Source organism: Quercus lobata, chromosome 3 (assembly GCF_001633185.2).
Source record: "Quercus lobata isolate SW786 chromosome 3, ValleyOak3.0 Primary Assembly, whole genome shotgun sequence".
NCBI lineage: Eukaryota > Viridiplantae > Streptophyta > Magnoliopsida > Fagales > Fagaceae > Quercus > Quercus lobata.
Window position 1 is genome coordinate 19,527,413 of NC_044906.1, and position 71,805 is coordinate 19,599,217.

General features: G+C 34.8%; 7 protein-coding genes and 4 pseudogenes across 11 annotated transcripts in view; 6 read left to right on the forward strand and 5 right to left on the reverse strand.

Moving 5' to 3' along the window:
- Positions 1–2,280, forward strand: part of LOC115982050 (protein FAM133A) — a 4,169-nt gene extending 1,889 nt beyond the window's left edge. Inside the window, exons 2-6 of one of the 5 annotated variants that reach the window (XM_031104538.1) lie at positions 625–703; positions 802–852; positions 1,503–1,547; positions 1,633–1,689; positions 1,788–2,280. In XM_031104538.1, coding sequence (XP_030960398.1) covers positions 625–703; positions 802–852; positions 1,503–1,547; positions 1,633–1,689; positions 1,788–1,880 — 325 coding nt within the window. In that variant the 3' untranslated portion in view covers positions 1,881–2,280. Of the gene's footprint in view, positions 1–624; positions 704–789; positions 853–1,409; positions 1,548–1,632; positions 1,690–1,787 lie in introns of those variants that run through there. The other 4 variants (XM_031104536.1, XM_031104537.1, XM_031104539.1 and 1 more) reach the window with 4 other exon arrangements.
- A 19,807-nt stretch (positions 2,281–22,087) lies between these two features.
- LOC115978883 (pectinesterase inhibitor 3-like) lies at positions 22,088–22,864 on the reverse strand. Its single transcript, XM_031100769.1, has one exon. It carries the CDS (start codon positions 22,776–22,778, stop codon positions 22,266–22,268), a length of 513 nt encoding a protein of 170 aa, XP_030956629.1. The 5' UTR covers positions 22,779–22,864; the 3' UTR covers positions 22,088–22,265.
- A 3,119-nt stretch (positions 22,865–25,983) lies between these two features.
- Positions 25,984–27,918, forward strand: LOC115979482 (annotated as a pseudogene).
- Positions 27,919–29,606: 1,688 nt separating this feature from the next.
- Positions 29,607–30,122, reverse strand: LOC115980495. Its single transcript, XM_031102734.1, has one exon. It carries the CDS (start codon positions 30,120–30,122, stop codon positions 29,607–29,609), a length of 516 nt encoding a protein of 171 aa, XP_030958594.1.
- Positions 30,123–32,692: 2,570 nt separating this feature from the next.
- Positions 32,693–34,401, forward strand: LOC115979481 (annotated as a pseudogene).
- A 1,830-nt stretch (positions 34,402–36,231) lies between these two features.
- LOC115980496 lies at positions 36,232–36,744 on the reverse strand. The gene has a single exon (XM_031102735.1). It carries the CDS (start codon positions 36,742–36,744, stop codon positions 36,232–36,234), a length of 513 nt encoding a protein of 170 aa, XP_030958595.1.
- A 2,497-nt stretch (positions 36,745–39,241) lies between these two features.
- Positions 39,242–40,948, forward strand: LOC115980497 (annotated as a pseudogene).
- Positions 40,949–44,635: 3,687 nt separating this feature from the next.
- LOC115979568 (DEAD-box ATP-dependent RNA helicase 15-like) lies at positions 44,636–46,624 on the forward strand. Its single transcript, XM_031101622.1, has 5 exons — positions 44,636–44,793; positions 45,306–45,397; positions 45,566–45,684; positions 46,154–46,210; positions 46,321–46,624. Exons 1-5 carry the CDS (start codon positions 44,741–44,743, stop codon positions 46,471–46,473), a joined length of 474 nt encoding a protein of 157 aa, XP_030957482.1. The 5' UTR covers positions 44,636–44,740; the 3' UTR covers positions 46,474–46,624.
- A 3,284-nt stretch (positions 46,625–49,908) lies between these two features.
- Positions 49,909–50,424, reverse strand: LOC115980498. The gene has a single exon (XM_031102736.1). The coding sequence runs from the start codon at positions 50,422–50,424 to the stop codon at positions 49,909–49,911; it is 516 nt and encodes a 171-aa protein (XP_030958596.1).
- A 3,253-nt stretch (positions 50,425–53,677) lies between these two features.
- Positions 53,678–55,392, forward strand: LOC115980500 (annotated as a pseudogene).
- Positions 55,393–64,044: 8,652 nt separating this feature from the next.
- Positions 64,045–65,751, reverse strand: LOC115980501. Its single transcript, XM_031102737.1, has one exon. It carries the CDS (start codon positions 65,749–65,751, stop codon positions 64,045–64,047), a length of 1,707 nt encoding a protein of 568 aa, XP_030958597.1.
- Between the last annotated feature and the right edge of the window lie 6,054 nt (positions 65,752–71,805).

Genomic DNA, 71,805 nt, shown 5'->3' on the forward strand with positions numbered 1-71,805 from the left:
ATAAGCTAGCTGTGAAAACAAGTTGGCATTTTAGGCTAATTGAAATGGACTCTTACTGGTGCTTCTTTGATGATTATGAGGATAGACAATTAACAAGAAGACCGTAAGGTGGGGTCTTTATTTGGGAACATGTTAGAATTCAATTTTGATGTGTAAATTAAATGTAGCTACCAGAACAATTGTGGGGAGTGATAGGATGTGGGAAAGTGAGAAGCTAACAAGTATTATGAGATTTAATGACTCCTGTATTTCTGCATTTTTGGAACAAGTGGACCTCAAATTCCATCTTCTCAACCTTTAGTTGTGGGAGAGAAGGTGGTTGTGCTTACAAATCTAAGAGAAGACTTCTCATGATTAGGATTTTCTGAGAAACATGGTTTAGATAAGTTGCCTTCTTACTCTTTTATGTGTCTTTATGTGGGGTTTTTTTAAAAACCTATTTACCTATCTGGAAGGGGTTGATAGCAAGGAAACATGGTCTAGATGCAATGATTTATATTTGAAATTTTCAATAGCATCTGGAATTATATATAGATTTTTCAGGGATTGTCCCATTTTTTTTTTCTATGGAGGATAGAAGATTGGTTTTTCTAACATACTTTGTATATTGCTGAGTTGTTGTAGGAGTGACAGTTCTTCTGACAGTGAGCATGAAACATCTAATCATTCAAAGAGGCACAAGAAGAATGACAAGCCAAAGAAGGTGGTTATTGAACTCCTTTTTTTTACTTCTCTTGTTACATCCTCTGCTTGTCTTCTTATCCTGCTTCATTTCCCTTCATTTTCTTGAACAAGGAAAAGGACCGAAGCAAGAATCATCGTCATAAACAGCACAGTCACAAACTTAAAGAGGTAGGCGGTTACAGCTATTTATAGGTTAATTGCCTCCATATGATTGTTTTTTATGGTAGTGGTCAACTAGTACTTTTTTCCTCCTATTATGTTCGAATTTGATTTTTAAGTAACTCTGAGACATTTGAATGGCGTTTATTTGTAATTCCTAATAAAGCTATTGGTATCTAAATTGTGAGTGAACTGTCATCTTTAACTGCAGAAATAAAATAACTTTGTTGTTAACTGGACATTAAATAACAATGAAATTGTAAACTGTATTTGGAATTTAAATTCCAGTCAGTGCTGTACTAGCATTGGTTTATAAGAGAGCTTTCCTTTCTTTTCCAGAAAAATAAAGATAAAATAGAAGAAAAGAACAATCCTCTCTCTGAACTTCTTGATGCAATTTGTATTTTCCATGTATAACCTGAAAGTTCAGGAAGTTATAATGCATGTCTAGCAATTATCACTGCATTCACAATGTTTGACTTCAATTTATGTGATATACATATCAATATCTGAGGTGCTTATGGTACTTTCTGCCTGTTTTATTGATTGGCTCTTCGAAATTGGAGCTGGGGTCTGACATGATGACTGGGTGCTTGATTGGTTTGCCTGGATGTTTGTTTATGGGTCTGGTTTGTCCTGGCAATGGGAGCCATATATAGAAGCAGCAGGATGAGAGAAGCAGTGGCCCTGTACAGCTTTCCAAGGTTTTCACTGAACTCTAGTTAATAAGATTTGCAGTCTCAATTTTTATTGTTTTGCTGTTGTTGCAACTTTATATGCTTCGTACAGTTTCTAGGGCGTGAGAAGGATGATGGTGCTCGCCTCAGTGCTATATCTGGAAAAAAGGTTAGGATATCTATTACCTTGTACTGTAGCCTCAATGAACTGTGTAGGAGATTATTTAAACAGGAAATGTGATCATCAATTATTTTTCCCTTATGTAGATTCGGTTGAAAGTTGAGAAAACAAAGGAGGATAAGTTGGCGGAGAACAAAAGAAATGAATTGTTGAAATTTCTAAATGCTAGTTTTGATTGATCTTGTGGAGCCTGGAGTCAAAGTCAATGGAATAGAATCTAGACAGAGTGAAGCAATTGAATTAGCAACTTCTTGCAAGCTTAAATATCTTTCTTGAAAACCGAGGTGCCTAGCTTTGGGTCATATTTTACAAGTCATGTTTTTGTTACTCATGAGATACATAAACCATTGGTAAATTGGAGTTTGAGCTTTTATTCATTCAAGTTATGGTGAGAAGCTGGGTATATATTTGACTTTGGTGTTGTATTGTATCAAATTGGTGCTTCCTTCATGTTATTGACTATTATTTGCTCAAGAAATTGTAACAATCCCCCTCCCTCTCCCCCTTAAAGTTTTCAACTGGAGAAAAGGCCTTATGGGCGTAATGGTTATAGATCGTGATGAACTGATTTTGAATTTTTGATGCAACGGTCTTTTATACATATATGATGGCATGGACTGCTTTATAAAAATATGTATAGATAGACAGATAGTAGAAATGTAAGTGGGTGGGTTTTCGTTTTGTTAATGGTGTTTTCTCGTATGGAATTCTTCTGGACCTGGACCTGTTTAGCTGGGCTTTGAATCCAAAATTCGTTTGTACCATTCTTGATTTCTGTTAAAGGCCAGAAGACAAATGATGGAAAACCTCACATTATGTAGAGTGCGTTTGGATTGGGCGTTTTCGCCCAATCCTGCGTCTGCGTTTTTCATTTTTTTTTTTTTTTTTTTTTTTTTTTTTTTTCATATGCTGTTCAGATAGCAAACTTTGACTTTTCAAATTTTCCAATCACAGCACATCGCTGTTCTTAATTTTCAGCAACTTTTTCATTAAAAATGGGTCCCACGATACTATTCACACATTTAAAAATTATTTCGCTACAGTGTTTTTCAGTTTTCAGTTTCAGTTTTCAGTTTTCAGCTGTATCCAAACGGACCCGTAGTCTCTAAGAATAGCTTGATCCAATCACTCTTCTTGCCTTAATATGTTCTGTTGGTTGGTGCTTGAACGTATAAAGCTAGTAGGGCGTTTCATAAGGTTGAGTTTGGTTAATGGCCACCCATTTCAACTTAAGTTTGTTTATTTGTTTTTGTTTTTGTTTTGTTGTTGAGTGTAGAAAACTTTGATCAAAGCTTACAAGCTACCAGAACTTGAGATGTTCACTGAAATAGATTTTGTTGATTGTTTCATTGGCATGGATGGTTGTTAATCACAGCATAATTTTCATTTTAGAATGGTGCAAGTTTTTGGGAAAGAACATATCTATTTCTAGGATCACTTATTTTGTTGAGTTGATTTAATAAGTATACACCACGTATTATACAAGTCCAAAGATCTACTTTTACGATTAAGAGTATCGGTATTATGCTCTTAAGCATTGGGTTATGCTTAAGGGACTGTTTGGATTGAGGGAGGACCGAGTGAGAGTGGAGGGGGGTAAAGTAGAATTGGTTAAAAATAGATTAATTTTGAGTCAATTTTACACTACTTTACTCTACTCTCCTTTCCTCCCCCTCAATCCAAACGGGCCATAATAGACTTACTTTTGAATATATTTTTTTTCCACATTATAATAACTACGCCCAAAGTGAATTGCCAATGGTCTATGCTTGACTAGCTCCTATCGCCTTAACCATACGGTATGCTAGTGTTTGAGTCTTGAAAAAGGATATTAAGCTCATTTGTTTGCTATATAATTTCAGATGAGAAATCAATGATGTTAAATGAAGGGTCCTAGTGTCCTAAGGGTAATCGTTAAGGTAGGTTTTTCAATGCATTTTATCATTTTTTTTTCTTGGCAATCGAGTTATTTTCACTCAAAAAGTTCAACTTTTTATTATGCAATTTTTGCTAATGCAAGTGAAACCCATTTTATTCTCATTAAAAGAAATAGTAGAAATTTTGACATTTTGCATTTAAAAAAGAAAGAGGTTTTTTTTTTTTTTTTTTTTTTTTTTTTTTTTTTTTTTTTTTAACCAAAAAGAAAGAGGTTTAAAATCAAGCATACAACATGTTTTTAAATTGTAGTTTATGAGCTCAAAAACATTCCGTAAAGCAAAGTTGTGTTTTTGCATCACAGATTTTCACAACAATAAACATTTATTGCAAAATTTACCAAGCGCCTTAATTGTGTGTGTGTGTGTTTTTTAAATCGTATTTTCAAATTTTAAATTTTAAAATAATTGTTTTTTCATAAAAAGAAAGAAAGGCCAACCCAAACATGATTATTATTATTATTATTATTTTTTATGAATAAATCTTCGGTGAATATATATATATATATATTGTTGTTGGAAATTACACTTTACTACTTTAAACTATACCTCATGTTACATTTTGCACCTTAAACTTTTCGAATGCACATTTTACACCTTAAACTATGACACATATTACATTTTGCACTTTGCCGTTAAGTTTGCTGTTAACTTGAATGAAAATTCAAAGTTTAGAATGTAAAGTGTAATACGAAGTATATTTTAGGGTAGTAAAATATAATTTATCTTTTGTTTTTAAAACATTGAAAAGAGAGACAATTAAGTATTTTCACGTAGTGTCATATTTTTTCATCTACGTTAACAGCAAACTTGGTATGGTTTAAGGTGGTAAAGTGTAAAATGTAAATAAGTTAGATTGTTAATTTTGGTTTTAAAAGGAATTAAAAGTACAGTTCCGAGGACAAAATTGTCATTTCGCTAATGAGCCTCTCTTCTTCTATAAAAGGACTTTTCAAGGATAGGGTTTTAGCACTTTGTTCTGCCTTTGCGCCTCTTTGCTTCTCTGCTTTCTGTGAGCCACCGCACCAATATTTCATGATTTAGCTTCTCTGTTCTTTATCTCATGGTTTTGCTTTCTCTATTCTTTATTTTCATTTGGGTATTCCTTATTTTGAGTCTTTTTCTCTTTCTTGGGTTTAAATTTCTCGCACGTAGTTCTTCTTGGCAACCCTTTTTCTAAGGAAATGGTTTCCAGGATTTTATCTGTGCGTATATTGAATTTAAAGAAATCCTCTCTGCTTGAGCTTTCTCCTTCTCAATGTCCATGGAGATGTGCTCCAATGTTATTGGATTACATTTTTCTTTCAAACCCATAAAGGAATTGGCTTTATGTTGTATAACATTTAATGGGAATGATTGTTTCTTGGTATAAGACATTCTTGGCAATTAGAAAATCGTAAGGATTTTTGGTATAGGTGGATATGTATTTATAAGAAATTATCTTATATGGAAGAGTAAGTTATGATTCTCTAACATGTATACATATCTAAGAACCCATATAAAAAAGGGACATTGCATATACAAGATAGACACCATGAAATATAATACCAGTTACTTGCCAAAAAAAAATAAAAAAAACAATTCCAGTTGTTTTTCAGAATGATTGATTTATTGGGGAACCAGTTTTTGGCCAATATGATGATCTTTAGATTTGAGGAATGCATAGAGCCTTGTTCAAGCATCTCTCTTTTATTCAATTGGGTCTATTAAATAAGATCAAAACTTGCACTTGTCCACCATTTTATTAAAGTCTCGTACCTGTTTAGTTTTTGTTATGAAATTTTTTTAGCTAAAATGTAAAACTCATCTTCTAAGTTTTACAACCTTTCATTTCAGTTAGAGTTTACATTTTATTATTTTAATTCTCTAAGTTTTAAATTTTCTTAATTCAGTTCTATGTTAACTCACCATCCATATTTGCTCTTTAACATGCCCAAAACAACATCATTTTGGCCATAATTTAATGTTTAATTTTTATTTTATAATTTATTTCTTAATTAAAAAAAAACCTTAATTAAGAAAAAACCCAGAAATTAATTTCCTAGTTCTCTCTCTTGATCTCTCTGTTTTGTTTTGTTCGAAAAAGCAGTTTTGAACTCTCAGCCATGGATGTGAGTATGATGAAGCTGGATTACTATGAGGACAAGTTGAAACTTCATTCTAACGCTACGCTCCTCTCCTACATCAAGGCCAGTCATCACCTTTTTTTTTCCCTTAGCTTCCCAAACACAGCCTTAAAAGAAAATTTAAACAATTTATAAAATAAAAAAATTGAAGGGCGAAGAAGACGGTTGACACCCTTTGATACTAGAGTCTACGATCTTTCAACCACAACGTGGGGGTCAACCTGTCGACACTGGCTTCATCCAATTAGCCGATTCCAATTGTGAATTCATTGTTCAAGATGTACCAAGAAATCTCTCGCTCTTCTTCTCCCTCTCAGTCTCTCACTTATCTGGTTAGGCTAGGGATTACACTTGTTCTTCTTCAGATGAGGTGGGTGGGTCTAACATGGGTTACTTTAACATTTTTTATTTTTTATTTTATTTTTTAATTAACGCTTTTTTAAATTAAAAAATAAATAATAAAATAAATAAATATTAACTTATGGCCAATACGATGTCGTTTTGGGCAATTAATATCTTAACAGAAGACTAAACTGAGAAAATTTAAAACTTACAGGATTGAAATGATAAAATGTAAACTTAGAGGACTAAAATGAAAAGTAGTGTAACTTAGAGGGTAAATTTTATATTTTGGCCAAATTTTTTTCTAACTAATCAATTTTAATGATAGACAAATGACGTGGTTGACTATAAAAATATTATAATTTTTCTGTTCAAACCCCTAATCTCCATTTAACAAATCAAAAAGTTAAAATTAAATAAATAAAAAAGGATAAAGGGAAATTGAAAAAAAAAAGATAAAAAAAAAAAAAAGAGATAAAGGGATACCCTATTAAGCAAAAAGATTGGTTGGCATATCTTAAAAGCATTCACGGCAAAAAAAAAAAAAAAAAAAAAAAAAAAAAAAAAAGAAAAGAAGTATTCAGCAACTTAAAAAAAGCTACTCTGTCTATTTTAATAATACAGTTTACAACACACTCAATATCAAAACTTTTATTTTTTACATTATCTAAAAACTATTCATCTCTCTCTCAGCTCCACTTTGTCTTATTCTCTTCTTTGGCTTAGATTTAGGTTATAGTGTGTTTGGAAAGCACTACCATAGTTCAGGCAAAAAAAATATTTTTTGAAGGACCTATAGTAGCATTTTTTTCAAACGCCACCATAGGTCTAGGTCTCACAAGGACCTTTAGTGGCGTTTGGAAAGTGTCACCATAGGCCCAATCAAAAAAAAAAAAAAAAAATGAGGGACCGATAGTGGAAAAAAAATTTGAGAGACCATAGGTCCAATTCTTACAAAGACTTGTATCGGCATTTGGAAAGCGCCACCATAGGTCCGGTAAAAAAGAAAAAAAAAGAGGGACCAATAGTGGTGTTTTTTAAATGCCACCATAGTTCTAAGTATTATAAGGACCTATATTGGCATTTGGAAAGCGCCATCATAGGTCTAGCCCAAAAAAAAAAGATATACGTATACTTTTTTTTAATGATAACGGGTAGCTGGATCGGTGGTGGCTAAGACTCTAATGCTAATGGGTTTGTGCTATTGAATTTTCTAGGTTTGTGCTTGTTTTTATGTTTGTCTTTCCTGGTTCAAAAATTTATGTGTTTGATTTATTTGGGTTTGAATTTGCTTCTACATTTTGTATTGTGTTCATTTGAGAACCAAGTTTGATTTTTCTAGGTTGCTCATCGTGATTGATTTTTCTAGGTTGTTCATTGTATTTGTGTTTGATTTGTTTGGATCTTCAAATTTTTGTCTATTTATATCTATTGTTGTTTTATTTTTATTCTTTTCTATTTATGGAATTTTTAAAATTTTAGAGCATTTAATGTTATGTTTCATAAATTTTAAAATCTATTTAATTTATATGAAATTATGTAAATTACATAACACTTTTGTAATTTACCATTTTTTTTTTTTTTTTGGTTGGTGGTTGTTGGCTGTAGTGGTGTTTTGAAATGCTGTTATTGCCAATTTAAAAATATATATATTCACCTACGGTTTTAAAAACGCCATTACAGGGTATGAACCTATAGTGGTGTTTTTGTAAAATGTCACCATAGATCTATAGTCACGATACAATAGTAGTGTTTTGTGGTGCCACTATAGAAAAGTAGAAAATGCAACTATAGCCCAAATTGACCTATAGCAGTGTTTTTATGACTTACATAAAATGCCACTATAGCTCTTGTGTTTTGTAGTGATTTCATTATATTACTTTAAATTCCCAACCCCAACCGTTTGGGGTTAAATAGTGAAAATGTCCAGGAATCAAGCCACACCAATTGTAGGAACAATAATACTGAAAAATTTCTTTAAACGCTTTACAAATGCTTTTCTTTTTAGATTTTTCATTCTCATTTCCTAGCCTTACCAATGCTTTCTTCTCAATCATAGTTTTTTGTTTTAATATATACATCTTATGTGAAACAGTGAGTAGATACTGAAATTTAACAGGTAAAATGAAAAGAGATAACTTTTCGGTGTTTTTAAATGTATTTGTGGCATAAATATATAGTCATATGGCGTAATAAGAAGTGGTCAACAAAGAACAAAAAGTTAAACATTTTGCTTTTACACTATTACTAACGCTAACACGTGTGATGCACGGGAATAGTTACTGGATGAGTTTTAGGGGATATTTTTTTATTTTTTTTTTATTTTTTTTTTTTTATAGTAGTAAGCAAAAATTCATGAAATTATAATATAAAAAAATTGGCAAATTACAAATTACTCACATGTGGTTTGGTCGAAATTTAAATTGCTTACATGTGGTTTAAAAGTTGGCACTTTACCAATCTAAGATTCATTCCATTAAGCTTTCATAACCCACCTCTGTACTTTCACTATTATAAACACAAAAAATATAATAAAAACATTAAAAAAAACAATATCTAAAAGCATATTTCTAAAAATGGTAAAACTTTGGCTTAAGAACACTCTTACCAAATATGACTTTCTTGAAACCAATGTCAACACACTACTTACCACAAAGAATCACTGCAAAACATAGAAGTACTTACAATGCAAAGAGTTTTTTTCACCAGATTGTAAGGAATACAATGGGGAACATTGCTCTTTCTTGTCATTAATCATTTGCTAAGAATTTTGTATAAACCTGCTTGTAATACACTTCAAAATTTACATCTCCAGGTAAGATAAATTGGATATTCTTTATGGATAACACAATTTAATTAAATATATGATTTTCCATTTGTCTATTAACAACATTTTTAAAATTGAAGCTGTACATAGCATAATCTTGATCCTGTTGCATCAATTCCTTAAGATGCTGCTAACACTATGAATAGTCCTACTGAAATCATGACGCCAAAAGACTAAAAAATGACATTTTTCTCCAACACTAAATTATCCATCCACCCATGAGAAGAAATATTTGCAGCCATCTTTCTATTAGCAAAAAAAGGACTAGCCACCACCATCTCACTAAAATCAAAGCCTAACACCAATGAAACCCCAAAAAAACAATTTTTAATGGGGGTGGGTTACAGAAGTCTAATAGAATGAACCTTAAGTGGACAAAGTGCCAACTTTTAAACCACATATAGGCATCTTAAATTTTGGCAAAACTATAGGTGGGTAAGTTTTAATTTGCCCTAAAAAAAGTGATTTTGATAGAAATAGTACAAAATTTTATTAGCTAGTAGAAGAAAGCAATATTGTTTTATTTATTAGTTTTTTTTTTTAGAAGAATAAGAGACAGAATGTTGCGTCTCTAGTTTAGTTTTTGTCGTATGTATAGGTATGTATAAGTATATACAAGATATGGTGTAATATATATATATATATATATATATCAAAAAGTGTCTATTGAAAGGTTATAATCCTTCAAATTAAATAAACCAAAAAGTGCTAAAGTGGAAGACAATACAACCAGCTGGATTCGGATGGGCCAAACCCAAATTAGGGGTGGCCTTTCTTTTTACCCTCACTTCATACATACATATATATATATATATATATATATATATATATATATATTATACTAATAACATGATTTTTTGTTTAGGTTTCATCATTTTGTGTACTAAAATATTCTCACATAAATTCTTAAACGTTTTAAAATACCCCAACCTTTTATATATATATATATATATATATATATATGTTTTCTTTAGAATCCTTCTGTAAAATGTAAGTAAGTATAAAATGGTTTTTTGGATTGTTAATTTTGGTTTTAAAAGGAATTAAGATCGAGGACAATTCTGAGGACACAATTGTCATTTTGATACATAAGCTCCTCTTCTTCTATAGGATACTTTTCGAGATTAGGGTTTTAGCACTTTGTTCTGCCTCTTTGCTCTCTATTGTCTATGAGCCACCATGCCAATATTCCATGGTTTTTACCTTCTACGTTCTTTATTTTCATTTGGGTATCCTTATTTTGAGTTTTTTCTCTTTCTGGGGTTTAAATTTCTCGCACATGGTTCTTCTTGGCAACCCCTTTTCCAAGGAAATGGTTTTGAGGATTTTATTTGTGTGTATATTGAATTTAAAGAAATCCTCTCTGCTTAAGCTTTCTCCTTCTCAATGTCCATGGAGATATTAATGTTATTGGATTACATTTTCCTTTCAAACCCATTTAGGAATTGGCTTTATGTTGTATAACATTTAATGGGTGTTTGTTTCTTGGTATAAGACGTTCTTGCCAATTAGAAAATCATAAGGATATTTAGAATACAGATATGTATTTACAAGAAATTATATTTTATAGAAGTGTTAGTTATGATTCTCTAACATGTACATATATCTGAAAAGCCATATAAAACATTTTATATACAAGATACCATGAAATATAATACCAGTTAGCTACCAAAAATGAACAATACCCAATTGTTTTTCAAAATGATTTATTTATTGGGGAACTAGTTTTTGGCCAATATGTTCTTTAGATTGAGGAATGCCAAGTGCCTTGTACTACTGGTCAGCATCTCTTAATTCTTCTAATGGATCTATCAATGGTTGAAATCCCTGATCTCCAATTAGCAAGTTAAAAAAATAAAACAAGAAGTAAAAAAAAAAAAAAATGGTTGGCATATTTTAATATTTCTAATTTGATAATTGCAACATTAAAGGTAATCTCTTATCTTCAATTATCAAATTATTTTAAAATAAAAATAAAGAATAATTGAGGGATGTTGTATTATTCATTTTCAAGTTAGTGATTAACTCCACAGTGTATAATGTTAAGCAAATTTTAGATAATGAACATGGGTTCTTCATTTTCAAGTTAGTGATTAACTCCACAATTTATAATGTTATGCAAATATAGAAATTTTAAAAAAAAAATTTTTAGTAGCAAACGTTAGATATTGAACATGAGTTTTGTGCATAATGAAGTTTGATTTGTAAAAAACTATGAAAGTGTTTGACAAATTAGATTAAAATAGTCACAAACCCATGCGATATATGAGAATATATTTTATTTTGTAATGTGATATAAAATATAATTTATTTTCTAAAATTTATGTAAGATAATTTGTTTTCCTTAAGAATTAAACTATTTCTAAAAGTATTTTCCATCTCTTAATCTCTCCATATAGTCAAACATTTTCATTATATTATTGTTTCTTTTATAAACTTGGGCGTGTTTGACTGTTATTATTCTTTTTTGAAGTGATCTATATTCTTTAAACTTTTGTCATAATTTGTTATATTTTTCTTTATGTTTTATTATAAAATTAGACTTATTAAAGTTTCAATTCTAAAAATAAATAAAATAAAAAATTTTAAAAGTTTCAAATTAATTATTCAAATTTCTCATTCTCTTAAGAATATTATTATTATGATAATCAAATCTTATCACAAATTTATAATAATTGCTATTACTGAAATAATTGATAGGCACATTTAAATACATAAACATGTAAATTGTATTTTGATATGAACTCAAATTCTTACTTCCAAAATATCTAAGAATTAACTCAAAGTAAAATATTAATAGGGAGAGATAGTACCCGTGATGGAAAACTCAAAAGCACACCACCAAAATGATCAACCTAGTGTAGAGATACAGAAAACACAAAAATTCATCAATCTAAAGTAGATTTACAAGAAAGAATAGATAAGAGAGAGAGAGAGAGAGTAGTCACCTTTTTAAGGAGAGAATGTGAGAAAAATAGCAAATTTATAAAAAAGAAGATAAAAGAAAAGGTATAGTTTTAATTTGTAAACACCAAATTATCCAAGTCATACTATGTAATAGAGTAACATTATATAATGTCATAGGATAACATCTAACGATCAAAGAAATAAAAAGAAAAAATATTACAAATTAAAACACAACCAAATCGTAATTCAAAGTAGAGTTCAACACAAAAATTCATCAACCTAAATTAGTGATACAATAAAGAATTAAAAAAATTCCACAGAGAGAGAGAGAGAGAGAGAGAGAGAGAGAGAGAGAAAGAGAGAGAGAGTATTCGTCTTTTTTGTGTGGGTAAAATATGGATTGAATGGAAGAGAATAATAAAAGTTTATAGTAAATAAAATGGGGTGAAGAGGGTAAAAATATAGCCTGATAGACTTCCATCACATGGGCCTGACATATCCATGTCTGTGGGCCAATAGAAGGCAAGCTCAACTTGTGCAAAGGCCTGTTATGGATAGATACAATAGAAACCCCAGGTGGAAAATACTTGCGACACACACCTAATCACTATAGAATCCTAGCATGAAGAGGATTTCGAAAGATACGCGCGTAAATGAAGATCTTCTCTATAAGGAAATATCTTGTCCATCACATTTGGGACTATTCAAGAGGATTCCTATAGGGAAAAGACTTCTACGCCAAGGAAGAGATGCCAAACTTCTTCTACTATAAAAAACCCAATACCTTCACAAACCAAGGTACACATAATTCACCATTCTCTAGCACTCTAGAGTTGTGAGAATAGTTCTAACTTCACCTTTGGAGGGTATTCGGCCAGTACCACACCGGTGCTCTCTGTTAGGTCTTCTCTATTTTCTGTGCAAATATTGTTATGAGCGTGCGAGGATCGTGTAGCTCACTAGTAATATTTACAGCATCATCATGGGGAAAGAAGAGTCAAAATAAAAGAAAGATAAATGGATGAAAGAATTGTAAATTTGTAATGTTAAAGCATTCTCATCAAAGGTGGGATAAATGCTAAAAGCTATTTTTAGTAACAAAACCACTAAAAAAACCCTACATCAATGGTGCTAAATTTTAAATTTTTTAGCACCTTGTTACAATTAGATGTTATTATTAACACCCTATTGTAGCAAGTTGCTACTCATTTTTTATTCCCCTTCTCTCTCTCTCCCCTCATATCTCACTCTTTGCTCTCTCTCAAAAAGAATAAATAATGATAAATAAATAATAAATAATATTTTAATGAAGTGGTAAAAAAAAAAAAAAAGAAGAAGTTTTGATGTTAGGTGTATTGTAAAGTGATGTGTTAAATGCTATAAAGTTGGTTTTTTAGGTGCTAAATGCTAAAATTTTTAAAACTTTTGATGAGAATGATCTAAGGAATAGAATAATGGGAAGATAAAAAGGTAAAGGGGGGGGGGGGGGGGGAATGTTGAAGGAAGTGTAATTGTAATGTGAGAATTTAATAAGGTGAAAAATAGTTAAAAAGGAGAGAGAAAATGTTGTAAATGGCTGCTAATCATATACTATATATAATAGCAGAGAGAAAGTGGATTCCTACAATTAAGGCTGTGCTAACAAATAGGATAACTGTCTATCTAAAATCCAGACACGTTTCAATTTAAAAAGTGATATATTATATTGTTTTAAAAGCTACAACACCGTTCGATTGTTTTTTTGGTATATCAGAAAAAAAAAAACCCAGAATAAAATAAAAAACATGTTGCAATTAAAAAAACCCTAGCCATCTTTTGTCATCAAACTCCACTGGACATTTTCTCTCTCTAAAAGAAAATGCCTACTAATACTGCGGCACAGAGGAAGGGAAAAACTTGCAATCTAGTGAAGATTTGTACGGTTGGCCATCGCCATCCCATGCCAGACTTAGACAATGAAGCCATATTGTGATGCAGAGAAACGAAAGAAGAAAAAAAAATTAGAAACTGCAATCCAGCGGAGAATCGTGCGATTAAAGGTTTCTCTTCTTTCTTTTTTCCGTTTCCTTTTGGATTTTCTTTCTTCGTATGTTTGTTGGTTTGAAACATGCTATTTTGATCTGTGTGTATATGGATATGCACCAGAGAGGTGGAACTATGGGTGAATCTGAACTTTCGATCGGGCACTTTCTCCTTCCCTCTCTATATCGCTAGGTTTTTTTAGTTGCAAACCTTTGGTTTATTTTGCTTAAACCATTTTTAATAAAAAAATTAATATATATATACACACACACACACACAAAGCCCATATGTTCTATTTTTAATTTTAGACAGTGGGGTTTTTTTTTTGAGAGATCCATTTGGGCATTATTTATGATTCAGGTATTTTGGTTAGATTGGTTATGATTTAGATTTTTTGGTTAGGAGTAGTTTTGTTTAATTTATGTAAATAGACGGGTTAGATTTGGTTTAATCTCTTACTTTATTGTCTTCTTTAGGTTTGCTGTCAATTTAGGGATTTGAGATGCGGAGATAGAATTCGGCGCAACTCTGTGACTAACATAATCGGAACTAACAACAAACTGACGAATGGTACGTATCAATTTTCTGTGTTCGGATATGAACTTAAATTCAAATGTTCATTCTCTTTCTTTAGATGTTTTGTTGTGAATATTAATTCTTACGGCATGATCTGCATTCAGAAAATTCTCTTTCTTTAGATGTTTTGTTGTGAATATTAATTCTTACAACATGATTTGCATTCAGAAATGCATAATAGTGAAAGCTTTTCAAACTTGACAGAACCAAATCACAAATGCATCCTATATAGATCCCTATCACTTTTTTAATCTTTGTGCTTCTGAATGTTCGTTTGTTTAATGAATGACTTTTCAAGCTCTTTGAATTGCTGCTTCTCCTCTCTTTTTACTGTTTTCTCTACCAGAAAATGAAAAACCCATTTCTTTTTTACTGTTTTCTCTACCAAAATTGAAAAACCCATTCCTTCTTTGATATCTAAAATTTCAAATACAATTATAAATCATTTTGTTCATTTACGTTATTCCTATTTCAATTGGCTTTGATTTACAAGTTTTAGCTAATTGATTTCTTTGGCCAATTCTCCCTTCTACTTAGTTTACATCTTTACTGCTGCTTTTTGTTATTCGAATTTGAATTAAAATCCGGATGTTTATTCTATCTCTTTCAATGTTTTGGCCTCAGATTATAATTTTAGTTTTTCCTACTTTATTAATATTATAATCTTTTCCAAATTGGAATTATTATATTCTTTGATTATTTACTACCTTCTTTGAAATTGAAAATTATAGGTAATACTAAACAAAGGTGCACAATGACATTAGAGACAATCTAAGTCATTATTTGTTCTGCATTCATAGGGATAGGTAGTTGGTAAAAGAAAAAAAAGGGCCAAATAAAACCTCTCCCTCCTTCCAATTGTTAATTTGACACCCATTCTGTTTCGCTTCTTTTCTGCAGCACCTATATCCAAGGTCAGCATTTTGTTACTTGATGTGTTATACACTTTATTTTGATGCTTTCTTTTTGATTTATTGTAATCCTTTTTTTTTTTGGGGAGTGGCATCATGGGGCTTAGTCCTTGAATATGTGTAGGAAAAAATATGTTCATCGTTCAATAATGGTTGATTTCTTAGCATTTAATTTTTTTCAATGTTTGTAGGTTTTGCTGTTTGGGTTGCTCTGAATAAGTATATGATTCATAAAGTATTTCATGTTCACATAATTTTTCATATGTGCGTGCATCTAGCCTTTGGTGTTAGTTTTTGAGTTTTTATTTAAAATTTTGCTTTGCAACTCAATGAAAAGATAAAAAGAAGGTAGTGGGCTGATTTTATATTGATGAGTAAATACTGTTTTGCTGCATTACTGAATCAAGATTTAAGGTTTGGCTACCTTTTTCCCTAATTTCCTTCTTTTTTTTCCCAATTTCTTGAGCTTTGTTTTGTTTAGTTTCTTGAACTGATTATGTTCTGTCGATGGCTGCATGCTAAAGGATTACTAAATCAAAGTTTTTTTTTTTTTTTTTTTTTGGGAGTGACATGATTTGGAGTTAACAATAGATGAAGCTTTGCCTTTGTTTTTCTTCTTCTTGATATTTAATTTAACTATTATTTTTTTATTGGTATATATCTCTGATTACTAGAATGCTTATTATTTTGTCTTTGTTTTATTTTTTTTGGAGCACTTACGCTTTCCTTTTGCTTTAATATAATTTCTCATATATTTCAAAATTGTTCTATTAGACTTTGTTTCTTTTAATTTTCTCAAGCTGATAAACTTAATTTATTGGTAGGTTTTCTTAAATGTTGTTGTGGTTAGATTTGTTTATTTTATTAATTTATTTGTTTTTATTGTGTATGTCTTTGTGTTTTGGATTGAGTGCTTATAGATGCTTTAATTTTATTCATTTATTGTATGAATAGAAGATTACATGATAATGGGTGAAAAGCTTCATGAATTCCATAACTTGGATGTGTGTATAATCTAAAATTTGCTTCAAAAACGTCAAAAGGGTACTAAGCAAAATGCATCAAAGAAAAAAAAAAAAAATCTAAACTCTAATGTATATACTACCTTACTTTATGAGTCTTTATGTATTACATTATATTGTTAAATTTTTTTTAGTTTCTTTAGAAGAGTAAATTGAATGTACTGTTAAGTTACTATGACTGCCATATTTCCTTTACAAATTATCATATTAAATCTCCAATATACATATGATTTAGTTTTATACTGTTAAAATTTGAAAAATTGGTAATTTTAACAAAATTTCTTATCCTGTTATTTCGATAAAATTCAGATTTGTAATATTCACCAGGTGTTCTCAAGAAACATTGCTAGATAAAACTAACAGGTTAGGGCAGCCTTACTATCATTCTTATCCTTTTGACTCCTACTCTTTTCAATTCCATGTTAATATGATAAAATTTATTCAATTCGTCATTGAAGTTGGCTCCATTTTTGCCTCCAATGGTGAAAGAAAAATCGAAATAGATACTTATCAAAGAACATTGAACCATATTTAAAAGCTGATAGGTGTTAGTGATCACAATGAAAAGATGGAGAATTTTCTTTTTCATATTAATCTATATTAGTGCTTTTTAAGTATTTTCTTTTGGTTCAAACACAAGCTTCTGATATGTAAGTATATATTTATGTTAAAGCTCCTGCTATATATTGGTCATAGATTAAGAAAGGTGAATGAAGAAAAGCACCAGCTATATTGACAGTGTTGTTAAAAGCGTGCTTTAAGCGCACTTAAGCTCAAAGCTCAAAGCCCCAAGGCTCCAGCGCTTTTTGCCTCAAAAGCTAAGCTCATTCAAAGAAGCACGCTTTAGGCGCACTTTTTTGCGCTTTTTCAAAAAGCTCAAAGTGCGCTTTTTAGAGCTTTTTTATATTTTTCAAAAAAGAAAAACCAAAACTAAATTAGAGCTGTAAGATCTTGACATTATTGATATAAACCATTGATTTTGTATATTTTTAGTGTAAATTACTTATTGCACTTTTTCAAAAAGCTCAAAGTGCGCTTTTTAGAGCTTTTTTATATTTTTCAAAAAAGAAAAACCAAAACTAAATTAAAGCTGTAAGATCTTGACATTATTGATATAAACCATTGATTTTGTATATTTTTAGTGTAAATTACTTATAAAAAATAAAAAAAAATTTGAGTATATCTTGTCCTAAAACCCAACCCACAACCTCCCAGATCTTCTCTATTTTTATTTTTTCTCCTTGAAACGGTAACCCAACTAGATCCTTGGTACCAATTACCATGTTGCAATGTCCTCATATTCTTAGCTCATTCATGGGGAAAAAAAAAGTATGATATAATATATGTGGTAATTGTTTAGTTACTTTAGTGGTTGATTTTGAACATAGCAAACTAATTCTTCCAGAGTTATAGTCATTAAGTGATTAAATTATTAACTAATATTACTAATTAGTCATAGGGGCATTATAAATATAGGAGATTTAAGAAAGAATATTACATGGAAGTACTGATATCTAGCTTATCCAAAAAAATAAAATGACTTGACTAGCAATTTTTGTGTTAAAATTGCAAAAGTAGGGCATATCTAAATGTTATATGAATTATATAAAAAATTTTATTTCAATTTATATGATCATTTGATTGTTGCATTTCTCATTAATAATAATTTTTAAATTTTTTAAATTATTTTTTAAAAATGTGCGCTTCACTTCAATCAGGCACGCGCTTGCGCTTTGCACTTTGCGCCTAGGCTCCAAGAGCCCTTTGCACTTAAGTGCGCCCCTCGCTTTTAACAACATTGTATATTGACCTATGCTATAGATAGATACTTTAATAAAGGAAGGAGGAGGGTAATGATTGTTGTTTATTGATTTTTGCTGGAAAGTTTACCAGTATAAAAGTAATTGCATTTTCTTCAATGATCAAAATGAAACTCATGTTTTCAATTTGAAAGATAGTAGCTTTTGAGATTTATAGAATATCCATCCAGCTTGGCTTTTCTCAAATTTGCTTTAGGCATATGTAAGGTAGTACAATTCCAAAGTTTCTTATTGAGTTAAAATAAAGGAAAACATTATGAAAGTGTATGTAAATGATGCTGACAAAATGTGAATAGGTACAGTTTTGCTACTAACAAAATGCATCCATCCGGGTCTTCAACACCAGTTGATGGTGCCCAGTTTGTTTCACTTGCGCTGATTCAATTAAAATCTACCATTTTAGAATCTCAAGGGAGTCTATTACCTCCACAAGCAGCATTTACTTCAGTTGAAATTGAATGTTACAGATTTTTTTTTTTCCCCTTTGATTTGGCTATGAACTAAGAATTTAAGTTAGTTTTGATTTAAGCTTTTGGGTTGGGTTAGTTGTATCGTGAAAAGGCATGTTTGTTTTATTTCAATGTAATTTGTCAGGCTCCTAAGTAAATACCACCAAGGTTCAAAATGTGAAGTTGTATTTCTATTGTACAATTTTATTATATTTTCACTTTGACACTCAATTTGCTGTCATTTTTAACAGCATGATCAAATGATTAAAATAAATAGAGTGAGAAGTAAGATGTGTTGAGATTTGAATAAAAAGTAGATTTACTTGCTAAGCTGACCAATATTTTAAGTTATGTGTGTTCGGCTATCTACATAAGCTCATTAGATTATTGTATATGTAAAAAATGTTATGTAGAGTCATTTTTGGTGAGTAGGCACATTTTTGCTGCTAGCAAAATTGAAATTGAATGTTACAATTTTTCATTTTTTTTCTCCTGGGTTGTGATGACTGAGTCTTCAGAATGTATAGTGATAATAATTTCTCATCTACTTATGAGATTTCAAATGATCCCGCGTATTGCGCAGGTTAAACACTAGTGTGGCTTAATAAAAAAGTAAAAACGATAAATACTAAGTTTTAAGTTTTATATATAAATATATATATATATATATGTTTCTCAAAAAAAATTTATATATATATATATATATATGGTCATGAATTAAACTTGAAGTGAAATTGATCTAATTTGGATTAAATTTAGTTTATCATGTAGTTTGTCTATAGCTAGGTTGAAATCAATTTTTATATTGTTTTTTATATGCTTTTTTGAGTGAAAAGCATCAAATATAGACCAAATTCTTTAAATTAAGAAAAACTATCAAACCAAAAAAATTCACAATTCAATAGAATTTGATGACTTGTTAAACAGCTCTTTGGCCACTAGTCTCAAATCCATTTACACAGTGAAATTTAATTGCAGCACTTATGCATTCTCTATTTCATGTCTGATTTTTATTTCAAACCTTTTTTTTTTTTTAATTGGGTAAATGACATATTTGGTTCCTATCGTTTAAGCTATTTGTCAATTTGGTCACTGACATTTTAAATATGTCAATTTGGTTTTTAACTTTTTAATATTGTGTCAAAATAATCTTTACCGTTAAATGTTTAATGGAAAATTATGACATACTTAATGGTGGAATTAAAATATAATTTTTATGTCACTCAAGTTGCCACATGGGATTTTATAAATATATATATATATATAAAGAAAAAACTTTACGAAAGTTAAAATCACAAACATATTTAGGATTTAAAATTTGAGCAAAAGAAAAATTCTTCAAATTTAATCTTAACATCTTTGGAGCTAATGGAACTCTTCAATTGGATTTTTTTTTTTTTTTTTTTTTGCAGCTTCACTACCAAAAAAAGCGGTCTATAACTACGTTTCAAAAACGCAGCCTAAACAAGCGCAGCAATAGCCCTATAGCTGCGTTTTTGTAATTGTGGCTAAAGGTTTGACCTATAGCCATGTTTTTTAACCACGGCTATTTAGGCCTATAGCCGCATTTTTCATAAACGCAGCTCAAAGTCTAACCTGTAACCGAGTTTTTTTGTAGTGCTTCCTCTGTAAGCTCTTTTCATTTAATTTGCCTATCATATTTTGCAGCTAATGGAAGATCCAAAATAAACTACTAAATCCCACCTAAAGGCTTCAATGAGTTCTCAGAATAAATGAAAAATAAATTTGAATGCAGCGTCCATTGAAACTCATCTAGCATATAGCTTATCTATACTTGAACTTTGTTACTGGAGTTAAGCAGTTGTATGAGCCCTGTGTTGGAACTTTCCACAAACACCTTATGTGCGATCACAAATAATCACCATTCCTTCAAGTACAGCAGCAGCAGTTCACGTACCCATAAATAATCACTTCAAGTACCACAATAGCATTTCAATCACAATACCCACATTAGAGACGAGCTGTTATACCCACACAAGAGTTCTTCAAAGCAATAGCTTGTCCATTATTGCACCGCCACGCATTTGTTTTGAAGAACTCTTGTTGTGAAGGTACCCAACGAGACAGCAACGGTTTCTTGCCACATCACCCTTTGAGAAAAATCTAGAACGTCCAGATCCGAGGAACTCCAATGATCCCCATGTCCTACACAGTTTGATCTCTCTCCCTCATGTCCTTTCTCTTATTCTCCTCAACGTTCCTAGGGTAGGGACTTCGGTTAGGTTATGTCGTGTTTTGTTGTTGTTCAATTTGATTTTTCAGATCTACCAGTTTTGCTAATTAATATATTTGATTAGCTCAAATGAATTCAATTTGGCTGAATTTTTGTTTTTGTTTTTGATTTTTTTTTTCTTTTTAAATTAAGGCCGCATGGCATCTCATGTGGTAACTTAGATTAATATTTTAATATCATTGTTAGCAATCTCAACATTTTCTATTTAATACTTAACAGCAAGGACTATTTTAACACAATATCAAAAAGTTGAGGACCAAATTGACGCATTTAAAAGATTAGGGACCATGTCATTTACCCTTTTAAATTTTTGCCGTCCTATGAATTTATTACCTGAGAGGTGGTAGTTAGTTAGCATTACCCATCAATGGGAAACAATGTTCTGTGTCCATCCTTTCCAAAGCAAAGAAAAAAAAACGAAAAAAAAAAACAGGATTCGCATGATTTTGTAGCTTATACTTGGTACCACTGTCCTCACAATTAAAGTGGATCATGCATAGTGTGGGTTTAAATTAGTGCAATTGGTAAATTGCTCTTATATTAAATAAAAGATCTAAGATGGAATCTTGTCAAAACCATAAAGAAATCTATTAATACGTTGACCTAATTGTAAGAGCAATTACCTAATCAGCATATAATACAATTTCAAATATTTTGGTATAAATGAAAAAAAGAAAAAAGAAAAAAGTGAAGAAGTAAAGGTTTTAGACCGCAAATCAGATCCATATCATTCTGGCTTAAGCTTATTTTCATACCATTCATTCAAGGTGGTTGAAGACAATTACTATGACAACTATAACCAATTAATGAGAGAGAAGAGAGCAGAGTCATTAATTTCAATGCATTGGCTAAAGACCAAAATCGAATCTGTAATCTGTATGCCTATCATAATGTCAACCACAAGAATCAATTCCTTTATATAATTGTTACTGGTGGCTAGTCACCAGTGCACCAATCTTTTGGGCTCCTTTCTTTTATTGAGAGTCTGAATTAAAGTCTCTTTTTTTTTTTTTTTTTTCCTCAATTCTATAATGTCTAAGCTAGAGGTACGTTGCATTAGACCTAAGAATTAACATGCATTCTATTGCAGCTAAAATTGGTTGTGTTAGGGCCTTAAGAAGCATGCATTGCTTGTGCTATGAGCCTATGAAAAAAAAAAAAAAACATGAAATAAGATAATAATAAGATGTATTGAATTGTATCAATTATAAACCATTAGCTAGTACAAACTATAGTAGATGCGTCATTGATACTTCATAGAATATGGAATATTTATTCAATTTTTTTGGTAACTAAAAACTAGGGCCACATGGAGATAAATGAGCACCAACTTGATTATTGGAAATTTTACTCATGTCAACATGGAATCAAGGCTTAGAGCTGATTGGTCATGGCTAACACATTGCTGCTTAGCTGGGTAAATTTGGTATTCGAAGCAGACATTGGAGACTTGATGGACTGATCCTGGAAACCTTGCTCACACGAGTCTGCATCGTTCATGGCAGCTGAAACCCATGTATTAACATCATTATATTTCTTATTTCCCAAGGCAACGGTCGAGTCCTGAATTTGATCAATTGCATCTCCATAGTTCTCAGCACAATCGGTTAGGGCTTGCTTCAAGCCCTCGTCCTTTGCTGAACCTTGCAGTTTGGTGATTTCAGCATTTATTTCGCCAGCTTTCTTCCCTGTATGTTTTAGTGCAACTTTGGCTATAGTCAGGAGATCTTTTGCTGATTTGGCCTCAGAGTTCGATTGAAGAGTGCTTAGGCATAGTGACTTGTACGAAGTGTAACCACAAGCTCGATCAATCAAGTTCTGGCAAAAAATTTGGGTTGGAAAGACAGCCAAAAGAAGCACAAAGACGAGGCTTGAAATGGGATTCATGTTTTCACTATAATGTTTTCTTTTCAGATAAATTTTATGTTTTTAAATAAGTGTGGTCAATCTAGCTTTTGGACTTTTCTTTTTCTTTTTTGGGTGTTTTCGAGAAACTTGTAGCTATTGGACTATGGTTATATAGAGAAGAGTTGGGATGTGATTGGTTCTAAGTTCAATTACCTATCTTGAAAGATGATCCATAAAAAGAAAATGGAATATTTTAGTGCAGGAATGAATTATGTATGACCACACAACCACACTGTTTAACTGGTCCCTTTGATCTTACAGTGGTTATTATGAGTTGGCTAAATATAGAGTTTGTATTTAGAACCATCCACTCCCAAGTTTCTAGCAAAACTTTTCCATCTTACCTTTATTTTTAATTGACATAAGTAATTATTATCTATTCGGGGTTAAGTAAGGGCTGGCCCTAGAAATTTTGGAACCTAAGGCGAGAACTTAAATTGGGCATTTTTTATACTTATGTATTAATTAAATTAATATTTATTTAAAATCTTTATATTATGATATATTTCATTTAAAATTTATTTTTTGGTGAATTTCTTGCTAATTAGTAATATTTTCATCTAAATTTTGTGTTATATTTTGTTTATTACTAATAACAAATTTATCCATTGATCCTTTTTGAGACTCAATTAGTTTTTCTTCTTTTTATCTTTTTTTTTTTTTAAGTTTTTCATATCCAAATGCATATTTTCTAGTAAACATTTCTAATCAAACAATATATTTATAAAGATTAAAATAAACAATAACTTTCAAGTATAGAGCAAATGAGAAATAGCACCTGATTTATATAAAAAATATTGTTGTAGTTTCATTGAACAATAACAAGTTTTTAGCAATCTCAACCTGCATAAATAAATATTTTTTTCATTATATTACCAATAACTAATATATATATATATACACACAAGATTAAAATTAAAGAAAAAAAAAACTAAGTATAGCCATAACAAAAGTACAAACCCAACCCAGCCAAGAAGATGCCAAGATGGCCACACAAGTCTTATTAATAAGACCCACCCACAAAAAACACAAAACAAATCCTATTACACCTACAACAACAACCAAAAAAAAAAAAACCCTTGAAGGCCCAAATGTCCAACCATAACTCAATATAAACAAGTCTAGTCTTAACAAATAAAAAGTAGACAAATCCAAGCCTTATACCTCAAAAGTCAAAACTCATCCATCTATAGAATCAAAACGCAGTAGTGAGAAAAAAAAAAAAAAAAAAAAAAAAGGCAGTCCTCACTCCTCAATCAGTTTAGAGTTTTTAGATTAGATGTGATCAAATGATTTAGATTGGACGAAGCTTGAGCCAGGCAACTAGCAACAGTGGAGAGAAAGAATGAGATAGGCAGAGAGCAAGAGCTGAGAGAAAGAAGCTGAGCAAGAATGAGAAAGAGAAATGGTAAAAATTTTAGGGATTTGAGGTTTTTTATTTGTGATTGTTTTGTGATTAATTTCTTAGACCGGATTTGTAGTTTATCTTGTTGAATTTTAGTCTGTCTAAAGGATAATGATGTTATTTTTGGGACAACTAATTTTGTTTAGACCAAAAAAAAAAAAAAAATTGTGCCACCAATGTTTATCCGAATATAACAGAAATTTTGTTTTTTGGTCAAAAGGATGTGCTAGATAGGCCCGGCCCTGGGTTAAGTCTTGTTGTATAAGAATGTTTTTCTCTATTTCATTTAATTATCTATTTTCCTAATAGAAGCTTGGGTACTTGTTTGGATCCAATATTAATCTATAAAGTATTGGTTCCATAGTCATGACCATTGTTAAGAATGAAGGGGCTTGATTTTACTTTCCTTCCCAAATAGAAATATAGGTGGGGGAAAATTGATGGGTTCTACCCATTAGAAATAGGGATAAGATAACCAGAATTGCACATAAAAATTAAGAATAGGTTTAATGACAACTTTTTTCATAATTTGCTAAAGTAACTAATTGTGAATGATGGACAATATAAGTAGTGTTAGTACATATTTGATAGACTGTAATAGACATTGTAATATGATGGCTATTCATATGGTTTAGCTATTTTTTAGTTAGTTATTTTTACACTACATAGAATAATAATTCCTTATGAATAGCTATTTTTCAAAATGAGGAATAACTATTCCCCATTAAAAAAATTGTAATAGCTTTTTTTAGTAAGTGCAATAATCTCTAAAATTAATATATATTCAAATAAACGAACTTTTCATATACAAGTAACAATAATAAAAATAAAAAATCATTAAAAAATAACTCATTTCTCTCTCAATTTTTTTAAAAATATATTATTTAAAAAAAATTGTATGAGTAAAATATTTCATACAATAAACCTTAGTTATATTCTAATGTTACAACTCACAACCAAACTTATGAATAGGTTTAATTATTCTATTACAACACATTTTATTCTCAATAATAAATATTACAATTTTTGTCGTAATTCTTATTTAGTGTACTAAACATGCCTTTAATAGTAGGCTCATGTAAAAATAATTGTCAACCACTAACAACTTGCCACCAACATGTTGCAAAAATAAAAATTAAAGAGAGTGAAATTTTGTGTCAATAGCAGAGTTGATAAGAGGAACAACAAATTGCAAAAATAAAAATTAAAGAGAGTGAAATTCATTTCAATAGCAGGGTTTTTAAGAGGAACAAATCCCATGGTTGAAATTTCTAATTTTATGAATAGCACCATAGTTTAAAACTGAAACTAAAGAGAGTGAAATTCATTTCAATAGCAGGGTTTTTAAGAGGAACAAATCCCATGGTTGAAATTTCTAATTTTATGAATAGCACCATAGTTTAAAACTGAAACAGGAAAAGACCCACATTGAGTCATCATTGTATTCTGGCCCATCCCATTAGCTATAAGCTATAGATGGTTTTAATAATATCTTCACAAAATTGGCATAGACTTACGCTTTCAAAGTTTTATTTATAAAATGCTATCATGTATTTTTTGGTAAACAAATGCTATCATGTATGATTACATGTAATCTTGACATGAGCTCCAACATTAATGTTCTGTTACTGTGTTCTTCCCGGACAGTCCTTTGCGTTGAAAATCCACGCTAGCCCTTCCCAAAAGCAGTACCAAGTTATTTAATTAGAGACTCAACTTTTCTGTGCCCTGCATTAACTACTGTACTGTTCATAACACCTCTCTTTAAATCCACTAGCTAGCTACTTTCACCACCCTATGAAGCTTAAGCTCATGAGAAAGAGCAAGAGAAAAAAAGGAGTTTTTACTTCTTAGACAAAGAGAGATAGGCATGGAGGGGATAGATCATAGGATTGTGAGTGTCAATGGCATCAAAATGCACATAGCAGAAAAAGGACAAGGCCTAGTAGTACTATTCCTCCATGGCTTCCCTGAGCTTTGGTACTCCTGGCGCCACCAGATTCATGCTTTGAGCTCACTTGGATACCATGCTGTAGCACCAGATCTCTGGGGCATCGGTGACACTGAAGCACCAACTTCCATCACCAACTACACCTGCGATCACATTGTCAATGACCTTGTTGCTCTCATTGACTCTCTGGGTGTGGACCAAGTGTTTCTTGTGGCACATGATTGGGGAGCCATCATGGGTTGGTACTTGTGCTTGTTTAAGCCTGAAAGAGTGAAGGCATTTGTGTGCCTTAATGTTCCATTCACGCCAAGGAGTCCATAGATGACTACTATATATGCAGATTTCAGGTTCTTGTTTAGCTAACATAACCAGATTTGGCTTCTTGTATGCTTAAATGATCATGTTTTAGTATAAAATCTTATTTGTTTAATCCCATTTACCTCTTTGGTGCCTAGTTTCTATGAAACAGTTGAAAAAGTTAGGCAAGCAAGATTGTTTGATTTGAGCAAAGGCTCTCTAAGTCACATTATTTGCTTTGTTATGATTCTTGCTCAAGATTTTTAGGCTTAGACTTTAGTACACGTTACATTCCAAGTTATAAGAGGCCAATCTTGGACTCTGAAAATTGAAAACCAAAAGTTGTTAACTAATATCTTATATCGCCACCCAATTTTACTTTGATATTTCCATATGTGTTGCAGGCACTAGGAGAAATTGAAGCTGAGATTGCTGAAATAGGTACAACAAATGTACTCAAGACCATTTTATCAATTCGAAAACCAGGTCCACCCTACTTCCCTAAAGGAAATGCATATGGAATCCATACCAATGCTTCAATTTCCTTGCCCTCTTGGCTTTCAGAAGAAGAGCTTACTTATTATGTCACAAAATTTGACCAGAAAGGCTTCACTGGAGGATTGAACTACTACCGAGCAATTGACCAGTATGTTACAAACTTCAATGAAAATATTTCAAAATCTAAATGTCAAAACATTTCTTATGCTTAAGACCTGATATGTAACAAATTCTAGGTGCCCATTTCACGTTTAAGGTTTTAATTCTTAAATCTTACTGTGTATAGAGTCATGTTTTTTTAAAATGACTATATCTTAGATTTGTAATATTTAATATGAAACATGAGATTGATTCATTTCAGATGGAGATGATCCTCTTCCAAGACGCTCACCCGTCACGTTTTTAATCAACAAAAGAACCAAAATCTTGGGTTCACATAAAATATAAGCATGAAACTTAAATCTTGGCCTTCCTTAACATTAAATATCCCAATACTTTGGTATTCATAAAACAAACGTTTGAGAATTAGTTTCCGATTATTGCAGAAACTAGGACGTCACATAAAAATGGACTGGAGTGCAAGTGAAGGTACCTGTGAAGTTCATAGTGGGGGATTTGGACATGGTGTACACCACCCTGGGGACAAAGGAATACATACACAATGGTGATTTCAAGAAAGATGTGCCATTTTTGGAGGAAGCTGCTGTGATGGAAGGGGTGGGTCACTTCATCAACCAAGAAAGAGCAGAGGAAATCAGTTCTCACATCTATGACTTCATTAAGAAGTTCAAATAAATTCTGTTAGTAAATACTGTAAATTGTGCACTGTTTCTATGGGTTCATTAGGAATTCAATCTGTCACCTCTTGTGGCACTAAGCTTGGTGGTTGAATAGACCTTGTCATATGATCTACAAGGCTGCTTTATTAAGTATGAATTTCTACTTGAATATCTATTTCTTTACAGTTATTTCATTATTATTGAGAAGCACATATTGGTACATGGATTCCCCAAATCCCAATTATTCATGGCAGGTTAAAATTTGAATTCAAATTGTTGTTTTAAGACTCACTGAGTGTGTGTGTGTAAATTACTAGTAAAAAGAATTATATAGTTATTTTTGTAGAAGTGGAAGTTTAATGGAAGTAGATAGGAGCTTTTGAAAGAAGCCAAAAAGACTTTCATAAATTAAAAAATAAAATAACATAACCAAAAGGCTATGCAAGAAGCAAAGAATGGCAAAATAGAGATTTCTTGCTCGTCATGTCCCAATTATTGTTGGATTTAAGTGCAAAAGCCTAAGTAAATATGATGGGCGTCTAAATGTATTAAATACCAATTAAGCCGTATTAATATTTTAGACTCCATAAAATAGGTTTGACTTATCCCCAGTACTTAAAAAAAAAAAAAAATCTCTTTTTGTTTTAATAAAAAAACTGTCATATCACTCATTAACTAAGTAAAATGTGAAGATTTAAATTCACTATCATTTGTTATTGTATACTTAAAATAAAAGAACATGTTCAATTAAAAAAATACTTAAGCTAACCCAAACCCCCCATGGAATTAGAAATTTGTGAAAATTCTGCGCTCACAAGGTGCATTGCACTCGTTTTGTATTTGACACACTTATTTGGGACAAGATTAAATAACCTAAATGAATTAGAATGCCACACTCATTAATCTTCTAAAATACTTCAAGTTCTTCATCTTATACCGCATGACACCGTTCTCACATTGCAATATTTTTCGGAATGAATTTTAAAAAGAGGCAAAAATGGAGAGAAAGATCAATAGCTCAAGAAGGATTTGTGTTTCAAGGATTTGGATCCAATAAGTATTGCAGTGGGTGCAATACTACTGATTCCAGTGCAATACTACTGATTCATCTCACATTAATTTTTACCATCTTACTTTTAAACTTTAACTTTAATACTTAAAATTTTTTTTTTTTAATTCATCCAATCTCAATTTGTGTTTCAACAATATGCACATCCACGCGCACCCAAAAAAAAAAAAAAAAAAAAATTCAAATGTCACTCTCAAGATTGAAGTTGTCAATGCTGCAATGCCTAATAAAGAAGATGTTATGGATGTGAAAGGATTCATTTCTACTGGGTGTGTGTGGTAAAGTCTGACCTGTTGAAGTCAATGTTGGATGTGATTCATTCAAGTATCATAATCTCAAATACAAGAATCAATTCCTTCATATAATTGTTACTAGTGGCTAGTCACAAGTGCAACAACCATTCGGGCTCTTTTTTTTTTTTTAATTGAGACTGCATTAAATTGTCCTTTTTGTGTTTTTTCATTTCTATAATGTCTAAGCTAGAGGTACGTTGCATTAGACCTAAGAAATAACAGGCATTCTATTGTAGCTAATATTGGTTGTGTTAGGGCCATAATTATGAAGCATGCGTTGCCTATGCTATGAGCCTATGAAAAATAAAAACATGAAATAAGATAATAATAAGATTTATTGAATTGTATTAATTATAAACCATTAGCTAGTACAAACTAGTAGATGTTATTGATACTTTATAGAATATGGGACTTCTATTTAATTTATTTGGTAACAAAAAATTGGGCAACACAGATATAGATGAGCACCAACTTGATTGCTGGAAATTTTATTCATGTCAACATGGAATCAAGGCTTAGATGTGAGCGATAATGGATTCCGCATTGTTTTGCATCTGGCTAAGTTTGGTAGTCCAGTCAGATATTGGAGACTTGTAGCGTTTACCCTCGAAACCTTTGTCACACAATTGTCTATTGATCGTGGCGTCTGTCAGCTGGGCTTTTGTAGCAGTAATGTTGCCCTGTGCGAAGGAAGTTTCCGCGGCCTGAATTTTCGCAATTACAGTGACATATTTTTTAGTGCAAAAGACTAGGGCATGCCTCACGGGCCCTGGCCCTGATGACTCTTCAAGTCCTTCGATATTGGAATCTACAAAGTTAGCTTCATACTCTGTATGTTTTAATGAAACTTTGGCTAAAGTCTTGAGATCTTTAGCTGAATGGGCCTCAGAGTCCGGTACAAGAGTTTCTAGGCACAGAACCTTGTAAATGGTGTAACCACAAGCTTCTTCAATCAAGGCGGTCTGGCAGAGAATTTGGGTTGGAAAGACAGTCAAAAGAAGCACAAAGACGAGGCTTGAGATGGGATTCATGTTTACACCATAACGTTTTCTTTTCAGATAAATGTTATGTTTTTGAATTGGTGTGATCAATCTAGCTATTGGGCTTCTTCTTTTTTGTGTTTTTGAGAAACTTGTAGGTATTGGACTATGGTTATATAGAGAAGACTTGGGATGTGATCGATTCTAAGTTCAACTACCTATTTTGAAAGTTGATCTATAAAAAGTAAATGAAATATTTTAGTGCAGGATTGAATTACATATGACCACACAACCACGCTGTTCAACCAGTCCCTTTGACCTTACAGTGGTTATTACGAGGAGTTTATACTTGGAGTCATCCACTCCCAAGTTTCTAGCAAAACTTTTCCATCTTTCCTTTATTTTTAGTTGACATAAGTAATTATTATTTGATCGGGATTAAGTCTTGTTGTATAAGAATGTTCTTCTCTATTTCATTTAATCATCTAATAGAAGATTCGGTACTTGTTTGGATTCAATATCAACCTATAAATTATTGGTTCCATGGTCATGACCATTATTAATAATGAAGGGGCTTGATTTTACTTTCCTTCCTAAATAGAAATATAGGTGGGGGGAAAATTGATGGGTTCTACCCCTTAGAAATAGGGATAAGATAACCAGAATTGCACAAATAAATTAAGAATAGGTTTAATAACAACTTTTTTTTTTTTTTCATAATTTGTTAAAGTGATAAATTGTGAATGGTGGTAAATATTAAGTAAACTGTAACAGACATTGTAATATAATAGCTATTAAAGGCATATTTAGTATACGGCATATTTAGTATATTAGTATACTAAATATGCCTTTAATGGTAGGCTTATGTAAAAATAATTGTCAACCAATTACAACTTGCCAAAAACAAATTGCAAAAGTAAAAATTAAAGAGAGTAAAATTTTGTGTCAATAGTAGAGTTGACTAGAGGAACAACAAATTGCAAAAATAAAAATTAAAGAGTGTGAAATTTGTGACAATAGCAGAGTTATTAAGAGGAACAAATCCCATGGTTGAAATTTCTAATTTTATGAATATCACCATAGTTTAAAACTGAAATGGGAAAAGTCACACATTGAGTCATCATTGTATTTTGGCCCATCCCATTAGCTATAAGCTATAGAAGGTTTTAATAATGTCTTCACAGAATTGGCATAGACTTAATTATGCCTTCAAAGTTTTTTTTTGGTGAATGAATGTATGCGAGTTTAAAGTTTAAAAAACGCTATCATGTATGATTACATGTAATCCTGATATGGACATACTTTCTTGGAGAAGTTCATTGTTAAACCAGTCTCACATGTGCTCCAGCATTTATGTTATGTTATTGTGTTCTTCCCCGAAAGTCCTTTGCCTTGAAAAGCGAAGCTAGCCCTTCCCAAAAGCAATAGCAAAGTTATTTGATAGGAGACTCAACTCAGTTGTGCTCTACATTAACTCTTGTACTTGTCATAACACCTCTCTTTAAATCCACTAGCTACTAGCTAGCTACTTCCACCACCCCAAGAAGCTTAAGCAGTTAGAGCATTCTTATCAAGACTTGTAAAAAATTTAGTATTTATCCTTTTAAAACCTATTTTTATAAGATATAACACATCATTTTACAATACAACCTATATTAAAACTTTTTTTTTTTTTTACCATTTCATTCAAATAATGTTTCTTTATTATTTTTGAATAATTTTTTATTTTCTTCTCTCTCCTTTTCTCTTTCTTTCTCACAGCACTGCTGGCACCACATTACCAACCACCCACCAAAAACCCACCACCCATACCACAACCACCACTAACAAAAAAAGAAAAAAAAAAAAAAGTAGAAAGAAACCTCCACATCCACGTCCACCCACAACCACCACATCACTCAAAACCACAAAACCAAAAAAAAAAAAAAAAAAAAAAAAAAAACCTTCACCATCGCCACCACAAGCAAACCCACCACCACCGACCCACCACAAATCATACCCATCCAAAACCAAATCACAAACCCACCACCCAAAACCAAATCACAAACCTACCAAAATATGCCAAAATCGGAACCCCTGTACAAACCCACAACCTACAAATCGGAACCCAGGGTGTGAGAGAGAGATAATCATAGATCTGAACCAGTGAGGGTGAGTGGGAGAGAAAATCGGAGGCAGTGGCTAAAGAGTAGAGAGATCGGCGATGAGCTACCAACGTTGCAGACGAAGTAGAGAGATCGAGTGACTAATAGTAGAGAGATTGGTGATGAGTAGAGATTGGCAACGAGCACAACAGACCATGAACCACGGAGAGAGAAGAGAGAACAGAGAACAGAGATGAGAAGTGAGAAAGTAAAGAAAATGAGAACTGAGAGAGTCGTTGGTGAATAAAAAACAATTTTTTATTTTACAATACAGCTACAGTGCGCTATCAAAAATGGGAGTGCACTGTAGCAAGATTATAAATTTCATACAACATAACAGTTTTGATGGAGGGTATGTTTTGGGGTTAAGCTATTAAAAAATAAGATTTTTAGCATATAGGAGCCTTAATGAGAATGCTCATAAGCTCATGAGAAAGAGCAAAGAGAAAAAAAGAGTTTTTACACAGTGAGACAAGCATGGAAGAGGGGATAGATCATAGGATTGTGAGTGTTAATGGCATCAAAATGCACATAGCAGAAAAAGGACGAGGCCCAGTGGTACTATTCCTCCATGGCTTCCCTGAGCTTTGGTACTCCTAGGGCCACCAAATTCATGCTTTGAGCTTACTTGGATACCATGCTGTAACACCAGATCTCCGAGGCTTTGGTGACAATGAAGCACCAACTTCCATCACTAGCTACACATGCGATCACATTGTTAATGACCTTGTTGCTCTCATAGAATCTCTGGGTGTGGAGCAATTGTTTCTTGTGGCACATGATTGGGGAGCCATCATAGGTTGGTACTTGTGCCTGTTTAAGCCTGAAAGAGTGAAGGCATTTGTGTGCCTTAGTGTCGATTCACGCCAAGGAATCCACAGATGAAGCCAATGGATAGAATGCGAGGTTTCTTTGGAGATGACTACTATATATGCAGATTTCAGGTTCTTGTTTAGCTAACATAACCAGATTTGGCTTCTTGTATGCTTAAATGATCATGTTTTAGTATAAAATCTTATTTGTTTAATCCCATTTACCTCTTTGGTGCCTAGTTTCTATGAAACAGTTGAAATAGTTAGGTAAGCATGCTTGTTTGATTTGAGCAAAGGCTCTCTAAGTCACATTATTTGCTTTGTTATGATTCTTGCTCAAGATTTTTAGGCTTAGACTTTAGTACACATTACATTCCAAGTTATAAGAGGCTAATCTCGAACTCTGGAAATTGAAAACCAAAACTTGGTAACTAATAACTTATATCGCCACCCAATTTTACTTTGATATTTCCATATGTGTTGCAGGCACCAAGAGAAATTGAAGCTGTGATTGCTGAAATAGGTACAGCAAATGTACTCAAGACCATTTTATCAATTCGAAAACCAGGTCCACCCTGCTTCCCTAAAGGAAACGCATTTGGAATCCGTTCCAATGCTTCAATTTCCTTGCCCTCTTGGCTTTCAGAAGAAGAGCTTACTTATTATGTCACAAAATTTGACCAGAAAGGCTTCACTGGAGGATTGAACTACTATCGAGCAATTGACCAGTATGTTACAAACTTCAATGAAAATGTTTCAACATCTAAATGTCAAAACATTTCTTATGCCTAAGACTTGATATGTAACAAATTCTAGGTGCCCATTTCACGTTTAGGGTTTTAATTCTTAAATCTAACTGTGTATAGAGTCATGTCTTTTAAAATGACTATATCTTAGATTTGTAATATTTAATATGAAACATGAGATTGATTCATTTGAGATGGAGATGATCCTCTTCCAAGACGCTCACCTGGCACGTTTTTAATCAACAAAAGAACCAAAATCTTGGGTTCACATAAAATATAAGCATGAAACTTAAATCTTGGCCTTCCTTAACATTAAATGTCCCAGTACTTTGGTATTCATAAAACAAACGTTTGAGAATTAGTTTCTGATTATTTCAGAAACTGGGAGGTCACAGAAAAATGGACCGAAGTGCAAGTGAAGGTACCTGTGAAGTTCATAGTGGGGGATTTGGACATGGTGTACACCACCCTGGGGACAAAGGAATACATACACAATGGTGATTTCAAGAAAGATGTGCCATTTTTGGAGGAAGCTGTTGTAATGGAAGGGGTGGGTCACTTAATCAACCAAGAAAGAGCAAAGGAAATCGGTTCTCACATCTATGACTTCATTAAGAAGTTCAATTAAATTCTGTTAGTAAATACTGTAAATTGTGCACTGTTTCTATGGGTTCATTAGGAATTCAATCTGTCACTCTTGTGGCACTAAGCTTGGTGGTTGAATAGACATTGTCATATGATCTACAAGGCTGCTTTATTAAGTATGAATTTCTTCTTGAATATCTATTTCTTTACAGTTATTTCATTATTATTGAGAAGCAAATATTGGTACAAGGATTCCCCAAATCCCAGTTATTCATGGCTGGTTAAAATTTGAATTTAAATTGTAGTTTTAAGACTCACTGAGTGTGTGTGTGTGTAATTACTAATAAAAAGAATTACATAGTTATTTTTGTAGAAGTGGAAGTTTAATGGAAGTAGATAGGAGCTTTTGAAAGAAGCCAAAAAGACTTTCATCAATTAAAAAATAAAATAACATAACCAAAAGGCTATATGCAAGAATCAAAGAATGGCAAAATAGAGATTTCTTGCTTGTCACCTCCCAATTATTGTTGGATTTAAGTGCAAAAGCCTAAGAAAATATGATGGGCGTCTAAATGTATTAAACACCAATTAAGCTAGATTAATATTTTAGACTCCATAAAATAGATTTGGCTTATCTCCAATACTTTTTTTTTTAAAAAAATCTCCTTTTGTTTTAATAAAAAATTGTCATATCTCCCATTAACGAAATAAAATGTGAAGATTTAAACCCACTATCATTTCTTTTTGTATATTTAAAATAAAAGAACATGTTCAATTAAAAAAATACTTTTGAGCTAAGCCAAACCCCCAGTGGAATCAGAAATTTGTGGAAATTCTGCGCTCACAAGGTGCATTATACTAATTTTGTATGTGACACACTTATTTGGGACAAGATTATATAACCTAAATGGATTAAAATACCATCCGCCTCATTAATCTTCTAAAATACTTCAAGTTCTTCATCATAAATCACACTACACCATTCTCACATTGCAATATTTTTCCGAATGAATTTTAAGAAGAGGCAAAAATGGAGAGAATGATCAATAGCTCAAGAAGGAGTTGTGTTTCAAGGATTTGGATCAGATAGTATTGCACCGGGTGCAATACTACTAATTCATCTCACATTAATTTTTACAATCTTAGTTTTAAATTTTTTTTTTTTTAAATTCATTCAATCTCAATTTGTGTTTCAACACTATGCACATCCACGCACACCCAAAAAAAAAAAAAAAAACAAATGTCACTCTCAAGATTGGAAATTGTCAACGCTGCAATGCCCAATAAAGAAGATGTTATGGATGTGAAAGGAATCATTTCTTCTGGGTGTGTGTGGTAAAGTCTGACCTGTTGAAGTCAATGTTGGATGTGATTCATTCAAGTATCATAATGTTAACTACAAGAATCAATTCCTTCATATAATTGTTACTAGTGGCTAGTCACAAGTGCAACAACCTTTCGGGCTGTTTTTTTTTTTTTTTTTTTCAATTGAGACTGCATTAAATTCTCCTTTTTGTGTTTTTTCAAATCTATAATGTCTAAGCTAGAGGTACGGTGCATTAGACCTAAGAAATAACAGGCATTCTGTTGCAACTAATATTGGTTGTGTTAGGGCATTAATTATGAAGCATGCGTTGCTTGTGCTATGAGCCTATGAAAAAGAAAAAAAATGAAATAAGATAATAATAAGATGTATTGAATTGTATTAATTATAAACCATTAGCTAGTACAAACTAGTAGATGTTATTGATACTTTATAGAATATGGGACTTCTATTTAATTTTTTTGGTAACAAAAAATTGGGCAACACGGATATAGATGAGCACCAACTTGATTGTTGGAAATTTTATTCATGTCAACGTGGAATCAAGGCTTAGATGTGAGCGATAATGGATTCCGCATTGTTTTGCATCTGGCCAAGTTTGGTAGTCAAGTCAGATATTGGAGACTTGAAGGGTTTACCCTTGAAACCTTCATCACACATGTTTCTATTGCTCGTGGCATCTTTCAGCCAGGTTTTAGCACCACCAACGCCGCCATATGCAAAGGAAGTTTCCGCGGCCTTAATTTTCTCAACTACAGTTAAATATTTATCAGAGCAATTGCTTAGGACTGGCTTCACATCCCCCGTTGCTGAATTTATTAGTTGGATGATTTTGTTATCTATATCGGTAGCTTGATTCTCTGTATGTTTTAATGAAACTTTGGCTAAAGTCTTGAGATCTTTAGCTGAATGGGCCTCAGAGTCCGGTACAAGAGTTTCTAGGCACAGAACCTTGTAAATGGTGTAACCACAAGCTTCTTCAATCAAGGCGGTCTGGCAGAGAATTTGGGTTGGAAAGACAGTCAAAAGAAGCACAAAGACGACGCTTGAAATGGGATTCATGTTTACACCATAACGTTTTCTTTTCAGATAAATGTCATGTTTTTGAATAGGTGTGGTGAATCTAGCTATTGGGCTTCTTCTTTTTTGTGTTTTTGAGAAACTTGTAGGTATTGGACTATGGTTATATAGAGAAGACTTGGAATGTGATTGGTTCTAAGTTCAACTACCTATTTTGAAAGTTGATCTATAAAAAGTAAATGAAATATTTTAATGCAGGATTGAATTACATATGACCACACAACCACACTGTTCAACCAGTCCCTTTGACCTTATAGTGGTTATTACGAGGAGTTTATACTTGGAGTCATCCACTCCCAAGTTTCTAGCAAAACTTTTCCATCTTTCCTTTATTTTTAGTTGCCATAAGTAATTATTATTTGATCGGGATTAAGTCTTGTTGTATAAGAATGTTCTTCTCTATTTCATTTAATCATCTAATAGAAGATTCGGTACTTGTTTGGATTCAATATTAACCTATAAATTATTGGTTCCATGGTCATGACCATTATTAATAATGAAGGGGCTTGATTTTACTTTCCTTCCTAAATAGAAATATAGGTGGGGGAAAAATTGATGGGTTCTACCCCTTAGAAATAGGGATAAGATAACCAGAATTGCACATATAAATTAAGAATAGGCTTAATAACAACTTTTTTTTATTTTCATAATTTGTTAAAGTGATAAATTGTGAATGGTGGTAAATATTTAGTAAATTGTAACAGACATTATAATATAATAGCTACTAAAGTCATATTCAGTATACGGCATATTTAGTATATTAGTATACTAAATATGCCTTTAATGGTAGGCTTATGCAAAAATAATTGTCAACCAATTACAACTTGCCAAAAACAAATTGCAAAAGTAAAAATTAAAGAGAGTAAAATTTTGTATCAATAGTAGAGTTGACTAGAGGAACAACAAATTGCAAAAATAAAAATTAAAGAGTGTGAAATTTGTGTCAATAGCAGAGTTATTAAGAGGAACAAATCCCATGGTTGAAATTTCTAATTTTATGAATATCACCATAGTTTAAAACTGAAATGGGAAAAGTCACACATTGAGTCCTCATTGTATTCTGGCCCATCCCATTAGCTATAAGCTATAGAAGGTTTTAATAATGTCTTCACAGAATTGGCATAGACTTAATTATGGCTTCAAAGTTTTTTTTTTTTGTGAATGAATGTACGTGAGTTTAAAGTTTAAAAAATGCTATCATGTATGATTACATGTAATCCTGATATGGACATACTTTCTTGGACATACTTTCTCACATGTGCTCCAGCATTTATGTTATGTTATTGTGTTATTCCCCGACAGTCCTTTGCCTTGAAGAGCAAAGCTTGCCCTTCCCAAAAGCAATAGCAAAGTTATTTAATTGGAGACTCAACTTATTTGTTCTCTGCATTAACTCTTGTACTTGTCATAACACCTCTCTTTAAATCCACTAGCTACTAGCTAGCTACTTCCACCCCAAGAAGCTTAAGCAGTTAGAGCATTCTTATCGGGAGTTGTAAAAAATTTAGTATTTATCCTTTTAAAACCTATTTTTATAAGATATAACACATCATTTTACAATACAACCTATATTAAAACTTCTATTTTTTTTTTTTTTTTACCATTTCATTCAAATAATGTTTCTTTATTATTTTTAAATAATTTTTTATTTTCTTCTCTCTCCTTTGTGTCTTTCTTTCTCATAGCACCGTCGGCACCACATTACCAACCACCCACCAAAAACCCACCACCCACACCACAACCACCACTAACAAAAAAAGAAAAGAAAAAAACAGAGTAGAAAGAAACCTCCACATCCACGTCCACCCACAACCACCACATCCACTCAAAACCACCAGCACAAAAAAAAAAAAAAAAAAAAACCTTCACCATCACCGCCACCAGCAAGCCCACCACCACTGACCCACCACAAATTATACCCATCCAAAACCAAATCACAAACCCACCACCCAAAACCAAATTACAAACCTACCAAAATATGCCAAAATCGGAACCCCTGTACAAACTCACAACCTACAAATCGGAACCCAAGGTGTGAGAGAGAGATAATCATAGATCTGAACCAGTGAGGGTGAGTGGGAGAGCAAATCGGAGGCAGCGGCCAAAGAGTAGAGAGATCGGCGATGAGCTACCGACGTTGCAGACATAGTAGAGAGATTGAGTGACTAATAGTAGAGAGAGAAGAGAGAACAGAGATGAGAAGTGAGAAAGGAAAGAAAATGAGAAATGAGAGAGCCGTTGGTGAATAAAAAACAATTTTTTATTTTACAATACAGCTACAGTGCACTCTCAAAAATGGGAGTGCACTGTAGCAAGATTATAAATTTTATACAACATAACAGTTTTGATGGAGGGTATGTTTTGGGGTTAAGCTGTTAAAAAATAAGATTTTTAGCATATAGGAGCCTTAATGAGAATGCCCTTAAGCTCATGAGAAAGAGCAAAGAGAAAAAAAGAGTTTTTACACAGTGAGACAAGCATGGAAGAGGGGATAGATCATAGGATTGTGAGTGTTAATGGCATCAAAATGCACATAGCAGAAAAGGACAAGGCCCGGTAGTACTATTCCTTCATGGCTTCCCTGATCTTTGGTACTCCTGGGGCCACCAAATTCATGCTTTGAGCTTACTTGGATACCATGTTGTAGCACCAGATCTTCGGGGCTTCGGTGACACTGAAGCACCAACTTCCATCACCAGCTACACATGCGATCACATTGTCAATGACCTTGTTGCTCTCATAGAATCTCTGGGTGTGGAGCAATTGTTTCTTGTGGCACATGATTGGGGAGCCATCATAGGTTGGTACTTGTGCCTATTTAAGCCTAAAAGAGTGAAGGCATTTGTGTGCCTTAGTGTTTGATTCACGCCAAGGAATCCACAGATGAAGCCAATGGATAGAATGCGAGGTTTCATTGGAGATGACTACTATATATGCAGATTTCAGGTTCTTGTTTAGCTAACATAACCAGATTTGGCTTCTTGTATGCTTAAATGATCATGTTAGTATAAAATCTTATTTGTTTAATCCCATTTACCTCTTTGGTGCCTAGTTTCTATGAAACAGCTGAAACAGTTAGGTAAGCATGCTTGTTTGATTTGAGCAAAGGCTCTCTAAGTCACATTATTTGCTTTGTTATGATTCTTGCTCAAGATTTTTAGGCTTAGACTTTAGTACACGTTACATTCCAAGTTATAAAAGGCTAATCTTAAACTCTGAAAATTTAAAACCAAAACTTGGTAACTAATAACTTATATCGCCACCCAATTTTACTTTGATATTTCCATATGTGTTGCAGGCACCAGGAGAAATTGAAGTTGTGATTGCTGAAATAGGTACAACAAATGTACTCAAGACCATTTTATCAATTCGAAAACCAGGTCCACCCTGCTTCCCTAAAGGAAATGCATTTGGAATCCGTACCAATGCTTCAATTTCCTTGCCCTCTTGGCTTTCAGAAAAAGAGCTTACTTATTATGTCACAAAATTTGACCAGAAAGGCTTCACTAGAGGATTGAACTACTATCGAGCAATTGACCAGTATGTTACAAACTTCAATGAAAATGTTTCAACATCTAAATTTCAAAACATTTCTTATGCCTAAGACTTGATATGTAACAAATTCTAGGTGCCCATTTCACGTTTAAGGTTTTAATTCTTAAATCTAACTGTGTATAGAGTCATGTTTTTTAAAATGACTATATCTTAGATTTGTAATATTTAATATGAAACATGAGATTGATTCATTTCAGATGGAGATGATCCTCTTCCAAGACGCCCACCTGGCATGTTTTTAATCAACAAAAGAACCAAAATCTTGGGTTCGCATAAAATAAAGGCATGAAACTTAAATCTTGGCCTTCCTTAACATTAAATGTCCCAGTACTTTGGTATTCATAAAACAAACGTTTGAGAATTAGTTTCTGATTATTGCAGAAACTGGGAGGTCACAGAAAAATGGACCGGAGTGCAAGTGAAGGTACCTGTGAAGTTCATAGTGGGGGATTTGGACATGGTGTACACCACCCTAGGGACAAAGGAATACATACACAATGGTGATTTCAAGAAAGATGTGCCATTTTTGGAGGAAGCTGTTGTAATGGAAGGGGTGGGTCACTTCATCAACCAAGAAAGAGCAAAGGAAATCGGTTCTCACATCTATGACTTCACTAAGAAGTTCAAATAAATTATGTTAGTAAATACTGTAAATTGTGCACTGTTTCTATGGGTTCATTAGGAATTCAATCTGTCACTCTTGTGGCACTAAGCTTGGTGGTTGAATAGACATTGTCATATGATCTACAAGGCTGCTTTATTAAGTATGAATTTCTTCTTGAATATCTATTTCTTTACAGTTATTTCATTATTATTGAGAAGCAAATATTGGTACTAGGATTCCCCAAATCCCTGTTATTCATGGCTGGTTAAAATTTGAATATAAATTGTAGTTTTAAGACTCACTGATTGTGTGTGTGTAAATTACTAATAAAAAGAATTACATAGTTATTTTTGTAGAAGTGGAAGTTTAATGGAAGTAGATAGGAGCTTTTGAAAGAAGCCAAAAAGACTTTCATAAATTAAAAAATAAAATAACATAACCAAAAGGCTATATGCAAGAATCAAAGAATGGCAAAATAGAGATTTCTTGCTTGTCACCTCCCAATTATTGTTGGATTTAAGTGCAAAAGCCTAAGAAAATATGATGGGCGTCTAAATGTATTAAACACCAATTAAGCTGTATTAATATTTTGGACTCCATAAAATAGATTTGGCTTATCTCCAATACTTTAAAAAAAAAAAAAAATCTCCTTTTGTTTTAATAAAAAATTGTCATATCACCCATTAACGAAATAAAATGTGAAGATTTAAATTTACTATCATTTGTTATTGTATATTTAAAATAAAAGAACATTTTCAATTAAAAAATACTTGAGCTAAGTCAAACCCCCAATGGAATCAGAAATTTGTGGAAATTCTGTGCTCACAAGGTGCATTGCACTAATTTTGTATGTGACACACTTATTTGGGACAAGATTATTTAGCCTAAATGAATTAGAATGCCATTAGTCTCATTAATCTTCTAAAATACTTCAAGTTCTTCATCGTACCGTTCTCACTTTGCAATATTTTTCAGAATGAATTTTAAAAAGAGGCAAAAATGGAGAGAAAGATCAATAGCTCAAGAAGGAGTTGTGTTTTAAGGATTTGGATCCAGTTAGTATTGCATCGGGTGCAATACTACTAATTCATCTCACATTGATTTTTACAATCTTATTTTTAAACTTTAACTTAAATATTTTAATTTTTTTTTTTTAAATTCATTCAATCTCAATTTGTGTTTCAACACTATGCACATCCACGTGAACCCCAAAAAAAAAAAAAAAAAAAAAAAAAAAAATCAAATGTCACTCTCAAGATTGAAGTTGTCAATGCTGCAATGCCCAATAAAGAAGATGTTATGGATGTGAAAGGAATCATTTCTACTGGGTGTGTGTGGTAAAGTCTGACCTGTTGAAGTCAATGTTGGATATGATTGATTCAAGTAACATAATGTGAACAACAAGAAACAATTCAATACCTAGCGTGCAATACCTCAAATCCCAGCCATCCATTTAATCCAATGAGTCTTATTTTTACACCTCACCAGTACACGCTAGCAATCCGTGTGCTCACTCAAGATTTCATTTCAGCTTCCCATTTTTGAATTTCACTAAAACTCTCTCCTCTCTCTCACTTCAACCCAGCTCTCTCCGTTACTCTCCCTAACGCTCCACTCTCTCAACCCCGACTGAGCCTCCACCACTCTCTCAACATCCACGCTTGCTCTCTGCCTCTCCCTAAACCCCGTCGACACCGTTTCCCGAATATCCAACTCAGATGGATGACCAAAAACAAAGAAAAAATGGCGCCATCTGAGATCCTGACCCCCAAACACTCGCACCCTTTTTGACCCAGATCAGAGAGAGAGTAAGGGTTGGGGTTTGGAGAAAATCAGGTGTTTAAGTGAGAAATTAATGCCTTTTCAGACCCAGATCAGAGAAAGTAAGAGTTAGGGTTTAGAGAGAATCGGGTTAGGGTTTGATGCTTTTTCAGGTTTGATTTATGGAGGGATATGAGATTGAGAGAGAAAGAAAGAGAGTTTGGTCGAAGGAGAGAAGAAGCCACCATCGGAGGTGGTGGTTGTAATGAAAATTATCCTTGCCGATTTGGGCTTGTTTCAGACACTCGATAGGGTTTTCTTTTATATCTATTATTTTTAATAAACTCTGTTTTCTTTTATCTCTATTTTTTGATTCTGTTTTCTGTTTTTTTGGTTTTTAGCTTAGGAATTGAAATCATGTCTTATATTGCTTGCATTTTTGTCAATTGTTTAAAAATGCTTAATAAAAAATTAGTGACTGTGGAATTAAAAATGCTTTCTCTCGCATTAAAAACAGTATATTAGAGATTTCTTGCTTGTCACGTCCCAATTATTGTTGGATTTAAGTGCAAAAGCCTAAGAAAATATGATGGGCGTCTAAATGTATTAAACACCAATTAAGCTGTATTAATATTTTAGACTCCATAAAATAGATTTGGCTTATCTCCAGTACTTTTAAAAAAAAAAAAAAATCTCCATTTGTTTTAATAAAAAATTGTCATATCACCCATTAACGAAATAAAATGTGAAGATTTGAATCCACTATCATTTGTTATTGTATATTTAAAATAAAAGAACATTTCCAATTAAAAAAAAAATACTTGAGCTAAGCCAAACCCCCAATGGAATCAGAAATTTGTGGAAATTCTGCTCTCACAAGGTGCATTGCACTAATTTTGTATGTGACACACTTATTTGGGACAAGATTATATAACCTAAATGAATTAGAATGCCATTAGTCTCATTAATCTTCTAAAATACTTCAAGTTCTTCATCATATATCACACTACACCGTTCTCACTTTGCAATATTTTTTGGAATGAATTTTAAAAAGAGGCAAAAATGGAGAGAAAGATCAATAGCTCAAGAGGGAGTTGTGTTTTAAGGATTTGGATCCAATTAGTATTGCACCGGGTGCAATACTACTAATTCATCTCACATTGATTTTTACAATCTTATTTTTGAACTTTAACTTTAATACTTTAAATTTTTTTTTTTTTTTAATTCATTCAATCTCAATTTGTGTTTCAACACTATGCACATCCACGCGCACCCCCAAAAAAAAAAAAAAAAATCAAATGTCACTCTCAAGATTGAAGTTGTCAATGCTGCAATGCCCAATAAAGAAGATGTTATGGATGTGAAAGGAATCATTTCTACTGGGTGTGTGTGGTAAAGTCTGACCTGTTGAAGTCAATGTTGGATGTGATTCATTCAAGTATCATAATGTGTACTACAAGAATCAATTCAATACCTAGTGTGCAATACCTCAAATCCAAGCCATCCATTTAATCCAATGAGTCTTCTTTTCACACCTCACCAGTACACGCTGGCAATCCGTGTGCTCACTCAAGATTTCATTTCAGCTTCCCATTTTTGAATTTCACTAAAACTCTCTCCTCTCTCTCAGTTCAACCTAGCTCTCTCCGTTACTCTCCCTAACGCTCCACTCTCTCAACCCCGACTACGCCTCCACCACTCTCTCAACATCCACGCTTGCTCTCTGCCTCTCCCTAAACCCCGTCGACACCGTTTCCCACTTACCTAACTCAGATGGATTACCAAAAACAAAGAAAAAATGGCGCCATCTGAGATCCTGACCCCCAAACACTCGCACCCTTTTTGACCCAGATCAGAGAGAGAGTAAGGGTTGGGGTTTGGAGAAAATTAGGTGTCTAAGTGAGAAATTAATGCTTTTCAGACCCATATCAGAGAAAGTAAGGGTTAGGGTTTGATGCTTTTTCAGGTTTGATTTATGGAGGGATATGAGATTGAGAGAGAAAGAAAGAGAGTTTGGTCGAAGGAGAGAAGAAGCCACCATCGGAGGTGGTGGTTGTAATGAAAATTATTCTTGCCGATTTGGGCTTGTTTCAGAGGGAGAACACCACTCGGTAGGGTTTTCTTTTATATCTATTATTTTTAATAAACTCTGTTTTCTTTTATCTCTATTTTTTGATTCTGTTTTCTGTTTTTTTGGTTTTTAGCTTAGGAATTGAAATCAAGTCTTATATTGCTTGCATTTTTGTCAATTGTTTAAAAATGCTTAATACAAAGTTAGTGATTGTGGAATTAAAAATGCTTTCTCTGGCATTAAAAATCTACCAATGTGATACAAAAACAGTATATTAGAACTGTACATCTTCCAAAAATAGTGATTGTGGCTGCTCAACTTAAGGACTCTGGAGGAATTTAGTATAGATTTTACATAGCTTTATTATGCTTGATGAAAACTGCCATGGATATTGAAAATATTCATAGGACAAAACTCTTTTTCTCAGTGGGGCTGAATTTAATTTTGTTTTCTCTTTTTTGGGTCTTTAGCTTAGGAATTGAAATCAAGTCTTAATTCTGTTATTGTTGTTATTGTGGTTGTTGTTGTTGTTGTTGTTGGAACACCTGGAAGAATATTGGCTCTGGCAAGGGATAAAGATCTTGGATTGAAGAATGTGAGGCATTTTATTGTTGATGAGTGTGATAAGATGCTAGAATCACTGGGTATGGTCTTCTTATTCTTCTGCCTTTTATCCACTTGTTTATGTGAATTAGATCTGAAATCTGATACTTTGCAATTCTCTTGTTCTCTTTACACTGTATTGCATTGTTTGCGACAATAATTTTCTTATTTTAAGCCTTCTATTGTCAATATTCTTGTTTGTTTTCCAGACATGAGGAGAGATGTGCAGGAGATCTTCAAGATGACTCCTCATGACAAGCAAGTTATGATGTTTTCAGCAACTCTCAGTAAAGAGATCCGCCCTGTTTGCAAAAAAATTATGAAAGAGGTATGATAAGGCATCATAAAGTTATGATATTCTTTGTATTTATAAATGTCATGTTATTGCCTTGTTGGTTGTGTCAATTGTGCGGTTTTGTGGCTTAGGTTTCAATTTGCCTTGTCATTGGCAAGGGAATGAATTTGTAGTTGTAGTACTTGCAATATTTTTAGTTTTTCCTACTTCTAGTCTGAACTTTTCCTTGGGCGTAACCACTTCTCTTGATCCTTTTGGTTGTGTGGTTGATTGACTGTGTTTGTGGGGCCTTAGTGAGGATATTGGTTCCACTTCTTATTTCTTGGGTAGTAGCTGGATGTTTCTACTATTTGAGAGATGAGTAAGTTCAATCAATACATCGTAGTTCAGAAGGATTGACTTTTTGGATTGCCAGTCATTTGTTTATCTATTCTTGTTGAGTTTTGGATGCTGTAGAAGATGGTATTTTGATGCACTTTATATTGACACTCGTTTTTTTCAGCCAATGGAAATTTATGTTGATGATGAGACCAAGTTGACTCTTCACGGTCTTGTACAGGTATATTCGATGCTTTTTTTTTTTTTTAATTTTTGCAATATTTTTGTTTCATCAGTTGACTGTCTCTTGCTCATTCAACTAATGCACATTTTCATTATCTCTCCGTGCAGCACTACATTTTATTGAAGGAGGCAGGGAAAAATCGCAAATTGAATGACTTTCTTGATGCATTGGACTTCAATCAGGTTGTCATTTTTGTCAAGAGTGTGACCAGAGCTGCTGAGCTGAACAAGTTACTTACCGAGTGTGACCAGAGCTGCTGAGTTGAACAAGTTACTTTGTTCATGAATTTTACTTTTATTTTTCATATTTTTATTGTATGGGAAAAACACTTAGATGGCAGTTTTTTGCTCTGTCAAGTTGAGATTAACAGACAAACAATCGTGTAATATTTTCCACACAAAGGTGATATAAACATGTATTTTACTTTCCATTTGTTCCTTACAGACCTTAATTTGGTACATACCAGTACTTGAATGTCTCCGAAACATCTTGTCCTCCTTAAAAAAACAAGGAGGGTGGTATAGATTTCTAACAATGATGGGATTCCAGTTATTAGTGAACGATTCAACAAAGTCAGCCACAGTTTTCAAATTTGAGCCAACAACTCCCTGATATTTAGAAGTGCTAGGGAACCAAGCTGGGTGGTAAGGTAATGTTCAAACCTGTTCCTATCATCCACCAACCTTGATGTATTAATGGATTGTTGTAAATGATATTCTTCCAAGTCCAAGATTGGTGAGGGTAGGGTTTGCAGTCATGGAGAGGATTTTCAGGGAAGTATTTAGCTAAAAAGGAGTTGGGATGGTAAACCATTCTCCAAAATTCCACAATTCCAAGAAGTATTTAGACCACCTGAACGTGCGCCAAGCTCCACAATTCCTCATTCTCTTCCTGTACTTTTCCCCTTTGTCTTTATCTCTTTCATTTTTTTTTTTCCCTTTTACATACGAAAGAATTAGACACTCAATAGCACCAAATCTAATATGAAATTGGAAATCTCTCATTCATTCTAGCATGTACTAACAAATTTAGGGTATGAAGAGACATTGCATTTAAAAATATTAATCACTTGCATATATAATTAATGTTTAACTAGAAGTTACTCAAATATGCACTTGTACAATCTAACATATTTAACATGTTTGACTAACTTCTTTAGTTACAAAAATTATCCAAAAAATTTGCTACATGTGCAATTAGTTGTCTAAATAAGTCAGATTTGCTGTCCAAGAAACTATCCAAGGCAAAGTTGTCCAAAAATGCTATCCGCTGCGCAATATGCTACCATGTCCACTGCGCAATATACTATCGAACAAACTATCCAAAAAATGTTATCCATGATATTGCAAAATCAATATTAGCCTGAAAATATGTCAAAAAAATCAAGTTACATTTTAAACTTAAACAAACATAAGAAAATTTCACTATAATTGAACTTACCATTTATTAGTTTTTTACATACCAAAAAAGTGTTGTGTTTCCACGCAAGCATTTGTATTTTCAACACATAAGTTAGTCCATAATTGAACCTAACTTCATTTCCCTGTGTATATATATAAACAAATAAGTTTATTCATTTTGTAAGTAGAGAGGATATAAACATATGGGTTTATTTTTTACTTGACCAATATTCATTTGGTGAGTAAGAATTTAAACTAAATATTTTAAATTTGAGGGACCAAAACCAAACTTGCCTCAACCAAAAATATAAGTCACTCACCAAATTGTTATAGGTGGAACTCACACAAAAAGGTCAGTCAAGAACGATGGAGTTACTCACCACAGGCCAAGCCACTCACAAAAGGTCAGTCAAGAATGATGGAGTTACCTACCACAGGCCAAGCCACTCACACAAAAGGTAAGTCACTCACCACAGGCCAAGCCAAAACCCAAATCACCCATTGCCAAGTATGCATAGCCAAGAGACAATCAATAGCCAGCCACACCCAAATCATCCATCACTATCAACCATCAAAGAGCCAACCCAAATCACTAGTCATCAAGACAACACACAGCCAAACCATAACAATATCCCAACCCATCTACTACCTGACTGACAGCCAAGACCCACTTAAACACATAAAGCCACTTCAACAGAAACTTCATAATACAAACCAATCAGAAAAACAAACTTCAAATCTAACAAGTTCATGGGGAAAAAAAAAAGTAGGGAAGATTGGCAGAGCTCAACTGAGGGAAGATAGTCACTTAAAGCAACGTTTACGTTTTACCTGACAAACAACTGCATCATTTGATACTTGAGACAATGATGGAGTTAACATTACAAATTAATTTTGATACATTAGAGCACACCACCACATAAACCAGCCCACTAATTTGGTAAATTCAACACTAATTTTGACTGGTAAACTGATCTCCAATCTGGGTATTGAATATATATTGATCACAAAAATTTATAGTTTAGGATGGACATTACAAACAATCCTATAGTTTATGGTAGATAGTTACAATAAACCTTGGTATCAAAAAGTAACTTTTTTCAACTCAAATTATGTTTTGCCAAAATATTCCAAAGGATTGGGAGATTTAGCCCAAAAAAAAAAATGGTGATTTTCTTTTGGGTATAAGAAATAACTAATACATATATTGGGCAAGATTAGAAAGTCAGCTCATTAAGGAAAAGAATAAAGAGCATGCCATTCAAAGAAGAAGAAGAAAACAAAACCTGGTATTTAAGTTGATGAACTCATCGAGTGGAAAGGGCGAGTCCTAGATCGAGATTGAAGCGTGCATGGTGGAAAGAAGCAGAGGAGTTTGAGGTTGTTCTTCTGACTTCTGTCTTTCTGTGTTCTGTTCTTGTCTTGCTCAATCTTCTTCTATGTTGGGGATGGACCCGCGGTGACTATCACAAAGGCGTTTGGCTTCAGAGAGACCTTCACTCCATGAGAGTTGGGACTTGGGACAGCTTCACACACGAGAAAGAGGGAGTGTGAGTGTTTGAGGGTTTGGTTTCAAATGCTAAGTTTCAGTGTTTGGGTATGAGCTGGGGCTGCAGCGACAATGGATTGAAGGAAAGGCAGAGAATGGGTTGAAGGAGAGGCAGAGACGGTAGCCGCGCAGGGGAGAGAGAGAAAGAGAAAAAAAATTGATTTTCTGTTTGGTTACTCAAGACTTTTACCAGAACATTGGGCTTTTGTTATTTGGTGAGGTGTCAAAATAAGGAGACATTAGATTAAATGGATGGTTGGGTTTTGAGGTATTGCACTGGATGTGAATCCAGTCACAAGTGCAACAACCTTTCGGGCTTTTTTTTTTTTTTTTTTTTTTTTTTTTTTTTTTTTTTTTTAATTGAGATTGTATTAAATTCTCCTTTTTGTGTTTTTTCAATTCTATAATGTCTAAGCTAGAGGTACGTTGCATTAGACCTAAGAAATAACAGGCATTCTATTGCAGCTAATATTGGTTGTGTTAGGGCCTTAATTATGAAGCATGCATTGATTGTGCTATGAGCCTATGAAAAAAAAAAAAACATGAAATAAGATAATAATAAGATGTATTGAATTGCATTAATTATAAACCATTAGCTAGTACAAACTAGTAGATGTTATTGATACTTTATAGAATATGGGACTTTTATTTAACTTTTTTTGTAACAAAAAATTGGGCAACACGGATATAGATGAGCACCAACTTGATTGTTGGAAATTTTAGTCATGTCAACGCGGAATCAAGGCTTAGATGTGAGCGACAATGGCTTCCGCATTGTTTTGCATCTGGCTAAGTTTGGTAGTCAAGTCAGATATTGGAGACTCGTAGTGTCTACCCTTGAAATATTGGTCACATTGTTGTCTATTGACCGTGGCCTCTGTCAGCCGGGATTTAGCAGCAACAACGTTGCCCTGTGCGGTGGAAGTTACCGCGGCCTGAAGTTTCTCAACTACAGTATAATATCTTTTAGAGCAATTGATTAGGGCTTGCTTCATGGGCCCTTCCTTTGCTGAATCTCTCAGTCCGTCGATTTTGTAATCTACCTCGTCAGCGAAATTCCTTGTATGATTTAATGAAACTACGGCTAAAGTCTTGAGATATCTAGCTGAATGGGCCACAGAGTCCGGTACAAGAGTTTCTAGGCACAGAACCTTGTAAATGGTATAACCACAAGCTTGTTCAATCAAGGTGGTCTGGCAAAGAATTTGGGTTGGAAAGACAGTCAAAAGAAGCACAAAGACGAGGCTTGAAATGGGATTCATGTTTTCACTATAATGTTTTCTTTTCAGATAAATTTTATGTTTTTGAATAGGTGTGGTCAATCTAGCTATTGGGCTTCTTCTTTTTTGTGTTTTTGAGAAACTTTTAGCTATTGGACTATGGTTATATAGAGAAGAGTTGGGATGTGATCGGTTCTAAGTTCAACTACCTATTTTGAAAGTTGATCTATAAAAGGTAAATGAAATATTTTAGTGCAGGATTGAATTAAATATGACCACACAACCACGCTGTTCAACCGGTTCCTTTGACCTTACAGTGGTTATTATGAGGAGTTTGTACTTGGAATCATCCACTCCCAAGTTTCTAGCAAAACTTTTCCATCTTCCCTTTATTTTTAGTTGACATAAGTAATTATTATTTCATCGGGATTAAGTCTTGTTGTATAAGAATGTTCTTCTCTATTTCATTTAATCATCTAATAGAAGATGCGATACTTGTTTGGATTCAATATTAACCTATAAATTATTGGTTCCATGGTCATGACCATTATTAAGAATGAAGGGGCTTGATTTTACTTTCCTTCCTAAATAGAAATACAGGTGGGGGGAAAATTGATGGGTTCTACCCCTTAGAAATAGGGATAAGATAACCAGAATTGCACATATAAATTAAGAATAGGTTTAATAACAAATTTTTTTTTTTTTCCCATAATTTGCTAAAGTGATAAATTGTGAATGGTGGTAAATATTTAGTAGACTGTAACAGACATTGTAATGTAATAGCTATTCATATGATTTAGCTATTCTTTAGTTAGTTATTTTTACACTACATGAAATAGTCATTCCTTTTGAATAACTATTTTTCAAAATGAAGAATAGTTATTGTTCTTTAAATAATTTGTAGTGGCTATTCTTTTGCAAGTGCAATAATTTCTAAAATTAATATATATTCAAATAAACAAACTTCTCATATACAAGTAACAATTATAAAAATAAAAAATCATAAAAAAAAAATACTCATTTCTCTCTCAATTTTTTTTAAAAAAATATTATTTTTAAGGAAATATAATTGTTTGAGTAAAATATTTCATAAAATAAATTTTAAATTATATTCTAATGTTACAACTCATAGCCAAAATTATGAACAGATTTAGTTATTCTATTACAACACATTTTATTCTCAATAATAAATATTACAATTCTTGTCATAATTTACATTCAGTATACTAAATATGCCTTTAATGGTAGGCTTATGTAAAAATAACTGTCAACCAATTACAACTTGCCAAAAACAAATTGCAAAAATAAAAATTAAAGAGAGTGAAATTTTGTGTCAATAGCAGAGTTAACAAGAGGAACTACAAATTGCAAAAATAAAAATTAAAGAGTGTGAAATTTGTGTCAATAGTAGAGTTATTAAGAGGAACAAATCCCATGGTTGAAATTTCTAATTTTATGAATATCACCATAGTTTAAAACTGAAATGGGAAAAGTCACACTAAGGGTCATCAAATAGCCCATGGCCCATGGACTGGCCCAGTAGCATAATGGGCAATATTGTGGGCATAGCCCAATTTATGGCTTTACCCATGGGCGCCAGCCTAGCCCGTTAGCCCAGCCCCTTAGTACCCGTTGTCCAAAATTTATAACAAAATAATTTGCTTTAGACATTAGGAATGATTGTGATACAATATGCATAATAAATATATATATTTTGGTATTAGTCTAGTAGCTTTGATTTTTAAAACAAAGTTAAAGATGACTATTGCCCTACCTCTGCCTTTGGAAAGAAAGTCATTTTTTCCTTTGATAAATTCCAATTCTTTCCTTACGCAATCATTTTCAAAGTTTGTTTTGGTGAATGAATGTACGTGAGTTTAAAGTTTAAAAAATGCTATCATGTATGATTACATGTAATCCTGATATGGACATACTTTCTTGGAGAAGTTCCTTGTTAGGCCAATCTCACATGTGCTCCAGCATTTATGTTATAGTTACTGTGTTCTTCCCCGAAAGTCCTTTGCCTTGAAAAGCGAGGCTAGCTTACCTTTCCCTATCATGTATGAGTAATCATATGGACATAGCCTTGTTAAAGTGCTCCATTTAATGTAGAGACGAGGCTCAACAGTTTTTTGAGACTGCTCTGCATTAACTCCTATACTTATCATAACACCTCTCTTTAAATCCACTAGCTACTAGCTAGCTACTTCCACCACCCCAAGAAGCTTAAGCAGTTAGAGCATTCTTGCCGAGACTTGTAAAAAATTTAGTATTTATCCTTTTAAAACCTATTTGTGTAAGATATAACACATCATTTTACAATATAACTTATATTAAAACTTCTATTTTTATTTTTACAATTTCATTCAAATAATGTTTCTTTATTATTTTTCAATAATTTTTTATTTTCTTTTCACTCCATTGTCTCTCTCTTTCTCACAGCACCGCCGGCACCACACTACCAACCACCCACCAAAAACCCACCACCCATACCACAACCACCACTAACAAAAAAAGAAAAAAAAAATCAAAGTAGAAAGAAACCTCCACATCCACGTCCACCAACAACCACCACATCCACTCAACACCACCAACCATAGCCAAAAAAAAAAAAAAAAAGAAACCTCCACCATCGCCGCCACCAACAAACCCACCACCACCGACCCACCACAAATCATACCCATCCAAAACCAAATCACAAACCCACCACCCAAAACCAAATCACAAACCTACCAAAATATGCCAAAATCGGAACCCCTGTACAAACCCACAACCTATAAATCGGAACCCAAGGTGTGAGAGAGAGATAATCATAGATCTGAACCAGTGAGGGTGAGTGGGAGAGCAAATCGGAGGCAGCGGCCAAAGAGTAGAGAGATCGGCGACATGCTAGCGACGTTGCAGACGGAGTAGAGAGATTGAGTGACTGATAGTAGAGAGATCGACAACAAGTAGAGATCGGCGACGAGCACAACAAACCATGAACCACAGAGAGAGAAGAGAGAACAGAGATGAGAAGTGAGAGAGGAAAGAAAATGAGAAATGAGAAAGCCATTGGTGAATAAAGAACAATTTTTTATTTTACAATACAGCTACAGTGCGCTCTCAAAAATGGGAGTGCACTATAGCAAGATTGTAAATTTTATACAACATAACAGTTTTGATGGAGGGTACGTTTTGGGGTTCAGCTGTTAAAAAATAAGATTTTTAGCATATAGGAGCCTTAATGAGAATGCTCTTAAGCTCATGAGAAAGAGCAAAGAGAAAAGAAGAGTTTTTACACAGAGAGACAAGCATGGAGGAGGGGATAGATCATAGGATTGTGAATTTGTGATTGTCAATGGCATCAAAATGCACATAGCAGAAAAAGGACGAGGCCTGGTGGTACTATTCCTCCATGGCTTCCCTGAGCTTTGGTACTCCTGGTGCCACCAAATTCATGCTTTGAGCTCACTTGGATACCATGCTGTAGCACCAGATCTTCGAGGCTTCGGTGACACTAAAGCACCAACTTCCATCACCAGCTACACTTGCGATCACATTGTCAATGACCTTGTTGCTCTCATAGAATCTCTGGATGTGGAGCAATTTTTTCTTGTGGCACATGATTGGGTAGCCATCATGGGTTGGTACTTGTGCCTGTTTAAGCTTGAAAGAGTGAAGGCATTTGTGTGCCTTAGTGTTCCATTCACACCAAGGAGTCCACAGATGAAGCCAATGGATAGAATGTGAGGTTTCTTTGGAGATGACAACTATACATGCAGATTCAGGTTCTTGTTTAGCTAACATAACCAGATTTGGCTTCTTGTATACTTAAATGATCATGTTTTAGTATAAAATCTTATTTGTTTAATCCCATTTACCTCTTTGGTGCCTAGTTTCTATGAAACAGCTAAAACAGTTAGGTAAGCATGCTTGTTTGATTTGAGCAAAGGCTCTCTAAGTCACATTATTTGCTTTGTTATGATTCTTGCTCAAGATTTTTAGACTTAGACTTTAGTACACGTTACATTCCAAGTTATAAAAGGCTAAACTTGGACTCTGAAAATTGAAAACCAAAACTTGGTAACTATTATCTTATATTGCCACCCAATTTTACTTTGATATTTCCATATGTGTTGTAGGCACCAGGAGAAATTGACGCTGAGATTGCTAAAATAGGTACAGCAAATGTACTCAAGACCATTTTATCAATTCGAAAACCAGGTCCACCCTGCTTCCCTAAAAGAAATGAATTTGGAATATGTACCAATGCTTCAATTTCCTTGCCCTCTTGGCTTTCAGAAGAAGAGCTTACTTATTATGTCACAAAATTTGACCAGAAAGGCTTCATTGGGGGATTGAACTACTACCGAGCAATTGACCGGTATGTTACCAACTTCAATAAAAATGTTTCAAAATCTAAATGTCAAAACATTTCTTATGCTTAAGACTTGATATGTAACAAATTCTAGGTGCCTATTTCACGTTTAAGGTTTTAATTCTTAAATCAAATAGTGTATTGAGTCATGTTTTTTAAAATGACTATATCTTAGATGTGTAATATTTAATATGAAACATGAGATTGATTCATTTCAGATGGAGATGATCCTCTTCCAAGATGCTCACCTGGCACGTTTTTAATCAACAAAAGAACCAAAATCTTGGGTTCACATAAAATAAGCATGAAACTTAAATCTTGGCCTTCTTTAACATTAAATGTCCCAGTACTTTGGTATTCATAAAACAAACGTTTGAGAATTAGTTTCTTATTATTGCGAAAACTGGGAGGTCACAGAAAAATGGATCAGAGTCCAAGTGAAGGTACCTGTGAAGTTCATAGTGGGGGATTTGGACATGGTGTACACCACCCTAGGGACAAAGGAATACATACACAATGGTGATTTCAAGAAAGATGTGCCATTTTTGGAGGAAGCTGTTGTGATGGAAGGGGTGGATCACTTCATCAACCAAGAAAGAGCAAAGGGAATCGATTCTCACATCTATGACTTCATTAAGAAGTTCAAATAAATTCTGTTAGTAAATACTGTAAATTGCGCACTGTTTCTATGGGTTCATTAGGAATTCAATCTGTCACTCTTGTGGCACTAAGCTTGTTGGTTGAATAGACATTGTCATATGATCTACAAGGCTGCTTTATTAAGTATGAATTTTTCCTTGAATATCTGCTTGAATATCTATTTCTTACAGTTATTTCATTATTAATGAGAAGCACATATTGGTACATGGATTCCCCAAATCCCAGTTATTCATGGCTGGTTAAAATTTGAATTTAAATTGTTGTTTAAGACTCACTGAGTGTGTGTGTGTGTAAATTACTAGTAAAAAGAATTATATAGTTATTTTTGTAGAAGTGGAAGTTTAATGGAAGTAGATAGGAGCTTTTGAAAGAAGCTAAAAAGACTTTCATAAATTAAAAAATAAAATAACATAACCAAAAGGCTATATGCAAGAATCAAAGAATGGCAAAATAGAGATTTCTTGCTTGTCACAGCCCAATTATTGTTGGATTTAAGTGCAAAAGCCTAAGTAAATATGATGGGCGTCTAAATTTATTAAACACCAATTAAGCTGCATTAATATTTTAGACTCTATAAAATAGATTTGGCTTATCTCCAGCACTTTAAAAAAAAAAAAAAAATCTCCTTTTGTTTTAATAAAAAATTGTCATATCACCCATTAACGAAATAAAATGTGAAGATTTAAACCCACTGTAAGCGACTAAATTTCTCGTTTGGAAATAAATCAAACAAGTAAAATAGTTTCACAAATGCGAATTTGTATTGATGATTGTGTGGTACAATTCTCTAGAATTACAAAAGAGTGATCCTCTGATTCGAGGTCCTTGTAAAACTTATTGATTAGATTTGTGGTAATGTGGATTTGACTTGAACACAAAATATCCTTCAATTTAGTTGAGGGATGGATCGAAGATTGCTGAAACAGAATTACAATGAATCTCTAGCTATGAGCTTGTTTAGAAATCCTTTGTTCTTCGCGTTCTTCGTGTTCTTTGTGCGTTCTTCGTCTTCGAAGGTTTGTGGTGGAAGTTCTTCAGAGCTTTAGAGGCTTGAATCCGTTGAACTTCAATGATTTGTGATTTGTTGATGTTTTCGGACACTTTTGGCTTCATTCCCGTGAACTTTAGGATTTAGGCAGATGATCTGGATGATTCTGCTTCGAATGTTCTCCGATTTTGGGATTGAAGTTCTTGAAGTTCTTGAAGGCTTTGAGGCTTGATCTTCATAGAGCTTTTTCACTTCTGGATTATGGTCCTCCTAAATGTCTCAGGAAGGCTTCTATTTATAGGAGTTTTGGGGTGGGTGAGCGACACGTGGCGGAACTTGATTGGTGACACATGTCACAGCCTGATTGGTTCGCTTGTGTCATTGCTTACACGTGCTGGACTGTTTGAGTCATCGCTTACACGTGCAAGACTGCTTGAGTTATCGCTTACACGTGCGAGGCTGCTTGAGTCATTGCTTACACGTGCGCTGATGCGTGATTGGTTCTTGCATGACACTTGGCAAATTTCTATTGGCTTCTGAATAGTGATGGCAAAACCTAGCAGTAATACATGGTGCTCTGTAATTGACTATATTTTGTGGACTTGATAATGTGACGTGTCAGTTTCTGATAGGTCGGGAATTTTCCCTTTCTACAAATGCCCCCTCGAGACTTGTTCACGCACACAATCTCGGAGTGTGGTGTGGGAATGAGTTTCGAAAAAATGAATTTTTGGTACCCGACTCTTTAAGTGATGTAGTTGAAGGTAGTGGAGCTGTTGAAGGTGGTGGAGCTGTTGAAGGTGGTGGAGCTTTCAGAAGGATGAGATAATTTCCGAAGAGTAGACCCACCCATATGAAAGGCTTTGATGAGACCGGAAAAGGGTCTGCAAGTATTTGAACGTACTTGCGTGATGGAGCCTTCTCAGCAGAGATTAAGTTGAAGTACTTTCAAAAGAGTATTTTGGATCGTTGGTGGTGATCACAAGATGTTGAAGATGGGGAAGATGAGAGAATGGTGGCTGGATACAGCATGCAGGGTCATGGAGCTAGCCTTGTGTTCTTAAGAACTTCTGGTGAAGTTATTTCAGAAGATCACGCTTTGGATTACAACGAGGACAGGTGGGAAAGTGGTTGAATGCGCCTGTGTAATTGTATCACTCAAGTTAAGTTGAAGTAATTTCAGAAGCTTATGTATTCTGGGTATGCTGGTAGTGGCAACGAAGAAGATGGAGATGAAGGAAAGCAAATGAGCAAAGCATACACCACCATGGTGCTGGCCCTGTATGCTGGGACCCTTCTGGTGTAGATGTTTATGGGAAGTACACCTTTGAATATGGGATTGACTGTATGCTGAATGAGGTCCGGCAGCAAGTAATTGAATGTGCCTGCGTAATGGGACCATGCTGACGGACGTTAAGTTGAAGTAATTTCAGAAGAGTACTTTCTGAAATTCTTCAAGCTGATTTTAAGTTGGAGTAATTTCAGAAAATGAGTTTTGAGGTACCAGCAACGATGACCTTTGGGTCCCATAGTAGTGGGGACATGGAATAAAGCTTTGATGACCATTTACCGGCACCAAAGGCTGAATTCTGATAAGCTGGCGCCTTGGAGGTTGTTTTAAGTGTTGGATGGAAAACAATTTGTAGGATACCCCAACACTTTTTACCATCTTCATCTACTGCCACTTGTTGGAAAAGCACAGAAAAAATGAAAGATGGAGCTAACTTATGAACCTGGTTTGGAAACCAGACAAGTTGCTGTTTGTTCCGAACCACTGCTTCTGCTGGAAGACCAAGCAATTGGAAAGAGACTACAGGAGCCCTGAGGTTAGGAACAGGTGTGTCCGTTGGACTTGGATTTCCTGGCCAACCAAGTCCACGGAAGCATGGGAGGGCGATGCAGGCCTTGTTACGAGTAATTTTATGGACAAAGGTGGTTGTTAAGTGGAGAAACAAAGTTTATTTGGATCTCAAAACTGCAATGATGTTGTAAATAGGGTTTCGACCGAACCATGGGAGGGTTGATCTCAAACCGATTATGAAGCAAAATCGGTTGTTAGGTGTTGAGAATGATGAGGTCATAGTGAGAAATGGTTGTCAAAAGGAGGATTTGAAAATCTGAAAGAAGCAACTCTTCATTTCATGATTTAGTGTTTTTTTTTCTTTTTTTTTCGGATGAATTTTTTATGAACCCGGCCCTCCTATTTATAGTAGAGAGATGAAGAATGGTAGGTAGGTAGTTAAGAATGGTAACTGAGAATTTTTGGTAAGAACGGTAGGTGGGAACGGTAGGTGGGAACAGTAGGTGGGAATGGTAGGCACCGAATGAGAACGGTAGGTTGGATTAATGACCCAGTGTAACTTTAAGTTCCGACACACTTGTGAGAGTTCATTTGTACTTGGAGAGAGAAGTCTTGATGAAGTCTGGAGAATAACCCTGATGGGATCTCAATTAAATGGATGAATCTGAAATTTTGATCTCAGGAGCTTAAGTTTTGGACATCGTCAGTACTTCAAAGATGTGGGTTTGATTGGTGATCACCAAGTCCAAAACAAATAAGTGGATTCAAAATCAGAATCTTTGTGAAAGTCCGAACAGGACAAGCTTTGCTTGAACGTCTTGATTCTTGGTCAAAGTTCACTTTAAAACCAACAGTTGTAGAATCACACTATTTAAGCAATTTTGGATTTTCAAATGAAGAAATAGACCCCAAATTTGGAATGTACACAAAAAATTGAGAAAGGCAAGTGTGACTTGAAAATTTTGACTTTAGGTTGATTTCAACATCAAAGTCAATTGTCTTGGAATTTGAGCCATTTGTGCAATTTTTGAGTCTCAAATGATGAAACGGACTCCAAAATCGGAATGTACACAAAAAATTGCGCAAGATAGGTCCATCTTAAAAAATTTGACGTTTGGTCAACATTTGTACAAAAGTCAACTTTTTGGAAATTGGACGTTTGCACAATTTTTGAGCCTCGAATAAAGGAATGGGTCCCAAAATCGGAATGTACTCAAAAAATTGAGGGGGACAGGTCCGTTTTGAAATTTTTGACTTTTTGGTCATGGTCAAAGGTCCACTTAGTCCAAGCATTTTTTTTTTAAATTTAATTTAATTTAATTCTTTCTTTTCTTTTTTTTTTCAGGGGGTACGGATCCGAGTCGGTCCGGGTCAAACCGAGTCATACCGTAGTGGATGGTGACGTCATGGATGACGTCACTGCTCTAGACGCATGTGGCACGTTGCACGTGTGGCACGTGTGAGGCATGTCTGCCTTATCGGCGCGTGGAACTGAAGGTAGTGGCGCGTGTTCATTGAGGCAGATTTTATGGCGGCGTGTGGAGGCGCGTGGTTGACTTTCTGGAGCTGAAAATTTCAGATTTTGTAGTTCTAAGGCCGTAAAAGACCATGGTGCAATCAGTTTTCTAAAATCACCGGCATATTTTCACAGATTTGAAAGACTAGGCCGTGGGTCTTCGCGAATCCAGGGCGGCGCGTGGTGGCGCGTTCAGCCTTTTTTGAGCTTGAAATTTCTGGGCTTTGTAAATCGTGGGCCGATGAATCTAGTGGTGGCATCAGTTTTGTGAAAATTTTCTTAGATTTGTGCAGATTTGAATGAGAAAGCCGCGGGACGTTTAGGAGTTTGTGGCCGCTCGTGGCGGCGCATCTGAGCCTGGAATTTTCAGGTTTGGTGGATCGAAGGCTGTTGAAGACTTCTGTGATGTCGGTTTCTTGGATCTATAGTCTTTGGCGGCTCTGATAGTGGATTAATGTCTTCGACGGCTCTGACAGTGTTCAACATGTGTTTCTGCTTTCAAGGTCGGCAGCTTTGAAAAATATGTGGGCTAGATTTTCATCCCAAGTCTAGTTGTGTAGTTTTTTTTTTTTTTTTTAGATGACATGTGTACTTTTGCAGACCTATAAGCCATCTTTTCTGAGGTCTAGCGTAATATTTTCTTTCTGACAGTATGATACATTTATGAACACTATTTTCTTTTCAAGGTTTGGCGCAGACTTCCTTGACCTTTAGTGTTTGTAAAATCTGACTTTGAGCTCCACAAATCTCTATATAAGGCCATCAGAGGCATGCATTAAGTTTGTACAAAACAACATCTCTGGTGGGTAGTATAATTCTCTAAGCTTAGAGAAATTATGCCTTTCTATTCTTCTTCTTCTTCTTCTTCTTCTTCTTCTTTTTTTCTCTTAATTTACACATATTTTTTTTTCTTTATGACTTGCTTTATTCCTACTGATTTTTTTTTTTTTTTTTTTCACAGGCTAGATATTAGAAATGAAACTCTCTCTTTGATTTTTTTTTTTTTTTTTTTAGACGTGCCATGAGATTTTATTCTGATAAGCTTTTTGTTGTTGCTTGTTTTTGTTATGTAGCATGTTTTCCTTGGCAATTAAGCTGCACCAACACTTGTGTTTTTAATGCAGTCATTTCAAGAGTCTTTGCAACGTAGCCGTATCAAGAGTTTTTACCACGAAGCCGTGCCAGAATCTGTCCTTGTACTGAAGCCGTGCCCACATTCAACTTTGTCATGAAGCAATGTCAACACTTCATTCGTGCCAACATTCATCTTTGTCATAAAGCTGCCTCGACATTTTATTTGCATTGAGGCCACATCTACACTTCAAACATGTCGAAACTGTGATAACATTCATCTTTGCCATGAAGCCACGACAACACTTCACTTATACCAAGGCCATGCCAACATTGCAACTTTGCCATTGAAGCTACGTCAACACTCCATTTTCGCCGAAGCCATGCCAATGTTCATCTTTGCCATGAAGCCATGACAACACTTCACTTATACCGAGGTCATGCCAACATTGCATCTTTGCCATTGAAACTACGTCAACACTTCATTTATCGAAGCCGTGACAACATTCATGAAGCCACGTCGAAACTTCATTTGCATAGAAGTCATGCCAACATTCATGAAGCCATGTCAACACTCCACATTGCCATTGAAGCTATGTCAACACTTTATTTGCCGAAGTTATGCCAGCATCCATTTTCGTCATTGAAGCTATGTCAACACTTTATTCGCCGAAGCCGTGATAACATTCATGAAGCCACGTCGAAACTTCATTTGCATAGAAGTCTTACCAACATTCATGAAGCCATGTCAACACTCCACATTGCCATTGAAGTTATGTCAACACTTTATTCGCCAAAGCTATGCCAACATTCATATAAAGCAATTTTCAGAGGCAACGTCACTCAAACATCAAGGCCGTATAGCACTGTAGCCAGACATCAAGATTTCAGAGATGCCAACAAGATGTTGAAAATGCAAGGAGATGCCAAGACTTTGACATTGCAAAGAGCTCTCATTAAGACTTTGAAGATGCAAGGAGATGCCAAGACTTTGAAGTTTCAAGAAGAATGCCGCCAAGACTTTGACATTGCATGGACATGCCCTCGGAGGAGAGAAGATGCAACAACAACTTCAGTTGCCGGAGGAAGGTGACATTGTCCAACTTTTGGAGATATGATATGAAGCTGCACCACTCAGAAGGGAGATGATGCCACACCGACTTTAGATATATAATCTACCATCATTCCGGAAGAAATTGACGTCATCCAGATTTCAGAGACATGATGTGAAACAACACCACTCAGAAGGGAGATGATGTGGTTCTAATTTCAGAGCTATGAAGTGGCACAACCTAGAAAAGAGACGATGCAGCCTAGAGATGGAAGGTACAAGGAGATGCCCCCAAGAGATAAATGATGCAAAGTATACTTCAGAGATGTAGGAGGATGGCCACAGAAAATCAGCAATGCCATGAAGACTTCATTTCAGTCTTCGTTTTCTACTGCGTCGATCTTTGATCATCCTATTGAGCAATGCCTTGCCAACCGAAAGGACCTTAAAAGCGCATTGATAACTGTCGAAAAACTCTTCAAGTTAGACTGGCCATCCTTCTTCTTTTCATGTGACTGAACTTAGCAACAAGTACTAAGCTGCCTACATACCCCGGAGAGGGATCAAGTCATCACGTAGTTCAACAGATTTTTTTTTTTATGATCTTTTTTTTTTTTATGATCCTTTTTTTTTATGATCTTTTTTTAATGATCTTTTTTTTTTCTATGATCTTTTTTTTTATCTTTTTTTTTTATGATCTTTTTTTTTCTTTCTTTCTCTTTTTTTTTTTTTCAATAATTTTTTTTTTAGTGCGTGACTGAACTCAGCAAAAGATACTAAGTTGCCTACGTACCCCAGAGAGGGATCAAGTCATCACGTAGTTCAAAAGATTTTTTTTTTTTGTTTTTTTTTTATTATAATTTTTTTTTTTTAGGTGTTTTTGCAAAAAGGGGGGGCGCAGTGTGTAATAGTGGGTATCACTACTGATCGAACCCGAGACCTCGGCCTTAAGGGAGAAATGGGTGTCCAACTGCTACGCCACACTCGCAATTGTTGACATGGAGTGGGATTAATTTCTCCTTATTGGTACACTTTCAAGCATAGAAGCATTTGAGGAACTTCCTATTGATGGGGCTGATCCTTACATCGTCATTGTTGATCAACTTGTGAGCTTGGTTAGTGTTTGCCCCCTGCTTGAGAGTTGGAAGTACATCATAAGCAACGGTCACATGGTTTGACCCGACAACTTCATTGAAGTCTAGATCAATCTTGTTTTCTTTGGCAAAAAAGGAGGGCTCATGTGTGTAATCCTCGCCCTACGCCCCACGGTATTTCATGGGTACCAATTGTGCAATAGTGGGTATCACCACTAATCAAATCCGAGACCTTGGCCTCAAGGGCGACACAGGTGTCCAACCACTACGCCACACTCACAAATGGTGCCAAAAAGGGGGATTAATTTTTCTTTATTTGTACGCTTTCAAAGGTAATGGGAAGACATCATGTAATCTTACAGCGTTACAGTGGGTAGTTTAAGCTCTTACCGAGGAGCAATCCTCGATTTTCAAGCATAGAAGCGTTTGAGGAACTTCCCATTGATGGGGCCGATCCTTACACCATCATTATCAATCAACTTGTAAGCTCCATTGGTGTAGACTTCTTGCACAACATAAGGTCCATCCCATTTTGAAGTGAACTTATTGCCTGTACGATGAGTTGTGATGATAGGTCTTCGAACGGCGAGGACTAAGTCACCAACTTGGAATGATCGTGGTTTGACTCTTTTATTGAATGCGCTTGAAAGACGAGCTTGATAGCATTCAAGGCGTTGTTGGGCCTTAAGCCTTTTTTCATCAAGTGCCTCTAATTCTTGCAACCTAAGCTTGGCATTTTCTTCTCCAGTCAATCCTTCTTGAATGGCAATCCGTAGTGATGGGATTTGGCATTCTAAAGGAAGGACGGCTTCCACTCCGTAGACAAGGGAATATGGCGTTGCTTGAGTAGGCGTTCGAAATGTTGTTCAATATGCCCATAATGCTTCTCCAATTCTTTCATGCCAATCTCGCTTTGTCTTGGATACCACTTTTTTCAACAAACTGTCAAGTGTTTTGTTAAACGCTTCAGCTAGTCTATTTGCCGGGGCATTATACATGGAGGAGTTGTATTGTTTAAATTCAAACTTCTCGCATAGCTCTGTCATCAACCTATTGTAGAATGGTTTGCCATTATCAGTTATGATATACCGAGGGACACCATACCGATAGATCAAATGAGTTCAAATGAAATTGACCACCATTTCTTTCTTCACTTCCTTAAGGGGTAGAGCTTCTGCCCATTTCGAGAAGTAGTCAGTTATGGCGAAGATGTACAAGTGGCCACCGGACGACTTTGGTAATGGCCCTATTGCATCAAGTCCCCATGCATCAAAAGGCCAAGAAGCTATAGTTGGGTGTAGAGGTTCTGGCGGTTGGTGGATGAAGTTTGCGTGATACTGACAAGCTTCACACTTTTTAGCGCATTCCATAGAATCTTGCACCATTATAGGCCAATAGTAACCCATTCGTTTGATCCTATAATGTAACTTAGGACCTGATTGATATGCGCCGCATATTCCAAAATGAGCCTCCTTTAAGGCTTGTCTAGCCTCCTCCTCTCCTAAGCAACGGAGAAACAGCCCATCAAATGAACGGCGGAAGAGAGTGTCTTTATAGTAAATGAATCGAGCAGCCCTTCGTCGAATTTCAGTCTTGTGGCGTTTATCATCCGGAAGTCTTCCATGTTGAAGGTATTCAATGATTACTTGTCGCCAATCTTCTTTTTTGACAAGGCATACAGAAATGATGTTGGCTTGCTCTTCTTCTTCTTCTTCAACCACGAGAGGTACCACCCACCTTTGGGAAATAACGACTTTGGTTGTCTCTTCTTGGGATAATGCTAAGGCAGTAGCCAAATTAGCTAAAGCATCAGCCTGTCTATTCTCCTTCCTCGGTATATGCTCCAATGTGATGGCTTCAAAATTTGCTAGCAACTTCTTCGCATATTTGCAATAGGGGATGAGGTCTTCTTTCTTGACGTCATATTGCTCCAAGATTTGGTTGATAATTAATTTGGAATCCCCAAAGATCTCAAGTTGCACTATGCCCATCTTAATGGCCATTTGTAGACCAATAATCAATGCTTGATATTCAGCTACGTTGTTAGAGCAAAGTTCGCTTAACGAGAACAAGTATAGAAGTATTTGCCTTTGTGGAGAAACAAACACTACACCTGCCCCCACTCCTTCTCGACGTGCAGCTCCATCGAAAAACATCATCCATGGTGGCATTACTTCAATGTAAAACACATCTTCATCCGGGAAATCATCGGAGAACTCCCAATCAAATGGAACTAGGTGATCAGCTAAGAAGTCTACCAATGTTTGTTCTTTGACAGCTTTTTGTGGAATGTATGCAAGGTCATATTGTTGTAGCAAGACTGCCCATCGAGCAATACAACCCGAAACCACTGGCCTGGAGAGGACATATTTGATTGGATCCGCCTTTGCTATCAAATGGACTATATATGCTTGCATGTAGTGCTCCAGTTTGTCTATGGCAAAGAAAAGAGCGAGGCACATCTTTTCGATAGGAGAATAATTTAATTCAGCCCCATTGAGAGTTCGAATTAGGTAATAAAGGGCTTTTTCTTTCCCCTCTTTATTTTCCTGTGCCATAAAAGCACCTAGAGACTTTTCTTGGGCTGCAATATACAGCACCAAAGGCTTTCCTGGGATAGGAGCACCTAAAACTAGAGGATTAAGCAAGTACCTTTTGATGAGCGCAAAAGCATTGCTACAAGCTTCATCCCATTCAAAGTGCACATCCTTTTTCATCAATCTATTGAAAGGTTGACATCGACCAGCCAAGTTCGAGATAAATCGTCGTATGTAGGCCAGTTTTCCTTGCAAGCCTCTAAGTTCTCGCAGATTCTTGGGCTCTGGCATTTTCTAGATAGCTTCAATTTTAGATTGGTCAATTTCAATACCGCGGTGCCTCACGATGAAACCAAGAAATTTTTCAGATGTTACGTCAAAAGCGCATTTGCGAGGGTTCATTTTAAGCTGATACTTTCTCAGGCGGATGAACACAAATCGTAGATCTGCCAGATGGTCTACCCTCCTTTTTGTTTAAACCACCAGATCATCGACATAACACTCCATGTATTTATGAAGTACATTATCAAAGATCTTCTGCATGGCCCGCTGATAAGTAGCACCAGCATTCTTTAGTCCAAAAGACATTACTTTGTAACAGTAAATTCCTTTAGGAGTACGGAAAGCTGTAAGCTGCTCATCCTTAGGATTCATTCGAATTTGGTTGTAACCTGAAGATCCATCCATGAAAGATAAAGCTTCATGACCAGTAGTGGCATCAACCATGACCTCAGTGATGGGTAACAGAAAATCATCCTTGGGACATGCACTGTTCAAATCACGAAAGTCAATGCACACTCGGATTTGTCCATTCTTCTTTTTGACAGGGGGGATGTTAGCGATCCATTCCGGGTACTGTACTTCACGAATGAAGCCTGCTTCAATGAGCTTATTGACCTCAGTTTCTATTTGAGGGATAAGCTCTAGCCGAAAGCATCTTTGAGCTTGTTTGACTGGGCGCACGCCCTTCTTTACGGCCAAATGGTGTAGAGCAATACTCGGATTGAGCCCAAGCATTTCCTTGTAAGTCCAAGCGAACACATCTTTATACTTTACTAGGAGCTTGAGGTATCCTTCTTCTTCTTCAGGGGTGAGAAGTGCACTGATGAAAGTTGGCCGGGGTTCTTCAGCAGTCCCTAAATTGATCTCTTTAAGTTCATCAACTGTAGCTTGTCCTCCATCTTCCAAGGTTGGAGGAGCTTCATCGACCTCTTCATTGGTTGCTTCAGCATCTGACAGTGTACCCTCTTCTATTGTAATATGAAACGAGGATGATACCTCTTCCATTTCCTCATCATGGACGGGTGACTGACTTGTATGTACAATCGTTCGTCTTTTGACTTTGAACGATCCTTTAGTGTTAATCTCCAAGGTAAAGTTACGTCTCATGCGTGAAGGAATGCTACTGTGGATCTCATCATTAGCTTCCTGCTTCCCTTGAACGTCAAAGTTTGTTGAGCTTCGAGAATGACTATCAATAGGCCTTTTTGTTGCCCCCAGTCGATCAAAGACTGATTTACAAGCAAGAGTGTCCCGATTTGGTGTTAAACAAGTTGTATTTAACCTGTCGAACACTGTGATTCGTGATGATGAGGCCTCGATGCGATCAAACACTGAGACACGGGGTGAAGAATGGTCTTTTCTTTGATTTAAACTTTCGCCGACCTCCACTGTTATGTATTGGGATCTTGAAGGATTGCTTCTTTTCTTGATCCATATCTAAGCTGGTTGTTCAGGAGTATAACCTAATCCGGTCTTTGGGATAGGAATTTCATGCCCTTCAAGCCTCATTTTCCTTTGTGTTTTGCTAAGGCCATGCATCTTTTCTCCAGTGGCTTCTGGAATTAGCTTCCCTAAGTCCTCTTGTTTTGAGAAATTGTAGCCTGCTTTGGCTAACAGCCTATATGCCTTTGGGTCGAACCATTCTTTCGTTCGTTCGCTTGGTAGAATACCATGCTTTATTGGACCCTGCGAAGATCTCACGACTCCTTTCAACGACTTCGAGGGTAAAGGATTTGTGGATGAAGTTAAAGGCATAACATGATTTTCTTTCAATATGGCTACATCCTCCATCGTGAGCTTTGCAGGAAGCCTTCCCACGTCTTTTGTAGGTTGAAGGCATTTCGTGAATGGTGATTGCCCATTCTTGCGGTGTGATAATGGTATATACCGGAGGAATGGTTCTGGACCTTTCTTCGGGGAAGAAATGTCCTTTTTGGCGATGAATTTAACGTGCTCCTCTTCACCCTGTTTACCTTTTATAGATGGGATCTCAACTGGAAGAATCTCATTAGAAGTGTCTTCTTTTGCATAAATTTTTGTATCAGCAAAATGAGCTTCGGTTTCTGCAAAAGGTTTTAAATCGGCATCAACCTTTTTTATTCCATTTTGAAAGAACTTGAAGCATTGATGCAAGGTCGACGACACTATTCCATCTTTATGGATCCAAGGACGTCCTAACAACATATTGTAGGTCGTCTTAGCGTCAATGACGTGGAACAAGACATTGCTTTTCAACTCTCCAATGATCAATTCTAGGTGGATCAGGCCGATTGCACGTTGTCCTCCTTGGTTAAAACCTTGGATGACCAAACGGCTGTGTGATAATTCTTCCATGGTAAAACCCAGTCGTTTCACGATCATCTTTGGAAGTATGTTAACGGCTGAACCTCAGTCAACAAGGATACGCTTGATCCTTTGTTCACGAGCATAACCAAAGACATAGAGTGGGCGATTGTGGGACTTAGAGCCTAACAAGAGATCCTCATCAGTGAAGGTTAAGTCTGGAGAGCATGCGTAACATCCCTGCGTTTGTTGAAGCATATTGGTATGAGGGGCGTACATCTCTGGTTTTTCAAGAGCTTGGGTGAGCACTTCTTTTGGTGATGTGGATGATTGCAAGGGTTTAACTACATCGACCTGAGATTGGAGTTCCTCCAAAGATGACGAGGTCTCTTTTGGATCACCATGGTCAACGTCCTCCTTTTCGTCCTGGATTTCGCAACGAGAGACTGTGTGGACGGCCTTAGCTGAGTCATTTTGAAAGAATTTTCTGGGGAAGAATTCTTCCAATGTGATGAGCTTTCGAGATTTTCGGGTTTGTGCTGAATCTTCATACACTTTTGTTCCTAGTCTTCCTTGCCTCTTATAACTCATTCTTTTTTACCAAGGCTGAATCTGGTTTTGTGCTCTTTTAGGCTCTTGGGTGATCAAATGAAGAAGGAATGCTTGTTTCTTCTTCCATCTCTTGCGAACAACCATCGTCCAACCTTCTTCCTCATTCGTCATTAACCTTTTATCCTTACGTGACTTATAATAAGGTGTTTTTTGTGAGAGCTGAACTTGAACTGGTCCCAGAGAACCAAACTGGATGAGTGTGGTATTTGCCCCTTGCTTAGTAGTCGGAGATAGGGAATTAGGTAACCCACAAGAAAATGTGACAAGGTTTGACTGAGCAACATCATTAAAATCCAAGTCGATTTTCCTTTCCTTGGCTAGTTTCATGATGAGTTCTTTAAGAACAAAGCATTTTTGGATTGGATGACTTATGATGCGATGATACTTACAATAGTTTGGGTCATCAACTTTCCTCATCTCTTCCGGTCGTTTGCATTCTGGCAATTCAATTAATTTCAACTTGAGCAGTTGTTCTAACATTTCAGGCATATCGGCGTCTAGGAAATGATAGACCTTTTGTTCCCATTCCTTAAGTGATGAGCGACGCGTCTCACGCTGTTGACCTCCTTCGGGCCTCTTTTCATTAGCCTTCACATTTTTTGTTGAAATTTTGACTAGGGCAGGATTGACATTCATTGAGTCTTTGATATTACTTTTCACATTCCTGTCATTTTTCCTTATTTCCCGTCTTTCTTTCCTTTCCTCAAGTACAGGAGGTTTCGTATTTCCATGGCTGGAAATACTTAATTCCATGTCATACGCACGAGTTGCCAACTCTTCAAATGTTCGGGGTTTTACTCCTTGAAGGATGTAAAGAAGTTCCCAATGCATGCCTTGGATGCACATCTCTATAGCAGATATTTCAGTAAGTCTATCCTTGCAATCTAGACTCAAAGAACGCCACCGATTGATATAATCAACGACGGGCTCATCCTTCCACTATTTAGTATTGGTAAGCTCCATCATGCTTACCATGCGTTGTGTGCTGTAGAATCGGTTGAGAAACTCCCTTTCAAGTTGTTCCCAGCTATCGATTGACTCGGGCTTTAAGTCTGTATACCAATCAAAGGCATTCCCCTTTAGGGAACGGACAAACTGCTTTACAAAGAGGCCTCCTTGAGTCCCTGCATTCTCACAAGTTTCTACAAAGTGAGCAATGTGTTGCTTAGGGTTTCCTTTGCCATCAAATTGCAAGAACTTGGGAGGTCGATACCCATTTGGCATTCTCATGTTATCAATGTGCTTTGTATAGGGTTTGGAATATATGAGAGAACTTGTGGAAGAACCTCCATATTGTGCTCGAATGGTATTTGTAATCATATCCTGCAGTTGTTGGACAGATATCAAGGCCATTGAGGTGGGATGTCCGTGTTAAGAAGTGCCTTCACCTCCTTTTCCTTTATCACCCTTGGTGTTTTCTCTTTTGAAGGTAAAGCCAGGTGGCTGCTCAGGGCCAAGACTTGATTCACCCGAATCTTGTACCTCCAGCTTATTCATTAGGGTTGCAATTTTGACATCCTTTTCTTTAAGTGCCTTTGTGAGAAGGATGACCCTTTGTTCCATTTCAGCCATCTTTTCTTCCATGGTAGAGGTGTTAGTCATCATTACTAGCATGACCTCTATAGATGATGGAGAAAATGATGAAACAGGATAAGTTAGAGGTACTTCACTTCTTAAGTTTCTCATCACGGGTGAAGAATTGATAGAAAAGGTCTTTGTTGGGGATGATTCATTACTGGTCTCCAAATCTTTCGAGGCAGATGAATCTTTAGTGGTAGCTTTCCTATTTGCAAGAAAGTCCAAAGAGATGACAGCAGGAGGTTGGTTTTCTTGGGTTGGTTGAGGTTGGAGTCGATCAAGAGCTTTGGACCGACTGTGAGTGATTGGGCCGACATACTCATCAGCACTGGAATCATCAACCACTGATTTTCGGACATTCTTGCTAGAGGCCATTGAAGCTAGTAGCAAAATGATATCGAATTTCTTTTCTTTTAAAGGAGAAAGAGATGAGAGGCAGAGAGGTCCCACCAGGCGTGCCAGAATTTGTAAGCGACTAAATTTCTCGTTTGGAAATAAATCAAACAAGTAAAATAGTTTCACAAATGCGAATTTGTATTGATGATTGTGTGGTACAATTCTCTGGAATTACAAAAGAGTGATCCTCTGATTCGATCTCCTTGCAAAACTTATTGATTAGATTTGTGGTAATGTGGATTTGACTTGAACACAAAATATCCTTCAATTTAGTTGAGGGATGGATCGAAGATTGCTGAAACGGAATTACAATGAATCTCTGGCTATGAGCTTGTTTAGAAATCCTTTGTTCTTCGCGTTCTTCGTGTTCTTCTTGCATTCTTCGTCTTCGAAGGTTTGTGGTGGAAGTTCTTCGGAGCTTTAGAGGCTTGAATCTGTTGAGCTTCAATGATTTGTGATTTGTTGATGTTTTCGGACACTTTTGGCTTGATTCCCGTGAACTTTAGGATCTAGGCAGATGATCTGGATGATTCTGCTTCGAATGTTCTCCGATTTTGGGATTGAAGTTCTTGAAGTTCTTGAAGGCTTTGAGGCTTGATCTTCACAGAACTTTTTCACTTCTGGATTCTGGTCCTCCTAAATGTCTCAGGAAGGCTTCTATTTATAGGAGTTTTGGGGTGGGTAAGCGACACATGGCGGAACTTGATTGGTGACACATGTCACAGCCTGATTGGTTCGCTTGTGTCATTGCTTACACATGCTGGACTGCTTAAGTCATCGCTTACACGTGCGAGGCTGCTTGAGTCATCGCTTACACGTGCGCTGATGCGTGATTGGTTCTTGCATGACACTTGGCAAATTTCTATTGGCTTCTGAATAGTGATAGCAAAACCTAGCAGCAATACATGGTGCTCTGTAATTGACTGTATTTTGTGGACTTGATAATGTGACGTGCCAGCTTGTGATAGGTTGGGAATTTTCCCTTTCTACACCCACTATCATTTGTTATTGTATATTTAAAATAAAAGAACATGTTCAATTAAAAAAATACTTGAGCTAAGCCAAACCCCCAATGGAATAAGAAATTTGTGGAAATTCTGCGCTCACAAGGTGCATTGTACTAATTTTGTATGTGACACACTTATTTGGGACAAGATTATATAACCTAAATGAATTAGAATGCCATCAGCCTCA

Excerpts from the sequence above, each read along its gene's own strand:
- LOC115978883 (XM_031100769.1), bottom strand. The coding sequence starts at position 22,778 with ATGAATCCCATTTCAAGCCTCGTCTTTGTGCTTCTTTTGGCTGTCTTT.
- LOC115980495 (XM_031102734.1), bottom strand. The coding sequence starts at position 30,122 with ATGAATCCCATCTCAAGCCTCGTCTTTGTGCTTCTTTTGACTGTCTTT.
- LOC115980496 (XM_031102735.1), bottom strand. The coding sequence starts at position 36,744 with ATGAATCCCATTTCAAGCGTCGTCTTTGTGCTTCTTTTGACTGTCTTT.
- LOC115979568 (XM_031101622.1), top strand. The coding sequence starts at position 44,741 with ATGAAAATTATTCTTGCCGATTTGGGCTTGTTTCAGAGGGAGAACACC. Across the intron at positions 44,794-45,305 it reads CAGAGGGAGAACACCACTCG|AATATTGGCTCTGGCAAGGG; the intron begins GTAGGGTTTTCT and ends AACACCTGGAAG. Across the intron at positions 45,398-45,565 it reads TAAGATGCTAGAATCACTGG|ACATGAGGAGAGATGTGCAG; the intron begins GTATGGTCTTCT and ends TTTGTTTTCCAG.
- LOC115980498 (XM_031102736.1), bottom strand. The coding sequence starts at position 50,424 with ATGAATCCCATTTCAAGCCTCGTCTTTGTGCTTCTTTTGACTGTCTTT.
- LOC115980501 (XM_031102737.1), bottom strand. The coding sequence starts at position 65,751 with ATGCCAGAGCCCAAGAATCTGCGAGAACTTAGAGGCTTGCAAGGAAAA.